This window comes from Akebia trifoliata, chromosome 10 (assembly GCF_017979445.1).
Source record: "Akebia trifoliata isolate Shusen 1 chromosome 10, ASM1797944v1, whole genome shotgun sequence".
NCBI lineage: Eukaryota > Viridiplantae > Streptophyta > Magnoliopsida > Ranunculales > Lardizabalaceae > Akebia > Akebia trifoliata.
In genome coordinates, this window is record NC_141384.1 from 1,152,155 (window position 1) to 1,213,102 (window position 60,948).

General features: G+C 33.6%; 4 protein-coding genes and 1 non-coding gene across 8 annotated transcripts; 2 read left to right on the top strand and 3 right to left on the bottom strand.

Moving 5' to 3' along the window:
* Window positions 1-8,503: 8,503 nt before the first annotated feature.
* LOC147392609 (cuscuta receptor 1-like) lies at window positions 8,504-12,897 on the bottom strand. Of its 2 annotated transcripts, XM_086457119.1 has the most exons (4): window positions 12,448-12,896; window positions 12,098-12,247; window positions 11,868-12,008; window positions 8,504-10,772 (listed from the first exon to the last, which is right to left on the bottom strand). In XM_086457119.1, the coding sequence occupies exons 1-4, from the start codon at window positions 12,836-12,838 to the stop codon at window positions 8,812-8,814; spliced, it is 2,643 nt and encodes an 880-aa protein (XP_086313245.1). In that variant the 5' UTR covers window positions 12,839-12,896; the 3' UTR covers window positions 8,504-8,811. The 2 variants fall into 2 exon arrangements, with proteins under 2 accessions (XP_086313245.1, XP_086313246.1); XM_086457120.1 differs by lacking the exon at window positions 11,868-12,008 and having other exon boundaries at window positions 12,448-12,897.
* Window positions 12,898-26,618: 13,721 nt separating this feature from the next.
* On the bottom strand, window positions 26,619-36,847 carry LOC147392610 (uncharacterized). Its single transcript, XM_086456325.1, has 7 exons — window positions 36,564-36,847; window positions 36,356-36,457; window positions 34,747-34,939; window positions 32,905-32,991; window positions 31,745-32,113; window positions 29,095-29,257; window positions 26,619-27,681 (listed from the first exon to the last, which is right to left on the bottom strand). Exons 2-7 carry the CDS (start codon window positions 36,424-36,426, stop codon window positions 26,810-26,812), a joined length of 1,755 nt encoding a protein of 584 aa, XP_086312451.1. The 5' UTR covers window positions 36,427-36,457; window positions 36,564-36,847; the 3' UTR covers window positions 26,619-26,809.
* TRNAE-CUC (transfer RNA glutamic acid (anticodon CUC)) lies at window positions 29,460-29,533 on the bottom strand. Its single transcript has one exon. It is a non-coding gene; the product is annotated as a tRNA-Glu (tRNA).
* Window positions 36,848-44,519: 7,672 nt separating the features above from the next.
* LOC147392612 (calmodulin-binding receptor-like cytoplasmic kinase 3) lies at window positions 44,520-50,193 on the top strand. 2 transcript variants are annotated; one of them, XM_086456247.1, is made up of 7 exons: window positions 44,520-45,759; window positions 45,985-46,221; window positions 46,404-46,705; window positions 47,539-47,704; window positions 47,796-47,885; window positions 48,178-48,476; window positions 49,793-50,193. In XM_086456247.1, the coding sequence occupies exons 1-7, from the start codon at window positions 45,486-45,488 to the stop codon at window positions 50,000-50,002; spliced, it is 1,578 nt and encodes a 525-aa protein (XP_086312373.1). In that variant the 5' UTR covers window positions 44,520-45,485; the 3' UTR covers window positions 50,003-50,193. The 2 variants fall into 2 exon arrangements, with proteins under 2 accessions (XP_086312373.1, XP_086312374.1); XM_086456248.1 differs by having other exon boundaries at window positions 46,006-46,221.
* A 3,171-nt stretch (window positions 50,194-53,364) lies between these two features.
* LOC147392613 (synaptotagmin-5-like) lies at window positions 53,365-60,492 on the top strand. 2 transcript variants are annotated; one of them, XM_086455296.1, is made up of 13 exons: window positions 53,365-53,782; window positions 53,867-53,969; window positions 54,063-54,115; window positions 54,226-54,346; window positions 55,335-55,456; window positions 55,998-56,099; window positions 56,240-56,314; window positions 56,725-56,804; window positions 57,252-57,402; window positions 57,492-57,722; window positions 58,534-58,830; window positions 59,084-59,197; window positions 60,102-60,492. In XM_086455296.1, exons 1-13 carry the CDS (start codon window positions 53,678-53,680, stop codon window positions 60,246-60,248), a joined length of 1,701 nt encoding a protein of 566 aa, XP_086311422.1. In that variant the 5' UTR covers window positions 53,365-53,677; the 3' UTR covers window positions 60,249-60,492. The 2 variants fall into 2 exon arrangements, with proteins under 2 accessions (XP_086311422.1, XP_086311423.1); XM_086455297.1 differs by lacking the exon at window positions 53,365-53,782 and having other exon boundaries at window positions 53,888-53,970; window positions 54,065-54,115.
* Window positions 60,493-60,948: the final 456 nt, after the last annotated feature.

Below are 60,948 nucleotides of genomic sequence, written 5' to 3' on the forward strand. Positions count from 1 at the left end.
ATAGAAACAAATGGTGTCTGAGTGGAACTTTTTGGTTGGAAATTAAACACGTAGAGCAGCGAGTGATGTAGAAAACATCTTGTTTAGGAGCCCAATATATTTTATAGTCCAACCAAACAGGCCACGTAGAAAACAGCTTGTTTACGAACGTTGTCTACATGACATATTCTGTTGGACTTTAAAACACATTGAGCTCCTAAACAAGCCGTTTTCTACATGGCATGAAGTTTCGATGTGTTTAATTTTCAACCAAAATGTATCACGTAGACACCGTTTGTTGCTATAAGGACAAGTTGCTATCCTGGATCATGACTCTCTTAATATTGCCTTCAATAGGCAAGGTGTTTTCCTCCCTCTTAAAACTCTCTTTGATCTCCAAAAACAGGATTTTAATTCTAATTAGTTTGTATCAAAGTTCTCTTTCTAAACTGATGAGACAGTTAGAATGTGGTTCCTGCCTTCAACAAGATTTTCACCCGATCCACTTAAGTCATAAAAACTGCTCACTGCCTTTTACCACTATTTTGAATGGACCCCAAGAGTTTCAAAGGGCAAGAAACAATTTCATGTCAACATTTGAGGATGCCTGCAATAAGACTTTTCTGAAGTTCAAAGATGGAAACAAAAAAAATGCAACAAATCCATTCTAACAATAATATTGAAGCAATTTCTATACATGTATTCTACCTCATGAAAATCGGTACATAATAAGATGATGAAAGGAAACAACAAATGCATCAATATAACTAAACAAAATTCTTCGCCAATGAGGATTGAAGTAGAGAAGTGCAATGTAACTTAACAACCCGATGATATACGACACCATAAAACTTACATAGTAACTAGAAAGATTGCTTGTGCCATCTTCTTCAGCATTTGAAGGCCTTGGGATCAATGGTTGTGCTCCAGTAGTGGTGCAATTTTTTTGTAAGGGAGGTCCACAAAGAAGGGAGTTGCCTTTGTAGCTGTTTTCGTTGAATGTCCCAAACTGATTCTTCATATCTGGTGTCTTACCAGATAAGTTGTTGTGAGCCACCGTAAATATTGACAGAAAAGTTAGCCCCGTCAGGGATTTTACCACTCAATCTGTTGTAAGAATCTGCTTTCATTAGGTTGGAAAATGTTTCTGGAATCGATTCTGTTAAATAATTGCGCGACAAATTTAATGTGTGAATCACAATTAGGTCTCCGATTTCAGGTGGAATATGGCCCGTTAATCTGTTCTCTGATAAGTCCATGCCAGACATGAAATAAAGAATGTTACCACTGTACGATTCAGACCTACTCTTCGTTATAAACTTCACCTCTTCTTGCGCATCAAATATTCTGTATGTGAAAAGTGTAGTTCTCTAATCAAAAAAATGATTTTTATACGAGTATGTCTGCAATGAGGAATAAGCTGTCCACCCATATCCTTCTGGACTAAATGCATCATCTTCAATCTTTTCACTGCCAAATGATATATTATTCAAGCAAGAAGGTATTGATCCAGAAAGATTATTTTGAGAAAGATCCATAATGCTTAATTTGGTAAGTTGGCATAACTGAATCGGAATGGGACCTTGAAGATAATTTCTTTTCAAGAGAAGAATCTTCAAATTTGAAAGCGCCTTGATCCAATTTGGTATGTTCCCAGATAAACTATTATCAGTCATATCAAGTGTCACGAGGGAAGAACTTCGTGACAAAGCATTTGGTATTGAACCTGTAAAACCATTCCTTCGCAAATGTATGTACTTTAGAGAAGACAAATTGAGGCAAGAAGGAATGACCCCATGAGGATTGTTTTGAGAAAGGTCAAGAAAACGAAGTTTGTTGAGTTGGAAAAAATTAATTGGGAAAGGACCTTCAAAATAGTTCCTTGACATGACGAGTGATCTCAAATATGGGAAGTGATTTCCAATCCAATTAGTACCTTTACCTGATAGGAAGTTACTGCCAAGATTCAAACTTTCAAGGCTAGAACTATTAGATAGTCCCAATAGGATCTCTCCAGTAAAGTAATTCTCATCCAAGAATAAAGCAGCCAACTCCGTCAAGTTTGAAATTTTTGGAAATATTGGGCCATGTAAACTATTGTTTGACAGCTTTAAAATGATCAATTTGATACAACCCATGACCAAACGCTCGGGTTGTTGTCCTGAGAAATTATTGTTAGACAAGTCTAACGAATATAACATTTTCACGTCACCTAAGGACTGAGGAATGGTACCATGCAAAGCATTTCTAGACATGTTTAAAAATCTCAAATTAGGAAGGGTTGCACCGATGTTAAAAGGAATTTCTGAATGGATTTGGTTGATGGAAATGTCGAACCAACGCATATCAGTATTGTTGGAATGAGATGGGAGACGAAGAGGACCTGTGAAGGAGTTATTTATTAGCTGGAGAGATTCTAATCTTGTATTATTCTCTAATAACCATGTTGGTACCTCGCCCTTCAAGTTGTTATGGGATAAATCAACTTGTCTCAATTCATATTGAGTTGACAAAAAGCTCGGAATAATACGACTTGCCTCGTTCAGTGTACAATTTGATAAGAGAAGAATTTTGAGTTGAAAGTTAGGTATCCAATTAGGTGGATATTCAGTTTCTATCTCAAGTTGGTTATTCAAACTATTAAGTTCAAAGGCCTCGAGCTTGGAGTTGTTAGCAAATGAACTAAATGACACTAGATCCTCAAATTGATTACCAGAAAGAGAAATGTACTAGAGGGATGTGAGATCATGAAAGAGGGATGAAGAGATGTTTCCTTCCAATTGATTCTCAGAGAGATCTAGCAGACAAAGAGATGTCAAGTTGCCGAGGCATAATGGAAGATTTCCCGGGAATCCATTTTGACTGTGATCTAACTCTTGAAGATTCTTCAATTTACACAAACCTAGAGAAGTGAAATAAGAGTTACTTGAGCTTATATATTACCAAAGGATCAAGTGAGATCCAAGTTATGCTTATCTAATAAAATTGTTCTTAAAGTAATGAAGAATTTATTTAAATGGTACATGATTTATTTAAGAGAAATTGTATTCACACACCAAGAAATTCTAAGGGTTCTCCACTTTTTAGGGACACCTCTAAAATTTGAATATTTTTTTTATTTTGTGGGCACTCCATGTCAAAAGGCACACCTCTCATCCTAAAACTTTTCCTATGAATCATCAAGCGAGGAGGAAGATGGGGAGGAGAAGAAGAGGAAAACAAAACAGAGATAGGGAGAGAGAAATCGGATGAGGAGGAGAAGAAGGAGAATAAGAACAAACATAAAGGGAAAGAGAGATTGTAGGAGGAGGAGGAGGAGAAAAAATAGATAGGGAGAGAGCGATTGGAGGAGGAGGATGGGGTTGAGGATAAGAAAAAAATATAAAAGAGAAAAGATTGATTGAGGAGGAGAAGAAGAATAAGGAAAAAAATAATGAGGGAGAGAGCGATTGGAGGAGGAGAAGAGAAGGGCTGCCCAAATTTATTTATTTATTTATTATATTATTTTTTTTGCACTTTTGCCTATCCTCAGGGTTTCTTGGTCCGTCATTAAAATTTTCCTTTCATTTAAAGTAATTATATTTTTATTTGGGTAATTACCATTTCGTGAGCCGAATATGATGAAATTTCGATTCCAGCTCACTGTTCATTTTAATTCCCAAAACATGAAGAGTGAGATAAGAGGTATTTCAAAGTGATAATCTCATTGATATAAAGTTGCTAACTTGCTGATACTTATTTAGAAAGTGACAATCTAGCTAAAAAGTAATGAACCAGTAAGATCGTCACTTTCATAACTAGAGAGATTCTAATTTTTCAAATAAATATCACCTATCTTACTATTTTATATCAGCGAGATCATCACTTTAAAATACTTGCAATTTCACTCTTCATGTTTTTGGGAATTTAAATTATAGTAAGTCATAATCGGAATTTCGTCAAAAGATGATCATGTTTTGAGAAATTTATCTTTTTCTTTCCTATCTCATTAATAGTACAAAAAAAAAAAGGAATAGTAAAATCGTTTACCTAGGATTGGTAGCGAGTCATTGAGTTTGTTTCTATGAAAAGATAAAGCCTTGAGAGAAGTCAAAATCTCAATAGATGAAGGAATACTCTCGTTTAAGTTGTTAAAGGTTAGATCTAACACCTCCAATTTTCTCAAAGAAGTGAACTCTACCAAATGATGGAGAAAAAAAAATTGAAAGTTATTAGTCAGCTAAATTAAATATGCAAACTAATTTATATATATATATATATATATATATATATATATATGGGAAATGTTCAGCACCAAACATTTTGGCAAAATATTTTTCAAAACATGGGTTAGAAGTTTTGGAATTGGCTGATTTTTTGTGAGAATGATCTCTATGGTGAGGAGATCATCATCACCAAAAATCAGCCCATTCCAAAACTTCTAACCCCATAAAAAATGGTTTATAAAAAATGGATGGTCCACGATTTTTCAACTTGTAAACATGGGGCTAGAAGTTTTGGAATCGGATGATTTTTGGTGAGGATGATCTCACCGTAGAGATCATCCTCACCAAAAATCAGCCCATTCCAAAACTTCTAACCCATGTAGGACAAAAATGGTTGGCTAAAATGTTGGCCAAAATGTTTGGTGCTGAACAGGACCTAAGAAGTAGGAATGTATGTTAACCTTAAGAATCGCAACGTCATTCTTCCAAGGACCGAGAAAGACAGATGTTGGTTTTGATTTCTACAAGTCAAGTGAAGTGAAGTTGGTAGAAGATATTTTTTAAAAAACTATTTTAAACATTGGGATGTGGATTAAAATCGACACCATGAAAACGGATCATGTTGGACTATGATTACACATGTAAAATTTGAAGGAAAATGATTTCCATTTGAAAAATGTAAATTTTTGTTTTTTTTTTTTTTTTGTGTATTTATTTATTTTGTTAGATTTCAATTTTCTGTCTAATGAAAATTGTCATTTTCTTTTTAGGTGAAAAATATTAAAAATGACAAACAAAAGTGGTTAAATAAAATAAAAAATTTGACACAAAAACGATGGTTTTAAGCCGTCGTTTATATCTATTAATTAAATTTAAATTCGACAAAAAAATGACGGCTTTGGGCCGTTGTTTTATTTTGACAGACCATAACCGTCGTTTTTTACAATACTTTGTTGACTGCCAACCAACGTTCACTAAAGACGACATCGTTATTTACAACTGCTCTTGCGACGGCGGGGGCCGTCATTGTTCTTAAAAAACGACGGCTTTGGCCCGTCGTTTTTTGTGAAATATGACGTAGTGATAGGACCTTCAAAATAATTTCTCGACATGATGATTATGTCAAATATGGGAAGTGATTTCCAATCCAAGTAGAAACTTCACCTGATATGAAATTACTGCCAAGATTCAATCTTTGAAGATAAGTCCCCGTGAGATCTCTCCAGTGAACTTATCCAAAAACAAAGCAACTGCGTCAAGTTTGACATTTTTGGAAATATTTGGCCACGTAAAATATTGTTTGACAGCTTTAAAAATGTCAATGGGATGCAACCCATAACCAAGCGCTCAGGTAGTTGTCCTAAGAAATTATTGTTGGACAAATCCACAGAATATAACATTTTCATGTCACCTAGTGTTGAGGCATGTTGGAAGATGCCCCTCAAAACCATTTGACTAAGAACCCACTCTGGAAGATTCTTCAATTTGCACAAATCTAGAGAAGTGAAAGAATTGTTACTTGAGCTTATATACTAACAAGTGAGATTTCAAACAAAAGTAAATACCATTTTCTGTATGCATCAAGTGAGTAAGCCAAAGATCTATATTAGACAAAAATTGTAAATAATGAATATCATTTGAAAGATTTCTGCCAACTAGAGCATTATTGTAATGCTAGAGATTTCTGCTAGGTGGTCTTATTCCTTGGCAAATAAATCACTTGTTTGGTCTAATCAAGGAAAGACAAGTGACTATTGTATGGCAAACGAAGTACGTTTGGAGAGATGAGAACTCCATCACTGACGCATTAGCCACCCAGGCCTTGAAGATGAAATCCTTTTTTTATGTTTCATTGTGTTGTAAGGAAGCGTAACAAGAGAAAATAAATAAAGATTAAACAAAGACACAAAGAACATAGATTTAAGTGCTTTAGCAGATTGCCCACGTCCACGGAGGAGAGGTGTTGGTTTACGGCCCTAACTTGAGTTTTTTTGGGGCATCCTATAGGTGGAGGTTTGGGGGCCAACAAGTCCCCGAAGGGAATGAAGTTTGATAAGGTCCCATAAGTCTATTTTGGGACCGTAATTACACTAAGATTACCATCGTATAAGTGTTAGTTCATTTAAATATTAGTGAATTATATTAAAATTTTAAATTAATGTAAATTAATGAAAATTCCTTACTAATTGCAGGTGAAAAGGGCACATTCGAAAGCTATCAAAATATGTAACAACTTTTGTTACAACGTGCAAGCAAAAAGAAAGCAACCAACCAAAGTTGAACAGCAAAAGTCACTACGTCACCGCGCTGCGACATCACCCTAGTGCTTCGCGATAATCTCGAAGAATTATACCTCGAGATTCGATCTGCACATTCTAAAAACTTTGGCTGTTGTAACTGAAATGTCTTTTCGAAACGAATAAAACAGCAACCCGACCCAACAACCCGATTAAAAAGGCTATAAATTAAAGGGTTGTTTCAAAGGAAATGGCCCTTTTCTTAATCTCTTTTTCCTCTTGAAATTCTCAATATTTTTTTTGTTTTTGAGAGAACTCTTGATTGTAGTAAGAGCATCAAGAGGGATTTTGTCAATTTTCTTCTTCATATTTAATTGTAACTTTTTTGGGAGATCGTCAAAGAAAGATTGAAGTGCAACATAGTTTTAAATCCTCTTCTTTACCTTATGTCTTGTTTTATTTACTATTGCTGCAACTTAATCTTTGCGATGATCGGTTAGATCCTCCTTAGAAAGATCAAGGATGTCAGAGCAAGTTCATTTAATATTGTTATTTTAATTCTATCATTTATACTTTAAACTATAATATTGTAAAGCTTCTTATGATGAGATCATCCGATTTATGCATTTGATTCAAACTTTGATGATTATTATTTAGATAAGTTCAAGAATAGTCATGCTCTGTGATGAATTGAGGTATAAATCGGATAATCTTATCTAAGTTTGAGTTTTACATGAATATTCTTTGGTTATAATCTATTTCTAATCGATTTATCTTCTGACCCACGAACAATGACTTATTACGTGGATCGAATTAAAATTAGAATTATTCAGCATTATGGATGACTTGCAATGGTTGATTTGAACTCTCTAAACCTCTTTTACTTTGTTTTCAATCTCTAATTTCTTGCTTTAAATTCAATTTATAACTTAGCTACAATTTTACAAATCTATTTTTAAAGAATCTGTTTTCAAACTCTGTTTTGATTTTCAATTCGAATGAATATTTGAATCTTCATTATCCCTATGGAACGAATCCTACTTACCAAAGTTTTATTTTACTTCTTTGCAATTTATACAAAAGTCTTTTAACGATCAAAGTTCCCCTCCAATTCTGGGTTGAAGGCCTAGAATCTATTTTTTTTTAGCGTCCATACAATTTCTAAAGGCATTTTCGTAATTAAAAATGTGTGTTTTGCCCTAGGATGCCATATATATTCCAAGTTCAGAAACCCTAAAAGTTGTATTGTATTTTCACCGTTTTCATGAATAAAGTAATATCATCACCACCCATGGACGTAAGCAATTTTGCCGAACTACGTAAATCTCTCGCGGTCCTTGTTTTATCTTATTTTATCTTTGTAGTTTATGAATCTTGATCGGTCGAAGGGAGTTTTTACGCAATAAGAGGGAGAAAAATTCACTACCAATGATAAAGATTACATACTCTTTGTCCTCTACTAGTCTCCACTCGCAAGGAACCACACAGAGCTAAAAACACTACCCCGAAAAATACATATATATCCAAAAAGTTTTGCTTGGGGCATTGCCACCCCCACCACCACCCCCAACAGGCTGAGCCCACTCCGCTTAAAAAAAAAGGTCCCCTTTGTTTTGCCCTTAAATCCCAAGCCCGATAAGAATACTAAACATCTCACAACACATTCTATTAGAGAATGCTTTTGAGTTCGGAGTGCTGTATACATAAATATTCCCTGTTTATCTACATCTTGCTTGCCCATTGCACACACACCAAAACAAAGAACAAATGAAAATTTTAAATAAAAAAACATAAGTCCAAAGAAATATTAAAAAGTGAGAGAACTTTGAATTCCCATGAGATTTATGTTCAAGAGGGTGTTGTTGGATGATGAACAATCCAATTATATAGAATTCATGGTTAATAACAAGGCATGGGACTCAGTTCCTTTAACAAAAAGAAAAGATAAAATTGGGTGCAAATGAGTTCTAAAGAAATATAGATCATGTAGATGGAAATGTTAAAATTAAGATTGAAGGCTAAGTTTTTGGAAAAAGAATACATGAAAGAGAAACAAGGCATTGATTTTCAAGTGATCTAACATGATCGAAGAAATATGTGATCAGGATTCATTAGAAGATTACAGATTTTTACATCGGTTACTAATTTGACGCAACTCTCCTTCATCCAGGCCTGCAATTGCCATGATCATCGAGATTCATTTACATGGTGTTCTTGCCATAGAAGTACAAAATAACCTTAAAAGAGAGCAAGTAGATCAACTTTTCATCTCAAGCCCACATTCAACATGTGAGATCATTATTTTATTGTTGATTGAACACAGGAAAATGTTATTTAATTTCTAGTTACGACTATATATGCACTTATTTCAATCCTTTTCATATTAGATTTCAACGTCGTATAGTACGACGATGAAAGGAAGCTACAAATGCATCTATATAACTAAACAACATTTCTCGCCAACGAGAATTGAAGTAAAGAAGTGCAATATAGCAACACAACCCGATAATGTATGAGACTGCAAAACTTATATAAAAGCTAGTAAGATTGCTTATTCCCTCTTCTCCTACACTTGAAGGTCTTGGGATCAATGGAGACATTCCCATCATGGTGCAATTTTTCTGTAATGGAGGTCCACAAAGAAAGGAGTTGCCTTCGTAGCTGGTTTCTTCGAATGTCGCAAATTGATTCTTCATATCTGGTGTTCTACCAGATAAGTTGTTGTGAGCCACCGTGAAGATTGCCAAAAAAGTTAGACCTGTCAATTGTGGAGGGATTGTCCCTCTCAATCTGTTGTGAGAAAGATCTAAGCTCTCTATTTGCATTAGATTGGAAAATGTTTCTGGAATTGATCCTATTAAATAATTGTGGGACAAATTTAATGTGTGAATCACATTTAGGTCTCCGATTTCAGGTGGAATACGACCTGTTAGTGCATTACATGATAGGTCCAAGCCAGACATAAAGTAAAGAATTTTACCCTTGTAAGATTCAGACCTACTTTTCGTTATAAACACCACCTCTTCTTGTGCATTGTATGTCGTATATACAGAAGAGTATTGATAGTTGGAGATAAGAAGGATTCCATACATCCCCGATGTTATAGCACCAATAAGTTGATATCTTCCCGAAAAAAAAACATCATCTATAACCCCTAATCTACCAAGTGATATGTTATTTAAGCAAGAAGGTATGGATCCAGAAAGATTATTGTGAGAAAGATCCACAATGTTTAACTTGACTAGTTGACATAATTGAAACGGAATCGGACCTTGAAGATGATTTCCTTTCAAGAGAAGAACCCTCAAATTTGAAAGAGCATTGATCCATATCGGAACGTTGCCAGACAAATTGTTATCCCTCATATCTAATGTCACAAGGTAGGAACTTTGGGTTAAAGAACTTGGTATTGATCCAGCAAAAAAATTATTTTGCAAATGTATGAACTTCAGATATGTTAAATTAAGATAGTTTTGAGAAAGGTCGAGAAAGCGAAGGTCATAGAATTTGCAAAATGTGGTTGGTATAGGACCTTCAAAATAATTTCTTGACATCATGAGTGATTTCAAGTTCGAAAAGTTTCCAAACTGATCAGGAAGTTTACCAGAGAAATTATTTTTGGACAAGTCCAATGACAACAACCAGCTCACGTCTCCTAATTCACCTAGTGACAGAGGAATGCTACCTTGTAAAGAATTTCTGGACATGTTTAAGATTTGTAAATTTGGAAGGATTGCACCGATGTTTGAAGGAAGTTTTGAATAGAAGTGGTTCATGGAAATGTCGAACAAACGCATGTTAGGGTAGTTGGAATAGGATGGCAAACGAAGGGGACCTGTGAAGGAGTTATTCATGACATTGAAGAATGCTAATCTTGTATTATTGTCTAATATCCATGTTGGGAAATTTCCTTTCAAATTGTTATGGGATAAATCAACTTGTCTTAAGTCGTGTTGACTAGACAAAAAACTAGGAATACCACCACTTGGATTTCTCAAGTTACAATTTGATAAGATGAGAGATTTTAATTGAAATCTAGGAATCCAAGGTGGATGTTCAGTTTCTACCATAAGTTGATTATTTTGATTAATAAATTCAAAGACCTCAAGATTCGAGTTATTAGCAAATAAACTCAAATTTATTAAGCCCTCAAATAGATTATAAGAAAGAGAAAGGTATTCAAGAGATGTGAGGCCAAGAATTAGAGATGAAGGAATCTCCCCTTCAAATTGATTATGAGAGATATCGAGTAGACGAAGAGAAGACAAGTTGCCAAGACATGCTGGAAGCTTTCCATTGAGTCCATTGTCACTAAGATCTAACTCTTGAAGATTCTTCAATTCACATAAACCTGGAGAAAGGAAGGAAGAATGCGTTAGAAAGAACATAAACACACATGAAGATCATTGCTTCAACATGGATAACAAGACCCAATTGGGTGTGCATGATCATCTTCACCATCAATCAATGGAATATGCAAATAATAGGTCCTAGTCCTTGTGTCCTAGTGCTTTTTTTAGATAAGCTGTTGGGTTTAAAAAGGACCAACACCCCTTAAAACTGAAATTAATCAAATAACACTATACCTACTTCTTTAAAAGAGAAATGAAGTTGAAATTGGGTGAATTTACACCATTCGATTAGATCCATTTGTTGAATTCATCTTCTTTGCTCAATAATTTCAACCTTTGTAAATTAAGGTGTATTCCCCTTGTATGATCCTCTTTTCTTCTAATATACTTTGCTCACTTAGCAAAATAATAATAATAAATAAAAGAACTTCTCAAGTAAAGTTACTTATAAACATGTTTCAAAAACTTGTGGACCGATAAACAATTAATTGTTTTAAATAAATATTTTATTAATGATTGACCAATAGCTCGTACATGTTCCTTGTTAGGGAAGAATTACTTAATGACCCTGATGGAGGGTCTAATTAGCTCTTTCTTGTAACTTGATGGTCTAGTTACTAATTTTTCTTTCTTAATGCCCCTTCACCCCTTGCAGTCTTTGAGACCAACCTTTGATCCAATCATTGAGTTGATCTTTTATAGTCATCGAGATCTACCAGTTTAATTCGTTGATATCCACATTTGAAAATGAATCGTCAATCTTGATGATTTGAGTAAGAAAGATTTTACTATATATAGTTAACCTACCGTCCAAAAGTCGCGGTGCATTTAGAAAGAAGTCCCTATCACATGGTTTATTAAGCAATTTTTCCTTTATTTTATCATTTTTTTTACGCTATCCATACATTTGGCTACCTTAAATTCATCCTTTGTAATAAAATTGGGATCAATATTGAAAAACAGTAATCATATTAATTTATGATGCCTAGAAAACAAATCCCTAATTAATTTGTGTAACTTGATGCATAGATTTGAAAGACCATAACTACAGTAATTTAAACTATAAAGTGAGAACTTAGCCAAGATTCTTTTACCTTGGATCGAACCATTGAGTCCATTATTTCTCAAAGATAAGGCCTTGAGAGAAGTCAGAGTCCCAATAGATGGAGGAATTCTCCCAGTTAAACTATTATTTCCTATGTCCAACACCTCCAATTTTCTCAAAGAAGTTAACTCTACAAAAGGAAAGATAATATAAATAACTAAGAACTAAAACTCCAAACAAGTATGTTCTTTGAGAACAGAAGGAGTAAATTAAACATACCTTCAATTGGAATTGTTCCTTCTAGTAGATTATACGTAAGATACAGAGCCTTCAAAGATGAAAGTTGACCCAAAGATGTTATATTGGTGAACTTGTTGCTATACAGGTTCAGCCTTTGTAACTTGTTGAGTCTAGATAATTTATTGAAACCTGAGTACAAAATATGAGAGAGAGAGAGAGAGAGATAAGTACAAAATAAAATATTGAGAGATCAAAGAAAGTAGTTTGTGTATATGTTATATGAGAGAGAGAGAGAGAGAGAGAGAGAGAGAGATGAGTACAAACTAAAATATTGAGAGAGCAAAGAAAGTAGTTTGTGTATATGTTATATGAGAGAGAGAGATGTCAACCTTCATTGTGAACCCAACCAAGTAGATAATTGAAAGATAAGTCGAGGATCCTTAGTTCTTCAAAGGGAAGAAACAAGGAGGCATTCAGATGCCAATCTCTTAACTCATCTGGTAACTCAAAGTCTCTAGAATAATTAAAATAAAGTTTAATGACTCGTCTTGTGCTATTGTTGTTACAAACAATATTCTCCCACACACAACAATCACTCTCCTTTTTACTACCCCAAGAAGGAAGAGAAGACCCATTTGGGTGATGGAAGGCAGCTTTTAGATCTAATAGAGCAATCCTCTCTTGTTCTAAGCATCCCAAACATCCAAAACTCTGAAACTGAACCACTATATATGCTCTCTGAGTCCACAAACACAATAAGAGAGAAGGCCTAAAGTCCATGGTTAGTTGTGAAAATCTAACAAAAGCCGACTTCCCTTTTATAATGTCCTTGATTCTTGATTTTTTTATTCATATTAGTTGGAAGATATAACATTTTTGAAATATAAAATAACCATGCACTTGAGGATCATCCCCTCCGCATTTTGGTGAAATTTTGAGATAACCTGTTATATTTTCAAATTGATTATATACCCCTTGACCATGATCTTTTATGATAGACTAATAGAAAAAGACCAAAGAATCCTCACCTCCAATTTCATGGCAAAAACTATCATTTGCTCTCAAAACATCCAATTGTGTTTTTTTCTTCTTCAATCTTTAGGATAAAAACTTTGATTTACCTGACACCCTTATTTTTTTCACAAACAACTTAGTTTTTTTATATAAAAAAAAGTTGTGAGGTCAACAATAGTGAAGGAACCCTCTTTGGATTATGACACGTGGCTTCATCAACATGAGTCTTTCTGGTGTAACCTTAAGATTGGACCTCATATCATATACCATCATGTGAAAGTGGATAAGAACCATAGATGCTTTTTATGCTTTTTCACTCATATCTTGAGGAAAAGCATATATGGTTCCCATACACTTTCACACGGTGGTGTGCAATGTGAGGTCCAATCTTGCGGTCACTTCAGTATTTTTCTATCAATATTTTGGATCCTTCTTTGCAAACGCCACGTGTAATTCAAGGAAGAGGGTTCCTTCAAAATTTTGAAAAGATGTTCGCTTCAAAGTTTTTTCCTTCGTTGGAGCACCAACTATTTAATCTTAAATACAGCTGTGATGGGAAGTTTTCCTCCTCTTGGCCAAGGAGGGTACGTGTATGACAGATAGAGATGCCTTCTCAATCTAAACTTGGACTCTAAACCTTTATTATGTAATTAAAGTTGCCCTGGTGGACCAACTGTGTTGAATATTAGGGGTGCATATTGGATTGGGTAAATCCTAAAATCGAACCAATCTGAAATCTTTTGGATTGGATTGGTTCGGATTGAGCATGGTTTGGTTCGGGTACAGATTGTACATAAAAAAATCCGATTGATTTGGTTTGGTTCCGGATTAGGGGTATATTATAACCGAACTAATTCGAAGTATCTATTAATATATTTATTTATTTAAAAATAAAACTCTTTCTTAGTTTCGTTCTTCTATTATCTATTTCTCTTTTTTTCAAATTTGAAGAAAATCTATCCATCATTAGTCTCCCTCACCTTGTCACTCGCCACCTCATCGAAAAATGAAATGGTAACCCATCTCTCTCTCTCTCTCTCTCTCTCTCTCTCTCTCTCTCAACTATGTTAGTATGTTACGAAGAGGTAATTCATCAAAGTCTTCAACTTTATCTCCTCTATTTTTTTCTAAAAAAAATCTCTCTTTCAACTCTCAAAAGGATCAACTCATTTATGGAAAAACTTTTTCAAAGAATTTGATTCCTTATTTTTTTACTAGAACCTTTATGTCGTGTTTGTTAGATGAAATATATTATCATAGAAAAGTCTAATTCTAATGCCTAACACTGCCAAGAGCTTACTTTAGTTCATTTGTATTATTTGATCTATGTTTAGTGAGTTGGCTTGTGGGCTCCAAGATGCCAACTACATTTAAGTGGCAATAGATTTGGAATTAAATGCTGCTTGGCTTATCTCATTTGAAATGCCCATGAAAACCCTACTAACTTGCTTTGTGTGGCTTTCATTCCTTAAGATAACTCCTTGATAGAGTGTGGGACACAAACCATTAATGAAGAAAATGGTAACTTCAAATAAATAATAATAATAATTATTATTATTTTTGGAAAATAGAAATTTTTTGGTGTTACAACTTGGTAATCCTATATATCTTTAATAAGATCAATAATTTAGGTGAAGGTGGGTTTTTATCCCAAGTCTATGGTATTAATATCCATAGATTTTATCAATTAAGTTAGTTGGATCATAAAAAAAATTGGTGTTGCTTTTAGAGAGTATCTATTTTAATAGATCAGTAACTCGAGTAAGGGAGGATTTTGAACTAAGGTCTATGGTAACAAAACCTAGAGACTTTACCAACTAAGCTGGTACACCATATATTTAAGATTCAGATATTAATGGTTCACATGAGAGAAATCAAATAAAGTATGTTAGTGGATTAGATCAAATAATTTTAAAAAGAAAATGGTTTTAGAGGTCGGGAGGACATTTCTAACATCTTATGCTTGTATTTATAATTTTGAATTATTATATATTATATTTATTTGACACAAGGTTATTCAATTATCAATGATTCCATGACACATGAAGGTCAAGTCAAGATGTATACTCTTTTGGGTATGTCGATCTATCATCGTAGAACTTACCGTCCAAAAATGATCTTCAATGCAAGTGTCAGCTAGTTTAGTTAGTAAAGTCATTGAGTGATGATATCAGAGACTTGGGTTCAAATATCGTCAACACTGAATTACTAAACTCATTATAAAAATTAAAAATAAAAACTTATCGATAAAAAATAAAAATAAAAAACATCTTGATTAATCATTTCTAACCGTTGATATGAGAATTTTGCATGTAGGGCTTGAGGCTGTAATTTTCATTACCAATGGTCCATCCAAAATACAAATTTTAAAATTGTAATGTTTTTTTAGTTACATTGAGCTTCTTCTAATTTTTAATTTAATTATACGGATTTCAGTCAAAATTTAATCATAAAATCATTTTTTTTTTAAATATCCATTACTTATGATCTAATCCAAAGGATTCCTCTTTTGTAAGAAAAAAATACTAATTTTTTTTTATTTTAAAAGTATGAGAACTAAGAATCGATCCAAACCAATCCGAACCAAGGTTGATTTAGATTGATTCAGTTCTATAAGATAATTGGATTGGTTCGATTTTAAATTTATAGAATCGATCATGTTTAATTCGATTGTAATTATGTCAAAATCCAAACGATGTGCACCCCTATTGAATATGAGCAGTTGTGTGTGAAACCTTTTTTATGTAATTAAAGTTGCCTTGGTGGACCAACTGTGTTGATTATGAGCAGTTGTGTGTGTGAATGCAACAATGAATGTGTCAGCTTTGCTTTGTTGGTCAATGTGTGTGCCTTGAAATCATGGCCAGGGTTTGAAAACACACCTTCACCTACCGATCATGGATTTTCTTAACGCGTGTCCTGAGGGCAATAAATACAATTTGAAAATTGGAATCCGAGGGTATTTTGAATAAAAAGAATTTTTTTAAGGGTATTCTTGGCACAAAAATCAGATCCCAAAGTGTATTTAATCCACTTAAACGTATGCCCTCAGCGCACATGTTTACAAAATCCGTTATTTTTAGTAAAAAAATCTTCCATGACTATTTTGCTTGAAGAGCATACAATAGCCAAAATGCCAATGAATTAAATCCCTTGGCCAATCTTTGTTTAAACATTTTTTTATATAGTATTTTAGTGGTTAATAGAGGTATAGGTGGGTTCAATGGGGTTTGAACCTGGGTCATGGGATCAAGACTCCTAAACCTTTGTCAACTTGGTTAAGTTGTCACCTATATTCTTTGTTTGTGCAAACTCATTAGATAAGTGAAGGTCCCTCATAAATTTAAGAGAAAGTTGGATGACTCATCTTTGTTGAGTTGTTGCTACCATGGTTTCAAATCTCGTTTATAGACAAGACCGAGTTATCTCAGATGAGTCAACTTGTCTCTGATGATATAAATCATTTAACTCGATTTACAATTATTTATTCATATATACATTTATATACTAGTAATTATATTTATTTTAATAAAATAAGATAGATTATAAGATGTTTAGTCATAAAATCGTATTTTATATATTTACATGATAAATGCCATTATCTTGGTGGATGGTATTCATCGCGTGTCTATGAATCACTATCGCATTACACAAATTTTTTAATCTATCAAAGCCAATAGTTCACTAGATTAGGTCCATCATAATCTCCCTAGAAATATATATATTAGGATTGTGTGTGTGGCATCCCACCAAACACTAACACAAATCTCCATGTCAGATCTCGAAATACTAGGTGACACCTCAAAATTTCAACATGATTTCCTCTGTTTATGTTAGTATTCCAAGGCGTTTTAACCTGCACCTAATAAACGACATACAATCCTGCATATATATATATGGGTCAGGTTCAAACGACAACCATTTCAACACACATATAGACAACGCGTTTTGTCTTATATGGGCAAAAATGTTTGGAATGGGCTGATTTTTTGTGAGGATGATCTCTGTGGTGAGGAGATCATCCTTGCCAAAAATCAGCTCATTATGAAACTTCTAGACCGTCCAATTTTTGTTGAAAAATTATAGACCATCCAATTTTTGTAAATCAATTTTGATGGGGTTACAAGTTTTGGAATGGGATGATTTTTTGCCAGGATGATTCCCTCATCACAGAGATCATCCTCACAAAAAATCAGCCCATTCCAAACATTTTTGCCCATATAAGACAAACACGTTGTCTATATGTGTGTCGGAATGTGTGTTGCAGGAACCCGACCCTATATATATATATATATATATATATATATATACAAAATATAACAATAGCGGAAGTCTACATATATCTAATAACGAACGATAGATCAGAATACGGAAGGATAACAAAACACAGAATTATACAAACATGCTCACTCTAACAGAATTCCTAACACTCAAGAAAAAATTCATAATAGTCTTAGACAATTGACACTACTAAGGGTTATAACCCCAAAACTCACCAAGTGATGAACTCTGCCTGTCTATCTAATCCACCAGATGATTCTCGCTCGTGTTATATACTTGCCTCGTCAAGTTTCAAATCTGAAACTAAAAAAATAGGGAAGGAAATGGTGAGTAATAATGGTTACCCAGTAGGGAAGCAAGCAATTTCTATCAATAAACTCTCCTAACATGAATGAATAAACATACTGAATCATTTTAAAATATACAAAATTTTACAGAAGCAATTACGATGAACTAGTATATATAGTCAAAGATGAGCAACTAAACATTTTAAAACTAATATTACATCAATCAACAGTACTTAGTATAACATTTTCTTTTTATACAAATCTAATTGATCAAATGGGAACATTAAACTTGCATTTCATTTTATATATTAAAATAAAGCAACAGATACATAATATACTATAGTGGAGTAATGAATTAGAGAGTTGGAATTCATGACTGGATCGCTCCCAGTCGGGACATGATGTTACAATTCTTCTCTGACTTTTAGTTCCTGATTTGTGGCTGGTCGTTGTTTACCACGTTTGGTTGACCATTTATCCAGCTCAGGCTGGCCGTTTGACGTGACCGTAAGCAATGAGTCTCTTTTCGATGTGTCAGAACGTTCAACTACTATAGATTGTTAGTTATCACTGATTAATCATCTTCGTCTATGCCTATCAAGCGTACATGTGATTCTCAAATATACAAACCATTCGTATACGACCACCTTTACATTACAAGTTCACTAGTAAAGATAGAGAGGAATATCCTGGATTTCAGTTGTGACTCCACTCTCATTAGCATCTCATACCACGTATGAGCTTGGTGGTCCCTACCGTATATCCCAAGATAGTACACCACTCCGGATGATATGACGCACTATCCCTTCAGGCATTCACAGACTCTTTAACAACTCACAAAATAGCAACATATATATATGGGTAACGTTCAATGGCCAACATTTTGGCAAACACATTTTTCAAAACATGGGTTAGAGGTCTTGGAATGGGCTGATTTTTGATGAGGATGATCTCTACGGTGAGGAGATCATCATCACCAAAAATCAGCCCATTCCAAAACTTCTAATCCCATCAAAAATGGTTTACAAAAAATGGACGGTTCACGATTTTTCAACTTGTAAACTGGGGCTAGAAGTTTTGGAATGAGTTGATTTTTGGTGAGGATGATCTCCTCACCGTAGAGATCATGCTCACCAAAAATCAGCCCATTCCAAGACCTCTAACCCATGTTTTGAAAAAGTGTTTGCCAAATTGTTGGCCATTGAACGGGACCCTATATATATATATATATATATATATATTACTTTCATTTGAAAACAAAAGAGAAATTAATAATACAAGGTTGAGAATGGATATCCAATTTCCTACCATGCAAGTGTGGCCAATCGACCTAACATAAATAACAGAACGAAAAAGTAAACATCATCTCGCGCTAACAGAAAGTAACTAAATATGCAACTAGTAACATTATTCTTGGATATCCGTTCACCAACCTACACACAACACAACAATGTAAAATGCAGACATCACCCATCGGGTGTGACTCTGACATTTTACCGTTTCATACCCTTTTTCCCTTTTTTCGAATTTTATAATTTTCAATCTCTCAAATAAAATATTCACTTTCTGATATTCATCAACTCAATATGAGTTAATTGAATAATAAATCATTTTTCTAACTATGAAGTTCATTTTTATAAAAAATCTTTAAAAAGTACAAAACTTATATTAAAACGGGATCCGAGCGGTGCACACGATCCAACTGACAGAAATAACCCGATTAAACATCCTACCCACGTGTAATTTGTTATAAAATACAATTAAACATATCAAATATACAAGTTCTGATGTGAATTTGAAATAATCAAGTTAATTCTATATTTTTGAAAACTCACCACAAATTTTTAATAAAATTTTAAATGCATTTTTCATAATCTACGATTACTAATAGAAATTAAGAGTTCCTTACAATCTCTATGTGAGATGATCGAAGCACGTGCATGAAAATTAAGGTAAATTACACGAAAATTGAGGTAATTTGTACTTCAAAATGGCTGATTTTCGAAATCGGCCCGGTGGTTTCGAAGATCTCGATGTCGTCGTCATTTCTCCCTTTTGCGGCGAAAGACGATTTGACCCCAAAACGAATGAAATCCGAGGTCGAAGTTTCGAAATCCCCATATATATGTATGGCTGATTTTTGACGATACAGGGTGAAAAAGACGAGAAAATGGAATGAATTTTGGTGGGTTTTGTAGAGAATGAGGCAGCGGACGTTTTTCCATTCTACGTCAGTCGACGACGGTGAACTGTTTGTCGTAAATCTACGATTAAAATTCGAAGAAAAAACGGATTTTTTTGTTTAATTTTCGTTGGCTGTTGGACGGGTTGGAGAAGAGGAGTTTTAAAAAAAAATTAAAATTTTATTTATATAAAATTTGGGACGAAATTGGTATTTCGCTTATTGTTTCAATCAACGATAACTTGACCGTCCGAACTCTAAAAATAACGAATGAATACTCTATTTTACCTAATTTTTCATTCTAGATCTAATGGTGTAGTCAATTTCTACAAATTCTGTCTCTAACAAAACATTTTTGGCCTGAGGTGACCCCTAAAATTGATGTCATTTTCATTTTTGACAATAATTCAACTTTCTGGTCTCCAAAAATGAAAATAAATAGTCCATGTTTAATAATTTTTCGTTATGAATCCAATAATGTAATCAAATCTTAATAATTATTTCTCTAACAAAAAGTCACTATTTTAACCTGGTCCGGCTCGATAATCAAGGATTTTGTAACATTTATATTCGGACACGCATTTGAGCGTGCTTACAGGCTAAAATATGTTTTTCGATCATTTTGAATTCAATGGTGAGGTCAGATTCTATTGAAAATTATCAGAAACATCCTAAAGTTTTACCCCTAAGTCCTACTTTTAAGATTTTCTTAAAATTTCACTATTTATTTTTTTCTCGAGATACGAATTAAAAATTCGAGGTTTTATAGTGCGACTTAAAAAAGAACCTTAGTTATAAAGATATTAAATATAAAAAAAATGAGATCATGACACATGAGTGCGTGTGGGTTAGAATGTTTGTAGAAAGAAAGGTGTAATTTTTGTTGAAAATAAAACTAAAATAATAGTAAAGGAGAAGAAAAAAATAATAAAATGTATGTGGGTCTAACAATAGTAGTGACACCATCGTCAAAGAAAAACTCACCAAAATCGCACTCTTAATAGAGTTTAAGCTCTGATACCATGTAGAACTAAATTGTATTGATAAATTATGTGATGATTATTACATGAACTCAGGAGGGTATTTGTAGATTACATAAAGCAAGATATAAAAGGTATATATCTAATATAATAAAGATCTTAACTAACATAATTCACTCCAAATATTTAAAGTTAAATACTTTAATTGTCAATACTTCCAAAAATCCTAATTGATATACTAAATATATCATTTTCCATCAAAACCTACCATTTGTCACCAGATACATTAACAATGATACAATGTATCTCATACATTATAATATGATACATCTTATTCTCTAACATTACTTGAATATAAGGACATTCAATGAATCAAGTATGAATCAGTTCAAGAGAACCAATTCGTACCATATCATGTATAAAGGGTTCTCCATAGATAACACATATATTTCCTTTGAGCTACCGCAGCAACTAATGTATGACCAAATGCATTTAATATGAGGATATAATTACTAATAACAATTGGTTTAGAAATGTCTAGCATCCAATCATCTTTTCAATATGGTAGTCCCATTAAATAACGAAAATAGTTATTTGTCTTTATTTTTCATATTTAATTTGATAATAAATTTTTGTTGCATTGAAGAGTAAGATTTGTACAGTCAACTCGTACATTTGAAAAGTTATTTTCATGGTAAAATTATTAATATTAGTTTGATAGAAACATTTTATAAATTTCTTTTTATTTTATCATATTAAACATTTTTTTTTTTTTCATTTTGAAGACTAAGTTTGTTGAGGAGAAATTAGAATGACCCATTTATAAATGATTTGTGCTTCCGGACTATGGTCTATCCTTTGAAAGACTAAAATAAATACCGAGATGTTGGAAGAAACTGATTGAAAAGGTAATATAATCCTTTATCATTATATATATTTTCTCTATTCATTGAAATATTTAACATGGTTTATCAAATTATATAGATAGTAGGTATCTCTAATAAATGGAATATAATGATATATACATGATTAGAGATAGTTTTTTCTTCTTTTTAATTCATTCGATATTTGATGTTTCTAATTTTACATAAAAGAATTTTTTAAATTATCATGACGCAATGTGAAACACTAAAAAACGATTAAAGTCTGGAATCTACTAGAAAAGAACTCTTAAAGATAAATTTTATTAAATTGAAGATCATCTTTGCATCGCAATTACAACTCTTTTATAGAAAGAACTTCTAATCCTAGTTAAATACGAAATTTGCTCAAAATAACAAAAATTACTAAAAAATAGTAAAAACAACTTAAGGATTGAAATAGATACTACTTAACCCTATAAGCAAGAGAGAATCAACGGTTCATTATTCTGATTTCTATAACTAAAGTTATTAACAAAACAGAAATTACTAAAAATAGCAAAATTACCTAAAAAATAAAGTAGATGAATGACTTAGGCCTAAAAATGCAAACTCAATTGCAAAGCAATTGATCTCAACATTTCCATTCAAATATGAGTCTTCTCAGATGATTTTGAATCCGTCACCCTTATGGGTCTATGGGCCTAAGCCTTACATTTGGACTTTTGACGATTCAAACATTCCATAGATTCTTCAGCAACTTGTCCTACATCATATCGTCAACCTTAGAAAATTGTCCATTCATCAAAGATTAATTATTGAATAAAATTAGTGATTCACATGGACCTGATGACTCCTAACCCAACCTTCTCATTTTAAAAGAACAAGGATCCGATCTTGACTCTGATTCATATATGATGTACAAATCTAAATCTACTAAATTTGGAGGGTATTGAAAAATAATAAAGAATATGCGGTAAAAAATATGGACTGCTACTACTCCTTGGAATTCGAAGTAGACTCTTGTGGTCTTTTTCAGGAGCAAAACTTATTTCGAAAGTAATTAAATACACTACAAAAAAAAAAATTAGTGATTCATCATATGAAATTAATTGATTAAGTTGAATTGGATTAGGCAATAAAAATTGAATCCAATTCTTCTCATGCTAAACATTTATACTTCTAAATTTCTAATATTCTAAATGTATAAATGTTCGGGGACTATGAAAATATAAGATGATAAATTTTAAAGATATATTAAATCAATTGAACTTGTGTCCTCAACCATTATAATTGGAGTAGGGATCCAGAACGGTGTCTTGTACCTAACCAAGGTCAGGTGGCACCCCATCTTATGGCACATGACATTTTTGAGACCCAGACCACATGGATATGTGGTCCATTCCTTGGTGAACCTGCATACCAAAAATCATAGTGATTGATAACTTGTATCCACTAGATCTAAGCTTTTGAAAAAGAGTTTAAAGCCAATGATTAGAAATCATTCTTAAACGGTGATATTATCAATAGATGCACATCACCAGTCAAACTGATCTTTTGTGTGTACATTCATCAAGGGATGGACCACATATCCATATGGTCAGTGGATCCGCAAAAATTCCATGTGGCATAAAATGGGGTGCCACCTGACCTTGGTTAGTTCTTGATCCCTACTCTTATAGTTGGGGCAGTTTCTTTTTTTCTCGAAAGGACGTATGGGCAAAGTAATCCACAACATAGAAGAAAAGCACTTTTGGTACTGCCATTATTTGTTTGGGGATAAAAAAGAATTGAGATTGTTGTTCTTTTCACCTAAGAGGGCTTTTTTAGCTGAGGTATTGAGGCAACTCTACTGTAAATAAGAGAAAAACTTGGGGACTATTTGTTTAACGCTATTTTCAACGCTTAATGCTGAAATCATTCAAATTCAGTACTTCGTTACAATTAAGTGCATTTGTTTATCAAAAAAATTCAGCAAAATTGCTGAAAATTTGGTCAAAATTTTCAACATCAAAATGAAGCTTAATGCTGAAGGCTATTTGCGCTTAGCACCAGTAATTTTATGCTCAGAAAAGTATGCCTTTCTATAATTTAATTTATTACATCTCTTGTCCTTGTTTTCTATCTATTGACCTAAACCCTAATCGACCAAAATCAACAAAAGAGCTGTGTGTGTGAGAAGAGACGATCCAGCCACGTGTGTGACAAAAGACGATCCAGCTACATGTGTGAAAAGAGAAGATCGACCGAACAAGAATGTCTTCTATCTCTCTTTCTCTCTTCCGCCATTAATGGCATTGGGTTTGAGTTTTTGGTGTTTGTATAAAGTCTGATTTTGACTTGTTTGTAGAGATAGAGAACCAACTTTTTTACATGATCCTCAAAGCCAACAACAACATCATCATCGTCATCATGGCTATATGAGGAAGAATTTATGAGATGTCCCAAGATTTCCTATGTAGAACTTGTCGTCCGATCTCCTCCTCCAAATCCAACCATTGGGATGCCGAGTTTTCAAATCTGAGAAAATTTCCTTGATTTTAGTACGAATCTTCTGCAGATCCGTTCCTAACTGGTATAGATATATCCATTGGTTAATTATGGATGAGTGCCTATTGATAAAGCCCACAAATCCCCTTCTTCTCTAAGTCTCATTCTCATCATCTTCTACTACTTTTAAGAGGATGAAGTTGTCAATTAGGTCATCTGCATCATAAGCAGCATATTTGATTTGAGACACCTAGATAGTGCACAAAATTTGGATGCATTTAACGAAGAAGAAGAAATGACTATGCCCACCACTCCAAATACCCAAGATACAAGTCAGGATCTTTAATAACTTGTTTGTAGTTCTTCAACTAGTAAGCGTTGAAAAAATAATGATCTTTATGAGCTTCAAAGTATTGTATAGTCTCTCATCACTGTACTTGGAAAAGAAACTGACAATGACCCGTCTGTTCCCGATTATATTAAGATATTGAAACAAATGATTAATTTGGAGAATAGAAGTCATCTTTATAATCTTGCGTTGAACATATTTGTCAAATCAAAAGAACATCTTGAAATATGGATGGTGTTGGATAATGAAGATGAGCTGTTGTCTTGGCTAGAGAGTTTTGTTGAAGTGAACTATATTATTTTCATGAACTTTATATAAATATTATTATATTTGATACCATGTTTTTTATGAAGTATGGGTTATGTATTAAACATTTGTAATTAATGTTTTTTACTTATATAAGATTTTATTGGTGGATGGATATATTTTTATTATAAAATTTTGTTGGTGGTCATGATCTTATTATGTTTTGTATTCTTATTTGAAAACGGTTATACATCCAATGCTTAAGAGATCAAAAGGAAGGAAAATATTCTTTAATAATAATGATGTTATTATTGGAAAGTCTTAAGTGATTATCTATCACACAAGAACCTATAAATGTATCATCACTATCTGGTGCAGAATTTATGAATGAACTTTTAAATTAACTTTCTTCAAATTGTTATGAATTGTTAATGATGAAGAAGAATGCATTCATTAGCCTATGTCATCTATTTCAAGATCGAGGATGGCTTCAAGATACTCGACATGTTAAAGTATCAAAAATGATTGTAATGTTTCTTATTGTAATATGCTATAATTATAAGTATCGATTGGTTCAAAATCGATTTCAACATTTATTGTAAACCATCCACAAATACTTTCATATAGCGTTAATTGCAATGTTACACTTTTCAATGGAAATGATTACCGTTTCATCTCTTAATGGATCCATAGAGGAAATTAGAACTCGCAGACGTCTTAAACAAATATTTAATGTACATTTTACATTGGGGATTACATAATAATTATATACATACCATTAAATAATTAACATTGGTATTATTAAATTGTGAATGAGGCAATTGGAGCGCTAGATCGAATACTCATTCAAGTGTGTATTCCAGCAGACAAACAAATACCTTATAGAGGAAGAGAGAAATTCGATTGCTATCAAAATGTTATGACCATTTGTAATTTTGATATGATTTTCACATATGTCCAAACCAAATGAGAAGAAGTGGTACATGATTCACGGATCCTAATGAAGACCATTTCTAACCCTACAAATAGATTTTCAATAGTAAAATATTAGTTAAAGATGATATAACACAAAAATGATATAATTCAATATCATATTATGGACTAATACATTTAATTTTTATTATAGCTAGTACAAAATAGTTGTGAATTATTCATGTGTATGAGGAGCCGAATGTTATTTCATCAACAAACATGAAGGAAAATAAAGCAAAAAATTGAGTGCAAAAATAGAGAGATTAAAAAAATTCGAACAAACATTGTACACTTATGCAAGAATTTGAAAGAAAAATTATATCTAAAAAAATTAATAAAATTTTATATAATTCAAAATTTAGGTACAATGAATTATGTTTGCAATTTAAAATACCAAACTAGATTATTTTTTACATGTATGTTATTTTTATTATGTATGATGTAATATAATAATTAAAATAATCGAATAGATAAATATTATATGATTACAATGGTTGAAAGGATAATGTAGTTAATTCACTAGCTTTCAGCATTAAGTAACAAATGATATTATTTGATTACAACACTTAATTTGAATTAATTCAACACAATTCAGACTGATAAACAAACTGCAACCTCAACACTTAAATTCAATATTTATACAATTTCAACAATTATAATCTTTCAGTGCTTAATTTGTTCAATTTAGCAAACGGCCCCTTGCTCTGTAATCAAACAAACTATCATTTACAGGATTTGTGACTAAACTCAATAAAAATCCAAAAAAATACCAAATTAAAAATACAAACCACCAAAAACTAATTCATGTAAGAGTAAAATAACAATAAATAAATTTATTTATTCTAATCACATTTTCAATCATGGAAATAACCCACACATCCATTCTCTACAAAGTCATATCTTCCATTCTAAAATCATTTGTTTATTATTATTTTTTTTTTGTTTGTTTCAGACATCAGATTCTAAGAGCCCATAAAGAACAAAAGAAAAAACAATTGCACAATAACAATACTACACAATTAGCTCTCTGCGATGTACACCAGCCAGCTTCCCCATAAACATTCTTCTTACCGATGAATTGATTCTAATATTAATCCGAAACTGGTGAACATTCCATATTTTCACTCATATTTTGGCTCTCAATTTGGTTGTTGACCACAGGTGTTTGATCATTCTCACAACCCTCCATATTTGGAGGATGTCTCAAATTCTCAACCACGGTTGTTTCATTTTCACTAACCACCTCTGAGTTCGGTAAAGCCGCTTGACCATTTTGTCCCTCCTCCCTAGAGAAGACACTACTCCCGGACCCATCGACTTCTGATTTTGTATCCTCGGCACTTTTTTTAACCTCCTCTGACACACTCAACATAGCATTTGTGGTGTTGCCCTCAGCATTCTCAATTGAACTGACACACAATGAAGACACGGTCACTGTCTGTTGTGCAATCAAATTCGATGATATTGCAGCACTGACAAGAGGAATCTCACATGTTGCTGTTAACGGTTTATAGGTAGTTGGTGGTGATACTGATGGTGCACCAGTTCGAATGTAGTGGACATTAGGGCGAGGCCCTGGCAGGTTTGTGGCTAATGGTTTTGTACCACATGGGGGCATTGGTGTTTTAATCAGTGAACCCACTCCAGGTCTTATATGGACAGCATTCTTAGACTGAGCTGCTTTGAGCAATGATGCTGCAGTTGAAGGTGTAGCAATACGGGCCCCAGCAGCGACTGCAGCCGCTTGTATCATAGAATTAGGGCCGACAGAAGGCTTGACAACTGGAACCGATGATGATGGTGGTTTTTTCGTAGTTATTCGAGATTTTGGTATGGTACTTGATGTTGATGCTCCTTTCTGAACCGATGAAGTGGTCTGGTGCGGGGTTGCAACCGTTGAAGCTTCGACAGGAGTAGCGAGAACTGCAGAGGGAGTGGACGGAATAGCCAAATGATTCATACCTGTTTCGATTGCAAGTACGATCAATTTTTAGTGAGGGATTTATTTAAAAGTCTAATTGAGTAAATGCATGCCGGCACCAAAACTAAAGCCATGGTCAAGCTTTTTGTTTGTTCTGCTGTTTATGCCGATTCTAAAACTTTGCTTCGGTTGTGTTTTGGAACTCATGCAGAATTCTGTCTAAACTAAAAAACACCAAACTTGTGTGAGGAACCAACATTTTGTGTCCATCACCCCAAAAATAGCAACCAAAGTAGCTTATGTGTCAAACTAGACTATTAAATTAGTAGAACTCTCATGCAAGATAGACTGATCAGCAATTTTTTTTCTTTTGCAAGCACTACTTGAACACCATAATAATGAGGTGATATAAACCTTTCATTGCAGATCTAAAACATGGCGAACTAAAAGAATTTGTTAAATATCAAAAGGTCCCCACATCTGTGGTCAGTGGGATTTTTCGACAATGATCAATCCGAGAGGTGTCCCATGCCCTCCTAGTAAAACGTTATCATTGTTGCATCACTTAGACCACGCATAGTAAGCGATGAACACTACTAACTTTAGTCTCAGCTAAAACTTAAAAGCAAGCACTTTCCCCAAAGAAGAAAGGATTACCTGTGATGGTAGAACTAGAGGTGTCAATGGGTCAGTTCCACATATATCCAGAACCGGAACCTAAATCCGGTTCCGATTCTTATCGGTTTCAGTTTCGGTTCCGGGTGTGATATCCTTGGATCCAGAACCGACCCTACAAAATACAAATACCCGATAACCTCAGGTACCTGTTGAGTACCCACTAGGATAGATAATGTGTCTTTGAATGAGAAAAAAAAATTGAATATCCAATATAATAGACGGGGTATTTATAAATGTAACAATTTAACTTGTAGTTCTTCAATTGAAAGATAAATAAAAAGTTAAGGTCAACAATAAATTCTTCAAGCAAATCAAACTTCTAAGAATAGAGTCATAGAAAATTATAATATGAACCATTTATTTGTCATTGAAATTGTATAAAAATATGGAAAATTAATGGAAGTTCATGTAGAGATAAGGCAGAATTTAAAGACTATACATTTTTTTATAATTTAATCTTAGTTCAATTTTATTTACTTCAAGATATCTCTTTGTAAGTATTTAATTAGATTACTAATTTCATTCTAAATGTTAAAATTTTACTTGTTGGGTACTCATCAGATACCTGATTTTTATTGGGTCCTTAAGATAGCTACCCAGAATCAGACCCAAAAATGATCGGGTCCATATTGGTAGACCCAAAACCAAGTGATCGGTTACGGGAACATAGGGTAATTGGGTACCCATTGACACCATTAGATAGAACACTGATGGGTTTTTTTGCCAGCTTTCCTGAATATTATAAATAGGTGAAGATGGAGAGGAATCATCAATACCGATTGAACGTGCTTCAGATAAGCTATCCACCATTGGCATATTAAGAGCATGAGAAATTGCCCGACGAGCTGCAAGTTGTGCCTCAGAAAGTTGTGAACTTATTGAGTTGGTAGCCACACTGGGATTCAAGTTAGCTTGGCGCTTCCTTATGATGGCCCACCTCTGCAAATATTAGAACAAGTCCAATCCATTCAGTAGAAAGAAAAGGAAATCTGATCCGGGCGCACTTTCAAGCATGTTTGGGGCTAGTAAAGAGGAAAAACACATGTTTACGGGAAGCCAAGTTGAAGTTCTAATGACAAGAAAATTCATTACCTTACCACATAATTCTCTTACCAAATAAAAGTTAATGGAGAGCATTGTCTTCCGTTGCCGGGATTTGAACCCGGGTCATCTGGGTGAGACCCAGATATCCTGACCGGACTAGATGACAACGGATGTGCTTGTATTTCCCTTTAAAAAAAAAATGCAAAAATACCCTTATCTATTAAATATCTAGCACAAATTATTAAGGTGAACAAGAAAACATAACAATGTCGGTTTGTTCTTTAGACAAGTCAAAAGTGGTTCAATAATTTAAACTAACTCTAGTGTTAGGGTTCATTTGGAAACCAATATCATAGTAGTTTTTTATTTGTTTTTTGTGAGAGAGAGAAGTCAGGATCGTGGGAGTAGGGAGAGACAAAGAGAGAGATGTGAGATGGCAGTGCTGCGGTTAAAAATTGAGGAAACAAGAGGGAAAAAAATATTTCACTTGTTTGGTAACCTTCAAGAATTGGTCCAACCCATTGATAAATGAGGATATCCCCTCACAAAAGAGAAAAAGAAAATATTTATAAAAAAAGAAGACGAAGAAGAAGTATCCTTCAATCGAATCGTAACAGCACTGATATAATGAAGCAAGAAGTATGTGTCTCGCCTCACATGGAGGAGTCGAACTAACAGGACAAAGCAGAAACAACAAAGCTTTGAAACAACCAATAGATTCGTTTATCAAACTAACAGAAGTACATAACAACATATGTACATATAAATGTACTTCACTCATACAATTTTGTAGATCATTAATGACAATTTATAGGAACAAGGAGAAATACAGAGAAAGCAACAGCGAGTAGTACAAAGAAAAAGAAAGAAACAACTTGTAAGATTACAAATTGCAGTAAATTGGTATAAAACAAAAAAAGTCTGCAAATTTCAAGGGCTAGTTACATCAGAATACAACAAAGAGACCACCTTGGGACATCCACCTCACCATTTGACAGCAATGATATCCTCAAGGAAGAAACCAAATCCTAGACCTCATTAACAATGAGAGATTATCAAAAACCCTTTTCTACAGAAAACCCACTCAAGGCACCTTCACCAATCAAGGGGCAAAGATAGTGCTCCTGTCTTATTTGAATCACTTTCCCAAAATCAATAAATGATCTCCATTTTTGAATTCCAACAGATGTCATCGAAACTTCACGACCCACATTAGCCATAGAATAATAACTGTGGGAGAAAATTCTTGATTTGCCGTTGAGTCCTTAGGATTCACACCCACAACATATATCTTGAATTTGTAGCATAGCAACTCATGCACAAAGATCCAAAAAAATGACTTAATCAATAAGAAAAGGAGAGGATAGCAAAAAAGAGAGGTAGGGGACACAAAGTAAACGAGGTTTGTCCCCCATGCATCCTTAAGGTCTAAGAGAATCATTCCACTATTCTAAGTATCATGAACATTATTCTTAGAGTATTGTAGTATATCTGATTGCCAATCTTTAGTGTGTCTGCATAAAGACAACAAAAACTAGCTAAAATAAACTAGTTAATCTTTCTAAAACACAGTGACATCTTTAGAAATCAATCTTCCAATTGATGCCTTCACCTTCAGAGGAAAAAAGAGTGTGGTAATGCTACACTATTGGAATACAAGACTTCCTTGCTTGTATCATACCTGACACGAAAATCAAAGAGTAGGACTTTCCACAACATCCAATTCTGAAATTTCCAACCCCATCATGTGTGGATTTAAAGGTAACAGTCAAATATAGACCAGAATGTTTCAATTTGTAATCTACTTTTCATATGGCTAAAGGTGTCAAGATGGGCTAGTTTCTGTGGTGCACCAAAGATCAGCCTTTGACTCAGCTCATTGGAGAGTTCTAGCCTTATGAAATGTTTATTACAAATTCTGGACCACCCATTTCACCTTTAGCTTAACTCCACAATTAATTCAGAGAGCAGTATTTTTGTGATGAGATCATCTTCACCAAAAATCAGCCCTTGACTCGGCTTGACATGAAGCCCACAATCATGTGGGCTAAGAAAACATTTAGTCTCTCAACCAATCCCATTATCACCCTTAAGTACTATATAGCAAACCCCAAATATTTCAAATAAGACTTTGATGACAATGATATAAGTAGGGAACCGCCATTTCTACAGAATAAGTTTATTTTTCCACTGATATTAAATGCATTCAAGTGTGATATCAGCCATTCATTAATCAACAAATGTTTGTAATGTCCGTGATGATATAGCAACACCGTCGGAAAGGAATGACACACACATGCACACACATTCATGAGAAAATAAAATAAAATAAAAGAATTGTTCCAGTGAAGCTGAATTATTCTCTGGAGTGAGCTAGAAAACCTGAGATAACTGTGAGGCAGTTCTATCCCCCTTGAAGTCTCCTTTAAGAATATTTGCCCAATTTCTTTCACCACATTTCTGCACAGCAGCAATAAGTTCCATATCCTCCTCTTCAGTCCAAGGTTTCCTTTTCCTTCGTGCAGGCAAACCACCACCACTAGCTGATCCAATCCCATCCCATCCTTCTGTAGGCAATGGTAGTTTACTTACAGAAACAGGAATAGTAATGTTCGTCCCTTGTGGATAAGTTGGTGTTGAATAATCTGCCCGGGATGCCTGACCATTAGGTATGTTTATGGTCAATGGAGCCTCTACAGTGGAGCCATTAAGGAGACCAGAGTCACTAGGCAAACCAGAAGCGAGTAGCACCTAACCAAGCCAACCATTCCCAAACAACAAGCCAATGAGATACTACGAAAACTACAAGAATGAGAAATGGAGATGTCCTTAAAGAGTTCAATTCACATCTCGCAAGACAAGTAAAAGAAACCTAAGGTACTCATTATGTAGGTACACTCTAAAGATGGTCTACTAGTCAAACATTTGTGGACGTAGATAGCATTGCAAGGGGTTAGCTCCCAAATACGGATATCGTGGAGTCCCACAAGTGTGCAATTCATGTCTATTAGAGCAACTCCAACTGGTCTCTAAAACACTAAATTTACAGAGACATCCCAACCAAACTCCAACCGGACTCTATTTTAGAGAAAACCCCTCTAAATAACTGTTCTCGTCTCCAAAAATAGAGATCCTGAGAAATTTTAGAGGGCATTTTTAAATCACTATTCATCTTTTTTACATAGCTATTTTTGTCCCCATTTTTCCATAGATGTCATTTTTGAACTTCTATTTTCATGGAACATGTTTTAAATATCATCTTTGTTCTCTTCACTTTTCCACTTTTTCAAGTGAATGAATAGTGTTTTAGAGAAGAAACCGGTCGGAGCTCAAATTGGTTCAGAGGTGAGCATCTTCTCTAAATTTGGAGCAAAAATTTAGAGATGTGGGTTGGAGTTACCTTCTTGCTCCTCGTGCCATATGTATCAATATGGCATCAGTACATATGCTAATGACTTCAATATGATATCCATAAACATGCTTCAAATAGAATTCTTTAGTAAGCAAACAATTTCCACTAAAAATGGGATAAAGTTTCTTACCTTCACACACGCTGCGGCCTCCACTGAGGCTTCATCACTAACAGGAGGAGAAGCTTCCAACTCATGTTCTAAATCACTATCATCATCCTGCAAGCAGATTATAGGCCTCATTAGATTAAAGCAACATTACCTTAGATGTCCAAAGCTGGTTAAAAAGGAAACAGTGAAGAAATGGATAAAAGGATTTCAGTAAAGCCTACTTCATTTTTAACAAGGAAAATTAAGTTCAAACAAATGAATGACATCTCAGAAGTTTGAAATATATCCACTAAAATACAACTTCTATTTACTCTTTCTTTTCTTCTTCATCATCGTCATTAAAAAGTTATCCAAGAATTTGGGGTTGTTTGAACAAATCCTGTCCCTCCGTTTAATTCTGTCTAAAGCAATGAATAAAATGAAGGATTGAGATTCATGTTCATGAATCTTGATTTTTATGGATGATTCAGATGAAAAAGGGCAGCCCATCTCAGAGAATTTGACATCTTAGGAACTCATTGGCAAAACCACAAGTTGTATGTAGCAATAGTTCATTTTTTTTTTTTTTCCCTTTATAAGAAAGAACAAAAAAATCATTACTTGATTTTTTTTTTTAGTGCTGCTATTGGCACCCCAACTTTTATTTATTACAACCTATTCAAAAATAAAGAAAATAAGTCAATGGTTGTGGATAAGTAAAAAAGTTGGGGTACCAATAACAGCTCTCTCGTTTTTTCTTTTATTAGATTTCTATTTCTATTTTTTGGGTTTAGGATTGTATATGAGCCTAATCGTAATGGTAAACAACTACTGAGATTGTTTAGACAAGTGTTATAATGTTTTGTAATATTGAGATAATAACTTGAGACAAACCTTTGTAGTGTTTGAAGAGTGTATTTTAATCTTTAATTGGGGTGTGATAAATAATTTAAGAAATTGGGGTGTAATAAGTAAAAGTTGGGATGTGAATAGCAGCTCCCTATTTTTTTTTTCTTTTCTACTATTTTTTTTTTTTTTTTTCTTTGATAAGTATAAATTTATTGCCACAAAGAAAATACAAAAAGAGGTTGAGATGACCAACCAAAAGAATGAAAAAAGCACCTAAATCATACAAATAGAATCCCATCTAAAGACAAAATCTTCAAAGAATTCACCCTTAAACTCCAGCCAAAGCTTGCACCAATAAGACTAAAGCCCCAACACATTTAGCAAAATATCCAGTTTCGAACATTCCACCCCTTTGAAGACTCTTCCATTCCTCTCCAACCACAATCCCCAGCAAACCATGAAAGGGAGGAACTTCCACAGAGTATTCTTCCTTCTGACGAATAAGGATTGATTCCATAGAGTATTCTTTTTTTCTGTGTTATCTAGTGTTCACTGTATTCGTAGAAATATCGCAATGCAACTTAGAGGTCATGGGTTCAAAGCCAGCTTACCCAACAAAAAGAAACTTACTATGTAGAATCATACGAGGAAAGGCTATCTAACAAATATAATTTTGGTTAACAACTTGATTAAAGTAGCATGTCAAAGATGGATTACAAAACCCTCTACTAGAAATCACTTAAAAAAACTGCTCACATTTCAGGATCTGTAATGGAACTTGTCAACACTTGTTTATGCACCGAGTTGAGGAAACTCACCTTTCTATTCCCCAAATTTGAATTTTTTATTTCCCAGATGCTTTTCTTTTAAACGGAATACTTTGATGGCATCTAATAGTAAATTTTTAAAACAGTGTAATGGGTGTTTATCATAAATTTGATGCAACAAACATGATAAACATACAAATTCAATAGTTTAATAGATGCAATCAACAAATGCCAACAATGCACTATAAAAAGAAAGTACAACACTTACCATAGGTAGGATCCCATCTTCAACTTTTTCTAACAAAGCCTCACGGTAGGCTAAATGCCTCCATAGCATCTGGTATTCACGTGCATTAGAGATGCCTGTTGAAGTCTTCCTCACAAGCATATTCCAATCCATCTTCACATCAGCAAACTGACTAACTTCTCGAATTAAAGCTATTATTGTATTAGCACTATACCTGCAAGCACCAAAAATCACATCACTATCACCCATGGGTTTAAAACTTGCTTTTTCAAATGATCTCGGTACCCATCAAAACCAAGTTGACTTGGATGAGTCAAACCTTCCGAATTGGTTCAACAACATTTTATGTATATATGGGTTGGGATATGTCAAATCTTGGATTAGATGGTCTGGGTTTTTTTTATAGACAAAGAAAATTTTATTAATAATAGAAAAACGTGGCCAAGATGACCATCGAGCGAAACAAAGAAAGAAAGCAAAACAATATAAAGCAAGCACCACACTCAAATGCTACCAAAAAAAAAAAAAAAGCTCCCATCTAAATAAAAGATCTATGGAAAAAAAATCCCTCTAAAGTCACAAAACTACTTGGCCCACAAGAATAGAAGCCCCGAAATAGATACCATCACTTCTTGCAAGGTTCAAGGAGTGCTCTCATCTTTTTATTTATTTATTGGCAAACCAGTTTTTCGTGAGTTCAATAGCTTAGTGCTGACGAGATTTGAACCTAAGTCTCTAGTATCATCACCCAAAGACTTTATCAACTAAGCTAGCTGACACCTACAAGGAGTACTCATTTCCTTCAACCACCCTGCTATTAAGTCCACAAAATTCTCATTTTCATAGGGAGATTTTTGATAGACCCTCTCTCGAACAAAGTAAGAATTTTGATAGACCAACTCTCAAATAAAGCCCTTGGTTTTGGATGACTCGTCATGGTTTTTAAACTCAGCATTTCATCTCATCTCTACACTCACCCATACCAAGATTTGGACAAGTCATCTAAGACAACAGTTTAAATGAATTTCATAGTTACATCCTCAAATTTCATTTTTTTTAAAAAAAAATCCTGTTTTAAACTGGATTAATAGATTCTCAATCACAAGACCTCATTTTATATAATTCACACGTTTATATTTAATAATAATTTTCTGTTGTAAACTGATTAAAATAAATGCTCAATCACAAAACCTCATTTTATATAAATCACAAACAAAACCAGTCAACTCGGCCAAGTTCTAAAAAATGGACCCAACTCCAATCACAGACAAGTCAATGAGACGAGCGATTTGCAGTGGATATCTCACAGGGATGCCTGTAAAAAGAAGATGACTCACCAAGTCATCTCGGTCTTGGACGAGTCTTAAAAGCGTCCGAGTCATTGAGATGACTCGCCCGAGTCATCTTGATCTCACCTAATTTTTAAACCATATTATTGCCATAATCAAAATAGACTAAGCTAAGCTTAACTAAAAGTATAAAGCATAAACCGCTAGATACACCAAATAAGATCTCACAAAGTATGAATTCTTTGAAGAATAAATTTGATTTTAATCCATTATTAAACCACAGAAATCCTTAAATATGTCGATTTGATTCCCAAAAAAAAAAAATTACAGTAATATGTTACCTTGGTAAAATCCAGGACATGTCATCTTCAGTGATTAAACCCTTTTTCTTCTTCCTCTTGATTTCGTCCATTATATATCTTTCTCCCTGAAACCCTAAACCCCTAAGAAAAATAGGGTTTTTTTTTTTTTTTTTTTTGGTTTGGAATCTGTAGATATATTAGAAGAACCCTAAAAGGGATTCGAGAGACAGATGTAGAAGGATCTTACTGAACCACTGAGGAGGAGTCTTCTGAACCGGTCAAGATGGCTGAATTGGTATTGAATCGGAACACCAAGAGAGAGAAACCGAACCACCAACCGATTTAGCTTCTGAACCGGTGCTGAATCGGATCACAGAGAGAGAGAGAATGGTTCACAAGAGATGCTGAATCAGATCACGAGAGAAATTAGATAGAGGGAACCTCGAAGGTTTCAAAAATTACCAACAGAAAAACCGGCAATTTTGGAGGATATCCTTTGGAATTCTATTAGGGAAAATTACTTAAAAGGACCGTCGCGGAAGTATTTCTTTCTAAATAGACCCTAAATGGTAAACTTTTTCTTTGGGAGTGATAGGGTTACAACTTGGGCTGCCCAAACTCGACCCGATGGGTTGAACCCACCCTTGAGTCATGTCTAAGCATAGTTAGTTTGGATATAAAAAAAAAAAAATACCCGACACAAATAGGATTGAGGGAGGCATTGGTAGTGGCCAATCTGATTTGTCTGAATCCAAACTTAATATGATTAAAATTTAAAAATATTTTTTATCTTAATTTTTTATACTCATAATTCATATTTTAGTATGTATATTTTTGTCTATCTATATATCTAAATTAATGTGTGATTATTTTCATTAGATAAATAATTATCTCCGTTATTAATGTTTTGTTTTAAGTATAATTCTATATTGTCATATAATGATTATATTACAATTATAAATATTTTTGTTTTCTTAAAACTTATGATTATAAATCAAAATGATTATTTTAGTTAATCTTCTTATTTTTTTTCTCTCTTTAAATTAGCATATTATTTTATGTATATAAATTTTCGAAACACATTTTTAAGAAAAATAATTGTAAAATTTTAAGTTCTTTTTCACACCACTTATTCATATGTAAACCCTTATCAGTACTAAATTACTTAGTATTAATGAGGAACATATTAACCTGACTTGAGTAGGGTTCAAGTTGAGCATTTCTTGCCCGAAGTCAAGTTGGCCAAGGAACAGGTTGATGTTTGTCAAGTTTGGGTTGGGCATGGGTTGATCCCCAACCCACTTGAGTTGCAACCCTACTAAATGGTCCCTCGTATTGTTGAGTTCACAATTTCAACCGTTGAACTTGACACTTTTTTATTTAGTGTCAAGTTCACATATATTTATTGTAGAGTTCACCACTTTTATTTACTGTTGAACTTGATGTTTTTTTAATTTACTATCGAGTTCACCACATTTTATTTACTATCGAACTCAACACTTTTTTAATTATTGTCGAGTTCACTACTTTTTTAAATAAAAAGGGGTGAACTCGACACTGGTAAAATCCACCCATTTTCAATTTTTGAGCTTTTTAAACTAAAATACATGGAAAGATCAACTAAAAACTTGAGATAACAACTTCTTTAGATGATTTCAACAACAAAAAAAAAAATCATTTTTGATCGATTTTTATCCAAAAATTATAATAAATATTTGAAAAAACCCTTGAAAATAACTTATTGTTTTTTCTTAAATCTTTTCTTACAGAATGGAGTCTCAAAAACTCAATTGAAATGTCAAAAATCCAATTTTTGGATGAAAATGATGAATTCAAATAATTAGGATATTCAATCGTGAGAAATGAGGTACAGGGACCAATAAAAAAATAATAATAATAAATACCTGATTATGAAAATAAAGTGTATTGGTCCAATGAAACACATTAGTATTCATTATAAACATTAGGTAACATGTTGAATGTCTTCCATATGGATAGGCCGTCCTTCATTCCATGCAACATTGAACTTCATTTTCAATCTATTGTTTTCTTTGCTCATATTTCTTATCCCCAAGTAGAAAATTTTGATTTTCCTATGAAAGATAGATTGTCTTTAGTATTCATTATTTTAGAGAGTTGCTATTGCCACACCAATTTTCACTAATGCCACACCAATTCTTATGTAAATCATCAAAGAATTGTACACAGTTGGTGTAGCGTTAATACCAGTTTGTGTGGCAATAGTAACTCCCCTATTTTATCCCAATAAATCTTATAGTGCTTAATAATTTAAGTGATAAGATTTGTTCAAAACAAGATGACTTATTTGGACAAATAAATTGGTATTGATAAGGATGAAATGAGACATGATACTAGGTTTTAAAATCATGATCCCTGTCACATGTTCATACTCATTATAAATATTGACTAATGTGATGTTTTGAAATAATTGGACGAATTTGAAAATTCGTCCGAATCAATTAGGTTTTGAAATTTTATATAAATTAATTAAGGGGAATACTAACGTCCAATACTTCATGGGGATATTAACATTGTCCGCTACATTCATTTTTCAATAATGTCTCTCCCCATTTTATCTTTTAGTGAAAAAAACAAAAATTTATTAATCTTTTACATAATAAATGTTTGTTTATATAATAAATGTTATAATCATTTAAGTAGTTTGAATTAAATATATATTTTTTTGTAATAAATATTTTGGCAATCAAGACTAATATAATAAATGCATTTAGTAATGACATAATAAATGTATTTATTGTGTAAAATATTAATATATCCTTATCTTTTTTTACTAAAAGACAAAATATAAAATTGTATTATTAAATTAAAAAAGTGTTAGATAATGCTAACATTACTATAAGATCTTAGATGTTAGTATTCCTTATGAATTAATTTTTAATAATTTAAATATTTTTATCAATATAAAATAAAATTTTGTGATTGAACACCTAGTAATCTACCTTGTAATAAGAAAAAAAATACAGATATTTAATTATAGAAAATGAGTCTGAACCAATTTAAAATTGTTGACTCATCCAAGATGACATGACTCAAATGAGTCAACTGGAAATGTTGGTGCTGAAAGTAGATGAGATGCCGTACTGTAAACTTGGTGGGGGTAATAAGTGCTTATAAAAGAGAGTTACTATTGACACCCCAACTTTTACTTATTACACCCATTTAAAAAAAAAAACAAGTGAATGATTAAAATATAAACTTTTTAGGATTTAACTATGTTATCCATAATCATACTCATGGTTCAAAATGATCTATATCTCAAGAACCTATCACGTTAGAATTTAATTAATATTAGAGAAACATTTTCCTAACTAATTTAGTAAAGATTTTTTAGCCTTAGCAATCCAACACCACAGCCCTCTAAGTTGCTTTAAAAAACTCATATCAATCAAAAAAATCGAAAGACAATTTTTTTGAACTTACTCTAAGGTTCTAAAAATGGACGGCTACCAAACTTCCACTTAACTCCCAAACTTAAAATTGAAATTCAACGGTAAAAAATAATTCTTTTATGGGATTTTTTTTTTATAACCTTAAAGCATTGGATCATGTTTTTAGATGCCACAAGTGGAGCCCAAGGACCCTTAGTGAGGGTGAAATCCTTACTAATTTAGTAAGACTAGTTGGACTATTAAGATTATTGGGTACTAACCTTGTTGAGCCATTGAGATCAAAACCTGACTTCATATGTACCATGTTGATCCTTGTTCCATGATTTCTAGACTCACATTCTCCTCTCTCTCTTTCTCTATTTTCAAGATCGACTAAGATATGCCTTAATTGATGGTTAACTACCAAATTTATTAGAGATTGATGCCTTAAACGTTATGGTCAAATACCTTATACGGGTGCCAATCTTTTTTTTTCTTTTTTTATAAATGAGAGTAAAGGGCCTAGAGTTTCTCTCTCATTAGAATTTCTTCCATAAAGACTTTCTAATAAGACTTAAAGAGATTAAATTTCTATTTCCAATGAATTAGGGTTTCCCAATTATTGACATTCTTTTATTCGGGACTCCAATTTTATTAAAATACTTAAAACCTTGTAGATTGTATGTGCCACACCAAAATAAGTAAAAATTGGAGTACCAATTATAGAAACTCTCACGTTGTTGTTGTTGTTTTTTTTTTTTTTTGTTCTAGATTTATATTTTTTAGGTTTAGGATTTTGTATGAGCCTAATCATAATTATTATTAGTAAACAACTACTAAAATTGTTTGAACGTGATAATGTTTTTGTCTTATTGAGATTATAATTTAACTCAAATCTTTTGTAATGTTTGAAGAGTGTATTGTAATTTTTAATTGCATCATTAGAATTTAGAAAGTAGAAAAGGATATTGGCAAATGCTGATCTCCTCCATCAAAAAACCCTGGAGATCCATAATCTCTATTGCATTTACAATTACTAATGATGATTCGAATAAACCAGTTAGACCAAAATAACCAAAATTACCCGAAACCCCAACCAACAATATATAATTACAATCCCAAGTTTATTCACAATTATGAGAATGATAAGGGCCTATGAGTAATTCCTAATAGTTGTAGGGGTAGTAGTAATTTAAAAGATTATATTTTTATTATTTTTTCTTATTTATTTCTTGTTTGATTTGGTTTCTATTTTGATAGTTTAATCATGCTAGGACTCTGGGATTAGGTTCTTTGGTTTTATTAGGATTCCTATATATTGTATAAGATTTTTTTTTTTTTAAAGTGATTGTACAAGAACTTATTTTAGAAAGTTTGATGAATAAAGAATTGAACGCATGTTCTTGGTGTTCCCATATCTAATTAAACCCCGCAACCAAACCTTTCTGGGCTGGTTACCATAAACTTTTAAGGTAACTATATTGTAGTCAAAATCCTTAATCCTATCCAAAACTAGATCCCGTACCCCCTTATTTCATAATTTTCCCTCTTTGTTTCTTACTTTCTAAAATTCGAGCTCCCTCTTATCCTTATTGTTTCTAATAAATATATCCACCTAATCAAAGAGGAAGGAGAGTGACTTCAAAACCAAAATGATGTCTTAGAGGAGTAATTTCTACAAATTAAATATGACAGTTCTACTACTTCCATAAAACTGCACCAATGTGTAAATTAATGTCTCATAGATGGTGTCCAAGGAATTAAATCTCAGTTTCAGTAAGCAATGGAAGTGAGGAATACTTGGGATATTTTTAATGTTTCATGTTAAATCACAAAATTCAGTAAAATTATTCTTTATTTTGACTAGTAACCATGTGACCCAAAAAAAAAAAAAAAAAAATATATATATATATATATATATATATATAGCAGTATTAAATAGTAAGTACTAAGAGTTCCCAGTATTCTTACTCGGCCCAACATGACTCCATAAGCGATGCCGACATGAGGCAGGTATTTGGCCACCTAGAACTTATTGTCTTTTTTATTATGCAATAAAATGTGCATAACTGGGATGTAAAATATTCACTATGATAAATTTGGGGTCCTACTCAAAACCAATTGATAATGAGTGGAGACGTTTGGGAGCTTATAAGGAGAGAGACAAGGTAATAGTGTCTGATGTGGGATTAAGCTCAACATGCCCCCACACGTGTGGGTCAGACTAAGCCAAAGTACGTGAAGATATGAACTAGGTGACGTGGAGGAAAGAAAGGTCAACTCTGATACCATGATAAATTAAAACCAATTGACAATGACTAAAGAGGCCCAAGAGTTCATTAGAATAGAGGCAAGGCAATGAGTGACCAATGTGGGATTAAACTCAACACACAGGAGATGTGGGACTATCGGTCTAACACCCTCTTCACATGGGATATCATGTGCAGAGTCAAGAAAACACTTCCACACATCCATAAATAGATAGGCCTAGCTTTGATACCATATTAAGATCCATGAACCTTACTCAACCTCAATTTATATCACACAGATGAGGGTTGCCTTCTCTTTATATATCACACAGATTAGATTCCCATAGGGCATGTGGGACTATCATGCTAACACAATGCATACCAAAGTGAATTTAATTCTTTTATCTATGTAAGAAACAAACATTAAAAAATAAAAAAATAATAACACGGAACCAAAACGGCGAGCTTACACAGATCCCTAATGATCAATGAGAATACCTGGGCTGGGCTGAGTCCACTCCAAGGTTGTTGCATGGTCACAACTCACAAGCTCCCTTAAGATGACTCCAGAGCTATAAATTATTGTACTTCTTTTTCAAGGGTTCTCCACGAAGGAGTTTTGGAGCCATCCATTTAGGCTGAAAAGAAAAGTAATAATAGTATTACACGCTATTAGTGACACAAAGGGAGTCATGGGTGACACAATGACTTGGTGGCGTGTACATAACTGTAGACACCTTCTGCAAGATACGAGTACAAAGCATCTACGGTTATACATGCGCCACCATGTCATTTAAGATTGACATTGTTTTCTGTCTTTTTCTTATTTGAGGATAAAATTCTGAAAATGACGTAGGAGATGACGTTGTTTACCGCTTCAAGAAAGAACTTGGATACATTAATTAATATCAAAATCTTGATACATGCATCCTAAAATATATGTATTAGAGTGACATTAAAATTGACATCATTTCACTCATTTCTGATGTGGAGTTGTGCACAAAATAATAAACGATTTTCACTAATATCTCGATGAAAAACCTCTATGATTCCATACACATCCACAATTTGTGAAATGATGTACATTTTAAGAGTTGTGCTAGAGTGATCTCAAATTATATCTCATATTGTATATCCTACTGTGAAAGTGTGTAGGAATCATATGCTTTTTGACTCGTATCTCAATGAAAAACATTTATGGTTCCTACACATTTTCCTATCAAGATGTGCGATATGAGGTACAATCTTGAGATTACTTCAACATTGTTCAAATTTTAATGTCATCCCCAACATCCCCCCTCCCCATGATGAATGTTATGTACATCTTATAAGAGTCACAAATTGACGATTTGTCAAGTCAATAAGAATAAGACAAGGTTTTAGGGGGGTTGAAGATCGTTTATTAAAAAAAATAAAAAATTAATTACCCTTTGAATTTTTTATTTTATTTTATTAAATATTCTCAAATTTATTTAAATTAATCGAATTGGACCTCATTAAACAATTATCGAATCTAAAATTTATTAATAGGGAAAATTATTTAAAGGACCTTGACAAAGGGACTTTTTTCTAAATAATCTCAAAGTTTTGGGTAATCTCTTAATAGTTCATTTAGTAAGTTTTTCTTTCCTAAACAATCCCTGGACCTCATCTCCCCCATGTCTCAGGATCGAATACTCTAATCATTTGAACTCATCGTTTTCATCTAATTTTTTTTTAGATTTTTGGCATCTCAATTGAGTTTCGGAGATTCCATTATGTCATAAAAGATTTAAGGAAGGAAGAAGAAATCATTTTCAAACATTTTGAACATGTCTGTAGAAATTAGGATTTTTTTTCAATTTTTTTTCCGTAATGTTTTGGATAAAAACTAATCAAGAATGATTCTTTTGATTTGAAATCATTTAAATAAGTCATTATCTCAAGTTTTTAGTCAATCTTTTTATGTATTTTAGTAAAAAAAATCTCGAAAATTGAAATCGGGTGGATTTTACTAGTGAGTTCATAATTTTTAATTTAGAAAACAATGAACTTGACAATAAATAGTGGTGAGTTTGATAGTACAAATTATGAACTTGACATTAAATAAAAAATGGTCGAATTTTACAATAAATATAAAATGATAAACTCGATAATAAATAAATAAAACAGGTGAGCTCGCCAATAACTAAGGACCACTAAAATATAAAAAGTTTACTAAAATCCTATCATACGCTACTGCATAAAATTTAAGAATTATTTACAAATCTCTCTCTCTCTCTCTCTCTCTCTCTCTGGTCCTTTAAGTAATTTTTCCTTATTAGTATGGCACGTATTGAAACTAAATTCACTCTCAAAAAGTACGAATACCAGTGGCTAAAGTACACCAATCAGACTCAACTTTCTTTAATAGATGAGTGGGCCCAAATGGTCATCATTCAGTGGGTCCCTCAAATTGAATTTTGTTTCATCGCATCAAACTTTCTATACATAGGATGTATCAAAATTCTGACTCTCTTTCTTCCAAACGTTCAAAATTGTCCAAAATGTCTTCTTTTTTTTTAAGGAGGGAAGATAGAGAGTTACATCAGTCCACCTTCTTGGCCGGTCTTTCCTGCCCTCTTCGAGGAATAAAAAACAAAGTCTTTCAGCTTGACCGACTATTCAATGTCAAGTAATCAATCGATCTTACCTCGTGCACCTCTGCCCGTACAGGTCAGCTGTTGAACTTATATGCTCTCTGTTTGAGACGATTAGAGTTCTGATTTCTGAACCTTAATCACTCTTGGAAAACTCTTTTATTACGTGCGTATCTCTACTTTTTGGGTTGAAATTGGAATTTTGGAAATTTCTCTTTTACTGTTGTGGGTTTTGGATTTTAGCTCTTCTGCCGTCTGGTTACTATCTTTTGTTGGTTTGAGGAATTGGGTATCGAAGAATTTGGTCAAATTTCGATTGTAGTGGATTTCGTTAACAGGTTTTGGATTATTGGCTCTTCTTCCATCTTGGGTTGTCTCATTTATTGATTTGATGAATTGAAGGTTGAAGAATTCGGTCAAATCTTGAGATTATAAAGGAGGGATTTTTTTTAAAGCTCTTCTGCCATCTGGGTTTGTTTCATTTGTTGAATTGGGTATCTGAGAATTCGGTCGAATTTGGGGAAGTTAGGAGGATATTTTTGTATTGAAATTGTAATATTGGGTTTAGGGTTGGCTATCTGGTTTTGTCACCTTAGCCAATTTGGCAAATTGGGGTCGAAAATTTTGGTTGAATACTGAGGATAGCGCGCTATTGTACTAGCTTGAGTTCAACTTTTCCACGGTGGGTTTTGCAGTTTTAGGTCGTCTTCCATCTGAACATTAAGTCTATCAATTTGGTGAATTTCAGTATCCATGATTTTGTGAGAATTATGTGAAGGCAGATAGTGGTTGCACCTTCATGTTGTTTTTTGCAAAATTCCGCTAAATGCATATATGATTTTATTATCAGGGGTATTCAAAATTTGAATTCGGGTGAATTAATTCCTTAAGAATGGTTGTGGGCATATTGGGCCTGTTGATATTAGTACAATTGCCAAGCATCTATGTTACTAGCTCGATGACTTGCTCAATGGTTTGTGGAGGTGATAGGGTCACATATTCGTGTTCGTTAGAACAAGAGTTGTTTTACATAAACGAGCATGCAGTAGACGTAGTTTCTTTCTGCAAATCCATCGAATGTTACAATCCAACTGGGTGTTTCTCTGGTTCCAGTTTGAAATGCAGAAGAGTTGCAACGAATTATTGTGGCTTGGACCTTTCTTTAGGTATGCGTTTAGATGGTTTTGAATGAGAATGTTTTATGGTTTTATATGAATAGAAGTGAAGTAAACAAATTTATCCGTTCTCTAATTCGAAACAAATAATATATCAGTTGTAAAACAAATTTCACCTTTGAACGCTATTAATTTGGTATTTTAGGAACTTAATTTTTGGGTTCATGTAAGGGATAGTTCGTTTGATTATAGAGTGAGATTTTCTCTTATTTTCAGTTGAGTTGCCACAACGCGCAGGAAGAAAAGTTTTGCTTGGTTCAAGAAGAAATGAGTCAATTCATCGCCTCAGTCAGAAGAGTCATCCAAGAGAAGATGATTCTTTTTCATCCCCAAAGACCATGGCCATGGCAGTTCCAGGAATGCTTCTTCTATGTTGTGGCTTTCTTTGTCCATGCTTTCGTCCAAGAAGGAAAGAAACTGCTCGAACTACTCTCTCCAAAGACTCAAGTTCAAGTGAGTAAAAATTGCTTATTATGTTTCAAGTTTTCCATCTTATATTTTCAAATCCACTGAACGTTTATAATTTGAGAAGTATAACAATTTAGCATGAGAAGACTTGGATTCAATTTTGGTTGTCTTTTCCAATTCAACTTAATCGACTAAGTTCATCTAACAAATCACTATATTTTTTGTAGTGGATTCAATTACTCCTTTGGGAGTAAAAACTACTGAAAAAGTTCCAGAGAGTCCGCATCGAATTCCAGGCAGCCCACTTCGAGTTCCAGGCAGTCCACTTCGAGTACCTCCTAGTCCTTCTCATTTCTCAATGTCCCCACAATTGAGTAGAATTGGATCTATACATCTCAGTATGAGTCAGGTTATCAAAGCTACTCACAACTTCTCACAATCACTTCAAATAGGCGAAGGAGGTTTTGGAACTGTCTACAGGGCTAAGTTGCAAGATGGTCAGGTCGTTGCCATTAAACGTGCAAAGAAGGTAACTAAGTTTTGTTCATCCTAAGTGCACTAGTAAGCTAATTATGTTGTTTGTGTTAGAATACATTAAGCTCAACTTTTCTTTATGAAGGATGGACTATTATACTTTTGGTTGGTTCCTTCAAAGTCTGGTGCCATATGGCACAAGAGAACATTCTAATCATGGAAACATCAGCATTCTTTAGAGTAAATCTATGTAGTTAGCAAAAGTACTATCCATTCTATATAGGAGCAACGTGTAGCATCTACCTTTGGACAAATAGTTGGGTTCACGGTACCATCATCTCTAAGATTTAAGATGCGGACTACTCTCTCTCTCTACAAATGGCATGGTTGGAGTTGGGTTGCCCAACCATTTGTAGAGGAAATTATTTTTGAGGTATACTAGATCATAATAGACTTGCTCTTCCATCGCTTAAAGATGATCTCTGTGAGACTTTGTTATGTTGAAGTGGTTATACCATGGACCCGCAATCAATTTTGGCTTTGCCAGTATACCTATCAAAAAGGGAAAAAAAAAGTTATGGTTCAGGCTTATTTTTTGTTTAAATGCAAGCAAAAGGGTTTTGGGGGGGGGGGGGGGGGGTTGTTGTCAATGTGGAGTGGCACTATTGTAAATTGAGCAATGACAACAAAATACTTAATTTTTTTGCACTAAACAACAAATGGGCATACTTTTTAAGGGGTATTTATAGAAGAAGCATGTTGGTGGTGGTTGCTAGCATCCCGTTGAAATTTTGGATGATTGTATTTATATGTTTTTTTTTTATTTTATGGTTTTTCTGCCACAAGTATTGTAAGATTGGACCCATGTTGACATAAATTTTTTGACAGGAACACCTCAACACTCTTCATGCTGAATTCAGTAGTGAAGTAGAACTGCTAGCCAAAATCGATCATCGGAATCTAGTTAAGCTACTTGGCTATGTTGATAAAGGAAATGAGCGCATTATTATTACAGAGTATGTTCCAAATGGTACTCTTAGGGAACATCTAGATGGTAAGATCCATTTATCTCAAGTATTATTATTTAGTATTCCAATTTAACAAGAAACTTGAAAATTTAATACCGTACTTTTGTTCCTTGGCAGGTCAGCATGGAAAAATATTAGATTTTAGCCAACGTTTAGAAATTTCGATTGGTGTTGCTCATGCGTTGACTTACCTCCATCAATATGCAGGTAAATGCACTTTTCATGGATTTCTTTATGTAGGATGAATTTTTTTTTAATTGGAATCTAACCTCATCAAAGAACTTATTTAATGGATTCTTTATGAAAAAGGTCTCATATTTCATTTCAGTAAATCACTTTGGCTTTTATAAGGTTGATTAAATAAGCATTAATACATGTATCAGTAGAAACTACATTTTGTTTTGTGCTCAATTCATGTCCCTTTGATCTCGTTTGTATTTAGCATCTTTAATGCATAGATTAAGGTGATCCTTCCTACTTTATTGTGACCTCTCAACAGAAAAGCAGATAATCCACCGAGACGTGAAGTCATCCAATATTCTACTAACAGAGAGCTTAAGAGCCAAGGTGGCCGATTTTGGGTTTGCAAGACTTGGTCCGGTGGATGCTGATCAAACACATATTTCAACCAAAGTGAAAGGGACCGTGGGTTACCTCGACCCTGAATACCTGAAGACTTATCAACTCACCCCCAAGAGTGATGTGTATTCATTTGGTATTTTGATGATAGAAATTCTGACTGGACGTCGCCCGGTAGAGATGAGGAGAGCTGCTGATGAAAGGGTAACAGTCAGATGGGTAAGCATTTTCTTCCCTTCTCAGAGTTACTAGTCTTGATTTCTGTACTAGTTTTAATTAGGGTAAATTTCACTTTCACCCATTATGGTTTGGCATAATTCTATGTTGACCCCCTAACGTTTTGACAATTGCACTTACCCTCCCCCCCATTTCATCTACTTGTCGTCAACGAAACAGTTAAAAAATAATTTTTTTACTTTTTATAAAGACTATTTTACCCTTTTTAAAATGTTATTATTTTTTATAAACAAAAATATCCCTGTGAAAAAATGGGTTTCCTTGTGAATGCTTAGACAGGGACATTTTTGTAGTTTCTAAAAACAATTTATGTAAAAAAAGATAAAATGAGAGGGTAAAATAGTAAAATCGCATCTGAACTTTAACACCGTTAGTGAAAGGGGAGGTAAGTGTATTTGTCAAAATGTAGGGGGTCAACATGGAATTATGCAAAACCACAGGGGGTCAAAGTGTAATTTACCCTTTTAATTACTGATGAGAGGAAATCAGTAAAATCTGTCACATGAAACAGGCATTTTTTCCATGGAGAACATGCAAGAAATGACCACCTTTTGATATTGAACCAGGATCAAGTTAGGTGTCCCGTCCTACAGAATAGGAATGGTGTCTACATGGCATATTTTGGTAGGAGTTTAAAACACATCGGACTCCTAATCAAGCCGTTTTCTCCATGGCATGCAGTCCAATGTATTTAATCTCTAACCAAAACATGCCACGTAGACACCGTACGTCATTATAGGAAGTGGACACCTCTCTGGATCACGACTCTTTGATATTTCCCTACTAGGAGGGGGATATCCTGGTCCAACAATATCCAACAGGATTGTGAGCAGACATATATCACAAACGATGGTCGTATCCCATCCGATATATAACATTTAGCTAGACCAGACCATATTTTTTTTCTCATTCTACTCAAGAATCCTATATAGATAACACCGACTTTGGTGCACTTGTAAGAAGATATGAAGATGATGGAAATGAGGATAACATTGATTTTGATGAATTTGACTGGTACAATATAATCCTTGAATATGTTGTAGACCTATGGCTATTTGTTGATGATGATCATCATCATTAATATAGTGTATGTGATTTATTGTTGTAATTTAATATGAGAATTGATGATATAATGTGGTAACACCACTTGTTTGGAATAATTACAAATCGCCAACCTCAGCTCGATTTTTTCCCGATGTAAATAAATATATTTTTTTCTTCCCATTGCCGACTTATTCCCAAACCCCGACTTAGTGACTATGCTTTGAATTATCTTTTTGTTTTCCCTGAATGTGCAGGCCTTCAAGAACTATAACGAAGGAAATGTATCGGTGATGTTAGATCCTTTGATGCCTGAAGTTGTAGAAGAGGAGATACTATCAAAGATGTTTGGTTTGGCATTCCAGTGTGCTGCACCTACACGATCTGATCGACCTAACATGAAAGAAGTGGGAGAGCAACTCTGGGTTATAAGAATGGACTACGTTCGAAGTGTCAGTAGAAGGTGATTATAATTTCTCAAGACTGTTCTCGGTTCAACTCGACCATTTTCAGTTTAATACATGTAAAATCTTAAACAAACGTACTTCCTTTGGGCCTACTCCAATTTTTTTTCTCTTAAATTATAGTTGTTGTTTTATGTTTGAGATATTAAACTGTACATTTTCGACAAAAAGTTAGTGTTTCGCATATTAGATTTGATTTTTTTTCGTTGAGTGCGGGAGGGAGCAGATTGATCTACAGAGATGTTGTGGACTTGTGGTTGGTTGTTACTTGGCAGGGTATCTTTAATGGTGTAAACCTATGTTACCTGGTTCAACGTTTTGAATGTGGGTTTGGAGTTCGTGGTTCACCAATCTAAAATGAACCCGGTTCGTAGGGGTAGGTAGAGAAAATTTGTTTTTGAGTTCGCTTTGGTTTCCTAGTTCGTTTTCTTAGTTTGGTTCGCTTGTGCATATATATAATTTATAAAAGTAATAATTATAATTATAATATTAAAAAAACTAAGTTAAATAGAAATAAATTAGTAAAATAATCTAAATTTTAAATATGATCAATGAAAAAAAAATCAATTGAAAAAATATTTGGTTTCGTTGAATCTGACTAAAATTCAGTGGATTCTTGGTTTGTTTGATTTTACGAATCGAATAGGAACTGTACCATGAACCCGTTTGATTCGTCCGACCACGATTGGACCATGGTTCAATTCGGTTGGATCGATATATGTTTATTAATAAAGGCTCAAAATATATTTATATATTTTCTTAAAATAATTTTATTCATAATCATATCCATAAAAGGACAATACTTAGATTCTAATACAAAATCCAACTAAACCTGGTTGGACCGCTGGTTTGGTCCGGTTTTTAAAACACTGATTTTCATCCAAATGGTAGTCCCGGTCTAAGAGAACCTCATCGGATCCAGCCCATTGACAGCCCTAGATCCAATGGGAAATTAGTCAGTCGTGAGTCATAAAATGGGTTTGGATTGACTTGAAATGCGAGTGATCCAAAAATCGAATTTAGTGTATTTGGATCCTTGGAGTAGATTCGAATAAAAAGTGGGTCAAATATGATTTGATGTCCCTTGCCCTGAGTCGAATTCAGATCATATACTGGTCCATCCAAATCCAAATGACATCTTACTTTGAAATTAGGGGAAATTAAAAATAGAGGATTAAATATTTTAATATTTATAAAATAAAAAATAATTTTTTCAAAAATTATTTAAGTAGATGGACAGTCCAATATTTTAGTAACTCGCTTGACTGTCCAATGTTTTAATGTGTTTTATTATTGAAACGATTTAAATAATTTTTTGTAATTTTTGAAGAAAATAGATTTTTCTTGTTTATAAATATTAAAATATTTAACCTTTTTTTTAAAATAATTTTCCCTTGAAATTATATTATTTTAGGTATCTCAAAATATCTTTTTCTACTACTTTTATGCAACATGGAATCTTATAAAATGAAAGAGTTATACTGGTAAGAAAGAATAAGTATATCTACAAATAAAAAGTCTAAACAATCCCAAATCACTGGTCTCAACCCTGATCAAGTATTTTGGATTGAGTTAGGTCGGATCCATTTTAATGAACACAAAATAGTTCGAATTGATTTTAGTCAGTAGGATCCGTATCTAGATCTAATTCAATAATAAAAAATCTTGAGTAGAATAAAAAAATAGAATGATTTAACCGGTAGATCCAACTGCTGCATTTTTATTACAAAAATTCCCTTGGAGTTCTTGCAATTCCAAAGGAACCTTACTTTATGAAGTTTGTTACCGACCAAATCTCACTTTATTAAGTTTGTTACCAAGCAAACCCTAGAGTTAGGGCCATCAATGGATTGGGTTGGATTCGAAATTCAATCTATTCCGATCTGTTAACTTTGGATATGGATTGGACTTTAAGTTTATTGGGTCGGATTCAAATCATCAATTCAAAATCTGATTAGTTATCAGATCGATACTGGATATACCTTATTCCAATCCTGTACTAACCTGATATATACACATTAGGTCCCTTTGGTATTTTACTATTATTAGAATTTTAATAAAGTCCTTAAGAGTTGTGAGATATTCTGACCTTGATAGCAACTCTATTAATAATAATCATTACATATATACATATAGTTTATTTTTATCATGATTCACTTAACTTATTGTACATATCACCCGGGGAAAAAAGTGGTTTTTTTTTTTTTTTCAAAGATCACAGTGGTACCGATAAAAAATCCGTTTATCAAGTAGGATCAGATATAGAACAATGTATCTTTTATTGGATCGGATCCAGAATTTTAAGATGGTTGATCCAATCAGGTTAAGATCGGGTTTGGGTCTAATAGTTTTCTTATCGAATCCAGGGCAGATTTAGAGTGGGGGTTGTGGGGGGCATTTGCCTCCACAAGAGTTTTCAAATTCTATGGATTAACGTACTATTGGGAGAAATTTTAGTGACGGATAAAGAAATCTGTCACTATTGTCCCTACAAATTTTTTTCTACTCTTAGCTGTCCCCACAATTATTTTTTTCTCTCTTAATTATCCCCACAAATTTTGTTCTACTCTTGGTTGCCCCCACCATGGTTTTTAAACTCGTCTGAGACCAAGACGTATCGCTTGAGTTAACTCAGTATCAGAGCTGAACGAGACCAACTCACAAAGTCATTTTTTGACCTAGTTTTACGTCTCACGTTCAATTTTTTTGAATTATCTCACGAGACGTCTCAAACGTATCTGAAAACTCATTCGAAATGACTCGGTATCGGAACTGAACGAGACAATACGCGATAACGAGTTTAAAAACCATGGCCCCCACATAAGCAAAATCCTGGCTCCGCCCCTAATTGGATTGATACTAATTTAGTATCAATTCGAATGCATTGACAACCCTACTGAAGTGGGGATCCAAGTCATACAATTCAAATTCATACGGCTAATTTGTTGCTTATCATAACTTGGAGTGGATTTTAACTTCATCAATTTGTGGCATCCAAAAACATTGTCAGAGGGTTATAAGAGATAAAATTCTAAGAACTTTAAAAAGAAAATTCAAAAAAAAAAATCTCCATTTAGTTTTAATTTTAATTTTAGGAGTTCGATAGCCATCCATTTTCAACACCTATGATCAAGCTGAACGGCCAACGACCCTTAGTTAGATTTGAAATCTTACTAAATTAGTCCTAGTAGCCTACCTGGTTAATCTTTCCTTAAAAAATGTGGGATCCGATCCAAGTCCGATTGCTGACACTTGCCGCGTGCGTGTCGACCTCAAGTCGGCAACACGTACCATCTGTACACGTGGCCAATACGCAATGACTACGGTCTGTTCGCCTTATAATAATTACAACTAGAAAGTAGAAACAATCAAATTCAAAGAAAGCAAATTTTTTTCTTAAAAAAAGAAACAAATCTCCGAATCTTCAAATTCTGAATTTTCGCGTTTTGAGTCACCATCGATTAAATCCAGATTTTCCGCTTTTGCTTCTCTCCTTTTGTCTTCTTATCCGTTTGACGAATTACCCGAAAGAGTCGTTAATGGCCGGTTTTTGTCTCTATTGTTCCAACTACTAAGTCTTGGAGAAGATCGATTGAAGCTAAAGTAGAAGTTCTGTAGTTGGGATTAAAGCTTCTATATTTGTTGGGTGGTTCTGTTTTCTCTCTTATTTGCAGAAAAATGTCTTTTTTTCTTGGTTTAGTTATGGGAATCGCTTTGGGTATTGGGCTGATAGTCGTTTTCGTTCATTCTGAGAATACTCGATCAAAGCGAAGATCTGAATTGGTAACATATTTCGATCATTTCTTACTGTTTTTATTAACAAAGATTAGATTTTTATTACTTTTTTTTTTTTTTTTGGATTTTCAGGCGACAACAATAGCGGCTTTTGCGAGGATGACAGTGGAGGATTCAAGGAAGATTCTTCCACCTCAGTTTTACCCTTCTTGGGTTGTCTTTTCTCAGAGGCAAAAGTTGAGTTATAGTTGTAGACTTGTAATTTTGTTTCAGATTGTTCAAATATGTTTATTTATTTGATTATTGATTTGTTTTATTTTTCAATTTCAGTTAAATTGGCTTAACCTTCATCTTACAAAGATTTGGCCTTATGTTAATGAGGTAAATTTTTCTTCTTGTATTAGCGATTTTGTTTTGAATTTGAAGGAATACTAATTAAATGGTTTAGTGATAGTTAGAAGTAGTTTTCATATTTGTTTTTGATTGTTTAGGCAGCATCAGAGCTTATAAAAACTTCTGTTGAGCCAGTTCTTGAACAATATAGACCCATCATTTTATCGTCTCTCAAGTTTTCAAAGTTGACTCTTGGCACTGTTGCCCCTCAATTTACAGGTTAGTGTGATTGGCCATGTTATCATTGTTTTTTTTTTTTTTTTTTTGTTTGCCTTCGTTTATATAGTTTCTTATAACTATCACATTTGACTGGGTATAGCTTGTGTGAAACAATCGGTTTTATCCCAAGTTTTATGGTTTCTCTCAAGCTTTGAATCATAGTTTCCAAGAAGAGAAACAGGTGTGCGAAATATTTATAGGAAAATAAACGACCCCTAAAACTTTCATTTGATGCATGAAACGAGAATGAATGGGGAACGTCGATTGAAAGGAATTGGGTGATGATGTGGAGAGGGAATTACCTCATAAAAAGTTGATCTTGACCATTCGATCTATGGAATATTTGTATCTTTTCTTGGACAATTAGTCATACCAGGAAAGGAGGTACATATGGTGAATGTAATGATCAAATAAAGATAGTTTTTCAACTTGGCCATTTAAACGTAGAGTTGTAATTATAATGTAAGGTCTGTTTTGAAAATTCTTGCAATCTAGAAATTAAGTAGTTTAAAGGGTCCATTTTAAAGACCAAGAGATGTTTTGTATAAGTGAAGCACCAATTGGATTGAAGCCTCAAATTGTCGCTTTAAAAATAGTATTAAATAAAGAGGTTGTTTTAAAAAATTTATACAACGAGATATTTTGGGTGAGTGAAGCCTTATGCGATGTTGGGGTGAAACCTCCGAGTTCCTCTTTAAAATAGTAAACTGTTTGAAAATTTTAAGATAGAGAGATGTCTTGGAAAGTGAAGCTTTGTGTGGTATTGGGTAAAAGCCTCAATAATTCACTTTTTATGGACTCCTATATTTTATCAATCTGTCTGGACACATACTAGTATGCACGTGGAATCATTTTTAATAAACTAGAGGCCTTGTGTAAATGTGGTTATTGTAAACTAGGAGATTAAAACTTCTATGATCTATTATGTGAGTGAGCCTATGGGTTTCATTCATTAATGTTCATAAGCTCATATAAGCATGTTTTTTAGGAGTTTCCATGATTGAAGATGGAGGTGGGGGCATCACTATGGAGTTGGAGTTGCAGTGGGATGGGAATCCAAGCATCATACTTGATATTAAGACTAGACTAGGTGTGGCGCTACCGGTTCAGGTGACCTATAAATCATTTATATATATAAGAAGTATTAATCAGTGCTTATGCTCAATAGTAGAACCGGTATTTTATCTCTGTTTTTAATATAGAATGACCTACTGTCTACTTGTAAAACGCTGAAAAGCAGTTTTTATTAGAAGTATGTGCTAGATTCTTACAAATATTTTTAATCACAAAAGAAGATAAATCTCTGATTGATTAATGGATCTAATCATGAAAAATGATTGTGCAAGTTTATTTTACTATCTGATAGAATACAATTTAAACTCATGAACAAATCATTATTGCATTTATCTCAGAATTCTTAGATATATTATGTTGATATAAAATAAAAAATTTCTTTGTTTAATACAGATAATCAGAAAAATGGCGACAGTGTTTTATATCTAATTTATAAAATTCTAATTATGGCTGTTGTAGTAATGCAACTCAAATACTGTTTACTTATTTCTTTCATGCCTTCTTCAAGCAACAATATATTAACTTATTGGGAAGGTGATTTCTAATTTGGTCTTCTGGTTCTGATTTTCCTATCTAGGTAAAAAATATTGGGTTCACTGGGGTTTTCAGGTTAATCTTTAAGCCTCTAGTCGAGGAGTTTCCTTGTTTTGGAGCTGTTTCTTATTCTTTGAGAGAGAAGGTGCAGTATTTCTTTCTAAGAGCTTTTTCCTCAGAGTTTCTTTCTTTCCCATTTTTTTTTTTTTTTTTTTTAAATATAAGCAAGGAAACCTATTTATGGGTGGTGTACTCACACTAACATATAATTGTTTTGATTAGCAGAAGAAGTTGGACTTTACGCTTAAAGTTGTTGGTGGCGATATTTCGTCAATTCCTGGGATTTCTGATGCCATTGAGGTTTGTGCTGAGCTGCCAATTATTTCATCTGGTTCTGTCACTATTTCCATTGAACTGATTGACTGTATTTTGGGATGGGGATGAACAGAAATTCGAGTGTGGTGTTTATTCTGTTTGGTACAAAAAATATATTAAAAGGAAATTAGGTAAAAGAATCCCCATTAAAAAAGATTGCCCTAATAGTAATTACACCAAGCCATTTCAATGTGTCAGCTTTGATTATTTACTCAATAATGTGCTTATCATACAAAACACCTTATATTTATAGAGTAGAGATAGTGCCTATTTTTAATGTACTTTCTGATAGGTTTTTGGTTCATAAGTTTTATATGGGACTCCCCCTTTTTTTTTCAATAAGTAATTTTCTATGGTAGTTCAATTCTACGAAATTAGCAAATTCATTTATACAGGGAACAATACGAGATGCTCTTGAAGATTCTTTAACATGGCCAGTTCGCAAAGTTGTTCCCATTTTACCTGGGGATTATAGGTACGCTCATCTTTTAGTATCTATCTATCTGTTGATCTATCTATCCATAAATACCAACAGCCTAGTAATACATATGATGCAAATGCAAGAGTGGGGGGCCACCATTCATGGCATGTATTGTGATATTCACCAAAAGTTTGACCAAGTTTTATGGTTCAAAACCTCCCAATCTATTGCATTCTTTTTGACACTAAGAATTAATATGGTGAATGTGCCAAGAAATTGCCATTAGAATGGGTTGTAGCAACATCCCATTGAACCTATGAAAGTGGGTCCGTCTTCCATATGCACCATGCCCATGTGTACATGCTAAGAAGGTATTAGGGCTGTCCTTGTAGTCTTGCTTACTAGTACCTTGGATGTTCTCAGTTAAAAAATGCTCAAATTAGCACCATGTCTTATTTGTTGTGTTGCCAACTCTGTTACCTTCAATTTATTGTCGTTTAGTGACTTGGAGCTGAAGCCTGTTGGTATATTAGAAGTGAAGCTTGTGCAAGCAAAGGAGTTAACAAATAAGGACATAATTGGGAAATCCGATCCTTTTGCAGTATTATATATACGCCCAATACATGACAGAATGAAAACCAGCAAAACAATTGTAGGTGAACCCATTTTCTCCTCCCAATTTTTGTTCATATTTTACTTCCACGTTCTAAAAATAATTTCATACTAATTTATTTTTTTCAGAACAACCAGTTGAATCCTATTTGGAATGAACACTATGAATTTATAGTAGAAGATGTGTCTACTCAACACTTGGTAGTAAAAGTTTTTGATAATGAAGGGGTTCAAGCGGCTGAATTGATTGGTTGTGCACAAGTGCCATTGAAAGACCTTGAGCCAGGTAAAGTGAAGGATGTGTGGTTGAAACTTGTCAAAGATTTGGAAATCCAGAGAGATAACAAGAACAGGGGTCAGGTGAAAGCACCAACTTCTTTCCATTTTTGGTGACAAATAACATTTTTTATATCTAGAAGATATATACAACTGAATCCGAATTCCTTAATCTTGTTTGTAGCTTAGTGATGGCATTGAACTTACAGATATGATGTCTTTGAGTCATGATTAAGCAACATTTTTAACAAATCAGTTTATAAGAAAATTAAAATAGTTAGACCAACAACTGCTTTTTTTTTTTTACTTTTTTCTTTTTCACTTAGAAAATTAAGATAATTTTACTGAAGAAAATGGAAAGCTGAGCTAGAGTTCCTTTCATACAAAGATTTCCCATCTTTTCCATTGGATTGGTTCTGTTACTTGCACTATAGTGACCATGGCCATGCAAAAAAGAATTATTCCCAAGCTAAAAGCATAATGTGATCTAGGGGATTGGAAAAAATGACCATGTGATCCTTTTGACAGATCATTTAACTCAATCAAGTCTTTGTAACAATTGGGAGAAAGAATACATCCAAGGTTTTGAATTTTAATTTTGGATATCTATGTTGGTCATCTTGGAAATGGGTGTATTCTAATATTTTGGAAGAACATCTGAGAATGGTATAGGAAACATACATTGATGTTTTCAGAAATTATAAAGCAAGCATGAAAATACACTCATAACTCATTGTACTATAATAACAACCACTTTTTGGGAGAAAAGCATAATTGCAAGTTTGCAAACTGTTTCTGTGCTAGACCTATTTGAGTTGGCATTTTTTTTCTTTTCTATATGCCTATATTATAATAGTTTCAATCGCCCTTATCTTTTACATTTTTTGACTTGTAGGTGCACTTGGAACTTTTATACTATCCTTTTGGCATGGAGAATGGTTTTAATAACCCTTTTGCATCCAATTTCACGATGACTTCCCTGGAGAAGGCCCTTAAAAGTGGGACGGACAGTACAGAGGCCTCCGATATTGAGAAAACAACTACGCACAAGAGAAGGGAAGTCATTGTGAGAGGAGTACTTTCTGTGATGGTCATATCTGCTGAAGACTTACCGCCAGCCGATGTAATGGGAAAGGCTGACCCCTATGTCTTAATCCAATTGAAGAAAACCGAAGCAAGGAACAAAACTAGGGTAACTACCGAATTGTTCAAGAATAATAATTTCCCTAATTTTTTTTTTTTTTTCAATTTTGTGTTGTGTCCAAGAATGCCATAACTTTGCTGGTTTTGACTTTTGATCATCCTATTGGGTTGATTTCTGGCCTAGACGATGTCCTAGGTGGGACCAACGAGTGTCCTGATATCTTTATTTGTAGGAAATAATAACTGTTTATATTACTCAGCTATGAGCATTCTCAATTCTAAGAATTGTTTATCATTCTCAGGTTGTGAATGACAGCTTGAATCCAGTTTGGAATCAAACATTTGACTTTGTTGTGGAGGATGGATTGCATGATATGCTAGTTCTGGAAGTTTATGATCACGACACATTTGGGAAGGTAACTGTCTTCCGCTGATCTTGTCTTTTTTATCTCAATATTGGTTGGTAATCTTGATTCGAGGCATAGAACTGGTGACAAGCATACGGGAAGAGAGTTAATTTTGTCTAGACTAATAGTTGGTAATATCGCATTATAAGTTGCCAAAGGGCCCAAACCTTGATAATTATATATTTCCTTGAGTCTTTATGGTCTAGGTGTACCACTATGGTTGGTGAGTTGGTCACCATTGTCTTTGATATTGTCCTTATTTCTTTCTTAAAAGAAAATAAAAAAGTTAAGTCCTGGTGAGAATTTAGATAATCTTGCAATAAACTGAATTCAATGTTTTCTTTCAGAAATCTTGTGAAAATGTCTAAGATATTCATGAGATTGTGATATATATAATTTAATGGATACAGTACTTCTCTAAGGGAATTAAAATTTAATAAATACAGTACTTCTCTAAGTTTCAATAAGTACCTCTTCTTTTTTTCATTATGTTGAGTTTTTCTTATTAATGGCTGAAAATGATTGATATCTGAAACTGTTGGGTGTTTCCATCGAGTATTATGAAAACTAGTGTCCCCCATTCCCCATACCCCACAAAAAAAAAAAAAAAAAAATGATAAACCAAGATTTATATATAATTATGATTGGTGCCTGTTGGGTTGCTCCGACTGTCAATGTGGTTACCTGATTCATAATATGTCTAACCCATTTCGATTGCAATACCTTTCAATGGTCTTAGCTGGAGTCAGGAGTCAAAAAATGGGGTTAACAGCTAGAAATTGGTCCATACATTAGAGGTCTAGGATTGACTTGGCACAGAACTTGACTGGGTCTGACTGGGGTGGGTCATTTGTGGTCGAGACTCACAATTCCTAAATGTTACCGACACTAATAATTTTTTTAACCACTTTAGGACTACATGGGGCGATGCATCTTGACACTGACAAGAGTTATATTGGAAGGGGAATACAAGGACTCCTTACCCATAGACGGAGCTAAATCAGGAAAACTGAATTTGCATCTCAAGTGGACGCCACAGCCGGTGTACAGAGATTCCTAAGTGAGCAAAGTCATGGCCGAGGCCTATTACACAGCCGAGGATGCGTCTTTGTTTTCTGAGACATATAATTCTTTTTATTTGTGTACACTTCCCACGCTGCAGATAAATAAAAGAATACATCTTCGGGTCGGTATTTTTCTACTTATTTTAATTATGTTGTATTCTTGTTTGGAAGCTAAAAAAGAACTCTTGATAGGCTTAGGCGAAGGAACACTCACTCAATAATATCCAGAGCTTTGATGTTGTAGATTATGTTGAAAATGATAAAAGGGGACATAATTAGATGAGAAAATCTGATAAATTCATTTCGTGTATGCTCTTTCAAATATTTTCCATATACTATGATTTGTTTTTTGGATAATTGTTGGATTTCTTCTTCTGCTGCTGCTACTTCTCTATGATATTTGTTGTTTAAAGCCTAAGAGGAACTTTGGGCAACTCTTGGTTTGGACAAATATTGTTGTAGGATACCTATAAAAAAACAATATTATTGTAGGGAGCAGTAACAATAGCAAAAAAATAAAATAAATAAAATGAAAGCAATCGATCAAAAATAAAAACTAAAACGAAAGCAATCACACAAAGAACACAGGATTTACGTGATTCGGCAAATTGCCTACGTCTATAGAGAAGATGGAGATCAATCCACTATCAACTATAAAGATTACAAAACTCTCAAACCTCAACAAATATATTACAT

Bases quoted from the DNA above. Each gene is read 5' to 3' on its own strand.
- LOC147392612 (XM_086456247.1), top strand. From the start codon at position 45,486: ATGGTTGTGGGCATATTGGGCCTGTTGATATTAGTACAATTGCCAAGC. The intron at 47,886-48,177 runs GTAAATGCACTT...ACCTCTCAACAG, and splicing joins TTACCTCCATCAATATGCAG to AAAAGCAGATAATCCACCGA. The intron at 48,477-49,792 runs GTAAGCATTTTC...CTGAATGTGCAG, and splicing joins AAAGGGTAACAGTCAGATGG to GCCTTCAAGAACTATAACGA.
- LOC147392610 (XM_086456325.1), bottom strand. From the start codon at position 36,426: ATGGACGAAATCAAGAGGAAGAAGAAAAAGGGTTTAATCACTGAAGAT. The intron at 32,114-32,904 runs GTAAGAAACTTT...TGGCTTGGTTAG, and splicing joins AGGCCGCAGCGTGTGTGAAG to GTGCTACTCGCTTCTGGTTT. The intron at 29,258-31,744 runs GTTTTCTAGCTC...TAATATTTGCAG, and splicing joins CTGCCTCACAGTTATCTCAG to AGGTGGGCCATCATAAGGAA.
- LOC147392613 (XM_086455296.1), top strand. From the start codon at position 53,678: ATGTCTTTTTTTCTTGGTTTAGTTATGGGAATCGCTTTGGGTATTGGG. The intron at 55,457-55,997 runs GTGACCTATAAA...TTTCCTATCTAG, and splicing joins GTGTGGCGCTACCGGTTCAG to GTAAAAAATATTGGGTTCAC. The intron at 56,315-56,724 runs GTTTGTGCTGAG...TCATTTATACAG, and splicing joins GGATTTCTGATGCCATTGAG to GGAACAATACGAGATGCTCT.
- LOC147392609 (XM_086457119.1), bottom strand. From the start codon at position 12,838: ATGGACTTTAGGCCTTCTCTCTTATTGTGTTTGTGGACTCAGAGAGCA. The intron at 12,248-12,447 runs GTTGACATCTCT...TTTTGTACTCAG, and splicing joins TGGTTGGGTTCACAATGAAG to GTTTCAATAAATTATCTAGA. The intron at 12,009-12,097 runs GTATGTTTAATT...TTCCTTTTGTAG, and splicing joins AGGAACAATTCCAATTGAAG to AGTTAACTTCTTTGAGAAAA.